Source organism: Esox lucius, chromosome 11 (genome assembly GCF_011004845.1).
Source record: "Esox lucius isolate fEsoLuc1 chromosome 11, fEsoLuc1.pri, whole genome shotgun sequence".
NCBI classification, from domain to species: Eukaryota; Metazoa; Chordata; class Actinopteri; order Esociformes; family Esocidae; genus Esox; species Esox lucius.
The window spans coordinates 51,648,442-51,705,818 of NC_047579.1; the positions used below are offsets into that span (position 1 = coordinate 51,648,442).

Genomic DNA, 57,377 nt, shown 5'->3' on the forward strand with positions numbered 1-57,377 from the left:
TGTTTGTGAGTGTCTCGGTTAGAGTGTCTCTCTGTGTGAGTGTCTCTCTGTGTGTATGTATTTCCTTATTTGAGGATTGATTATTCAGTGTGAGTGTCACCAACACACAGACCCCCACCTGGGGGTCAGATCGCACACTGAGGGCTGGCCTGGGGTCAGATGTCATTCAGCTGCCGTGTATTTGTTTTGTGTGTGTCTGTGTGTGTGTATCTGGTTGATTGGTTTAGGTAATTAGGTTTGTTAGTTTACAGTGTGTGTGTGTGTGTGTGTGTGTAGGTGTAGGTGGGTGCGTAAAGGAGCAATAAAGCATCTCTTTACACACATGATCAATCTCTATATTACAAGTATCCCAGTAATGGACCAGGCTGTCAAAGGGAGTGAGACAGAGACAGAGACAGATAGAAACAGAGAGAAAGAGAGAGAGAGAGACAGAGAGAGACAGAGAGAGAGAGAGAGAGAGAAAGAGAGAGAGAGAGACAGAGAGAGAGAGAGATCGAGAGAGATCGAGAGGGAAAGAAAGGATTAGATTTAGGGCACAGTAGATAAGTTGAGCACAGAAAACATTCTAAACATAACCAATATTTAGGTATTTATTTATTTACACTTGCCATTTGCACATTATTACTTATTAATTTATTATTACTTCACTGCAATATAACATTTGAAATGCCCGTATTGTTTTGAAACTTCTTCATGTTCAGTTCAATTAGCATAGCCAGTTCAGACGGAAAACCTGAGTGGTCATTGGTCAGCGATGTACCAGCTGATGTCTGGGATCGCTCTAATCACAACATCAGATTTCATACTGACTATTAAATTGTCATGTATCTCACTCTGTCTGATGTGTGTTGGTCTTACTAGCATGCCTGAGCAGACCCTCCCTGAATAGTCTAAAGCCCTTTCATTTAGAGAGAGAGCCAGAAGCCAGAGAGTGAGACAGAGGGACAGAGAGGCAGAGAGAGAGAGTGGGAGAGAGAGACAAAGAGGGAGAGGGAGAGAAAGACACAATATGGGAAAGAGAGACAGAGTTGTTGTATTGCTCTGGCAACACTTGAACATTTTCTTGTCATGCCAATAAAGCTTTGGAAATGAAAATGAAATGACAGAGAGAGACAGAAAGGGAGAGAGAGTGAGACTGAGAGATAGAGAGGCAAAAAGAGTGAGAGGGAGAGAGAAAACATAAAGATAGAGAGACAAAAAAGAGGTAAAGACAAACAATAATATAGAGAGAGAAAGAGAGGGAGGAGAGATGAGTGAGAAATGCCACCCAGTTCTGCTGTTACTATAATATACATCCCAGATGGACATTACCAACTGTGTATGAGTGTGTCCCTGTCTGTGTGTGTGTGTGTGTGTGTGTTCGTGTGTGTCTATCTGTGTCACAGACTGCATGTGTGTCTCTGTGTGCATGTGTAAGCATATGTTTATGTGTGTATGTGTCTCTCTGTGTGTGTGTATGGGTATGGGTGTGTCTCTGTGTGTGTAGCCTGTTCTTATCTCTCAATATGGGTCAGCACATCTATTCCCTGCTTACTCACATCTGCCCTACACAACTGCACGTGTGTGTGTGTGTGTACAGTACAGTACAGTACACTGGATCTGAGTATGTGTGTGAAATTCTTTGAAGTCTGTCTCCAGAGCAGTATACTCATCTCTTATTTAGATGGAGCAGCCCATGAAGACACACACACACACACATTTTTAAAGGTCTGGTGTGTGCTGGAACATTTTGTTTTTCTATTAAACGTCATGGTTACGGAGAGGTTGAGGGCCCTAAGTGGTCAGGGGCCCCATGTCTCTCATGCCTGGAACCTCATGTCTCTCATGCCTGGAACCTCATGCCTGGAACCTCATGTCTCTCATGCCTGGAACCTCATGTCTCTCATGCCTGGAACCTCATGTCTCTCATGCCTGGAACCTCATGTCTCTCATGCCTGGAACCTCATGTCTCTCATGCCTGGAACCTCATGTCTCTCATGCCTGGAACCTCATGTCTCTCATGCCTGGAACCTCATGTCTCTCATGTCTTGCTTGGTGTGTTGGTCCTGCTGGTGGGAGACAACACTGGGAGACAACACACGACATGGACACAAAGTTAACATATAATTATCAATAGGCGGTGAGAATGTGATATGGCAGTTATTTTTATTCAACTTCTACTTCATGTAACCTGATAAGATGATTGAGAACCAACTGTCATTTACCAAAGGCTAGCATCCCACTCCTCTTTCTACTGTGGTAAGAGACAGTTTGCTCTGTTCTGTGAAGGGAGTACACAGCATTGTACAAGATCATCAGTTTCTTGGCAATTTCTCACATATCCTTGTGAGCCTTCATTTCTCAGAACAAGAATAGACTGACGAGTTTCAGAAGAAAGTTCTTTGTTTCTGGCCATTTTGAGCCTGTAGTCGAACCCACAATTGCTGATGCTTCAGATACTCAACTAGTCTAAAGAAGGCCAGTTTTATTGCTTCTGTATTCACCACAACAGTTTTAAGCTGCAAAAGGGTTTTCTAATAATCAATTAGCCTGTTAAAATGCAGAACTTGGATTTGCAAACACAATGTTCCACTGGAACACAGGAGTGATGGTTCTGATAATGGGTCTCCATACGGCTCTGTAGATATTCCATACAAAATCTGCCGTTTACAGCTACAATAGTCATTTACAACATAAACAATGTTTATTTTATTCCTGATACATTTGATGTTATTTTAAAAGACAGAAAATTTGCTTTTCTTTTGAAAACAAGGACATTTCTTGTGACTCCAAACTACCTGGCCCAGCTCCAGAACTGAAACCGGATTCGTATAGGACCTGGATGCAGGTTTTCATTAAAATTTCAAACCAATTACTTCAAAAGAGTTACTTTGGTCAGTCACCCAAAACAATGTCAATACACTGCTGTGTGCACCTGCCTACTTACCTTCTATTCACCAGTGGCTGAAACTCACTTACTGGAGAAAGCATCCAAGCAGGCGAAACGTCTCGCTCGGGAGTCATACTATTTCTTCAGCACTTTAATATTTCATGCGAACTAGCAAAGGGGTTTGGTCGGGCCACAGGGTTTGGTCGGGCCACAGGGCTTGGTAGGGTCACAGGCTTTGGTAAGGTCACAGGATTTGGAAGGGTCACAGGGTTGGTAGGGTCACAGGGTTTGGAAGGGCCACAGGGTTTGGTAGGGTCACAGGGTTTGGTAGGGTCACAGGGTTTGGTAGGGCCATGGGGTTTGGTAGGGTCACAGGGTTTGGTAGGGCCATGGTGTTTGGTTGGGTCACAGGGTTTGGTAGGGCCATGGGGTTTGGTAGGGTCACAGGGTTTGGTAGGGCCACAAGGTTTGGTAGGGCCATGGGGTTTGGTAGGGTCACAGGGTTTGGTAGGGCCACAATGTTTGGTAGGGCCATGGGGTTTGGTAGGGTCATGAGGTTTGGTAGGGCCATGGGGTTTGGTAGGGTCACAGGGTTTGGCAGGGCCACGGCTCCACGCAGGGCAAGTGGTACGACGTGATGCAAGAGGTGCAAGAGGTACAGCTGACCTACCAGAGAAACAGCTGACCAACCAGAAATACAGCTGACCTACCAGAGATACATCTGAGCTACCAGAGATACAGCTGACCTACCAGAGATACAGCTGAGCTACCAGAGATACAGCTGACCAACCAGAAATACAGCTGACCTACCAGAGATACATCTGAGCTACCAGAGATACAGCTGACCTACCAGAGATACAGCTGAGCTACCAGAGATACAGTTGACCTACCAGAGATACAGCTGACCTACCAGATATACTGCTGACCTACCATAGATACTGCTGATCCACCAGAGATTCAGCTGACCTACCAGAGATACTGCTGACCTACCAGATATACTGCTGACCTACCAGAGATACTGCTGATCCACCAGAGATACAGCTGACCTACCAGAGATACAGCTGACCAACCAGAGATACAGCTGACCAACCAGAAATACAGCTGACCTACCAGAGATACATCTGAGCTACCAGAGATACAGCTGACCTACCAGAGATACAGCTGAGCTACCAGAGATACAGTTGACCTACCAGAGATACAGTTGACCTACCAGAGATACAGCTGACTTACCAGAGATACAGCTGACCAACCAGAGATACAGCTGACCTACCAGATATACAGCTGACCTACCAGAGATACAGCTGACTTACCAGAGATACAGCTGACCAACCAGAGATACAGCTGACCTACCAGATATACAGCTGACCTACCAGAGATACAGCTGACTTATCAGAGATACAGCTGACTTACCAGAGATACAGCTGACCAACCAGAGATACAGCTGACCTACCAGATATACCGCTGACCTACCAGAGATACAGCTGACTTATCAGAGATATAGCTGACCTAACAGAGATACAGCTAACCTACCAGATACTGCTGACCCACCAGAGATACAGGTGACCTACCAGAGATACTGCTGACCTACCAGATATACAGCTGACCTACCAGAGATACAGCTGACCTACCAGAGATACTGCTGACCCACCAGAGATACAGCTGACCTACCAGATATACTAAATGCCTAAACATCATCACCACTGGTAACTTTAACAAGGCTGTGAATGAGAGACAAAACAAGAGGCCTTTCTATGCCATCACAGAGGACAAAAAACACTTGATATCCTAATCAGGTTCTGGCTTAAAATACTCCAATCATTATGTAAGGTTTAAGAATGGCTTTCCTTTAAGTGTTTGTGGAATTAAAGAGCTTATTTCTGGATGTTGATAATTAGTGGGTATGGTCCCGAATCTGCTCTCCTGGCAGTATTTTAGGTTTTGCTTTGTAGTTAGCATGGAGGAGACATTTGCAACATTTTGTGTTTATCCCAGTTTGTGAATTTTTGGTTGCTAAGTTTATCTCAGACCTCTTAACCAGAGAGTATAATGGTAACTGATTTAAGTATTTTTAAGCCAGATCCTGGTTGGAATGTCAAGTTGAATGTTCTTTTTGTATGGTGTTGAGGACTGTTTTTGTGTCGACTCACAGGCCATTGACAGCCTTTGCTTTTTTAACAGATGCCCCTATCCAGAAGGACTTGCAGTACTGAGTGTGTTCTTTTGCCAGTTGGCCTTGTGGCGGGAATCGAACACACAACCACTGCCGGTGCCAGCTGAGTGACACCAACAAGCAGAGTTTATGCTTTGGCAGAGGTAGGAGTAATTCTTTCTTTGATCTGGGACAACGAGGTCTAGCTAGAATTTACGTCCTTGGTCCTGGCATCTGGACATTCTTTAGAGGATCAAGCCTGACAATGTTTGTCCAGAAACTCCAGGTGCTGCTGAAGACCCTCCAACAGTCCAGCAGGGTGAGGAGGTGTGTCTTTGCCAGTTCACTTAAATGAATGTTGAAAAGACTGGGGCTCAAAATGCTAATTGTGTTTTTATAATATTAAATGTTTACTCTCTCTCTCTCTCTGTCAGGGCTTTGCCCCAACACACTGCCCATTCTGACAACCAGCGTTTCTATTTTGACTAATCATTATGTCTGGCATGGAACCCCCCCCCCCAACACACACACCCATATAGTATGCTCACTAAGATACACACCACAGCCTTCGGAATGTGTCACAGCCCAGGAAGGATGCATGCTGTGTGTCTGTAGCTGTGTGTCAGTAACTGTGGGTCTGTAAATGTGTCTGTCGCCTTGTGTCTGTAACCGTGTCATTAACCGTGTGTCTGTAGCTGTGGGTCAGTTACTGTGGGTCTGTAAATGTGTCTGTAGCTTTGTGTCTGTAACAGTGTGTCATTAACCGTGTGTCTGTAGCTGTGTGTCAGTAACTTTGGGTCTGTAAATTTGTGTCTGTAACAGTGTGTGATTAACCATGTGTCTGTAGCTGTGTGTCAGTAATCGTGTGTCAGAAGTTAAAGTAGGTAGAAGATGAAGAGAGGACATGCATGTTTCTACTAACTAGGTCAACAGAGGGGGGCCGGAATTCTCGCTTAGACATGCAGAATTACCTCTTTACACTTTTACCTCAAACCAGAGGATGACAGAAAGCAGGAATGAGAGTGTGTGTGCGTGTTTTTTTTTACATCTTCCTGACTTTTTCACTCAAATACTGCTTTATTAGCATGACATAACATTTACCCGCTGCTTTATTAGCATGGCACCTATATACTGCTGTATTACTCAAATATACCAACTACACACTGCTTTGTAAGCCTGACATAGTATTCAGATACTGCTTTATTAGCATGACATAAAACTTACATACTGCTTTATTAACATAACTTAGGTACTGCATTATTAGCATGACGGAACATTTAGACACTGTATTAACATGACAAAAAGTTATTACTTTATTAGCATGGCATAACAAAAGGTATACTACTTTATTAGCATGACATGACAATTTACATATTGCTTCATTGGAATGACATAATGAATATTGTTTATTAGCATTATATAAAAATTTACATACAGCAATATGTGCATGATGAAACAATGTGCATATTGATTTCCTGGCATGACATAATGATTTACATACTGATTCATTAGCACAACATCAACATTTACATAGTGCTTTCTTTCACATGACAGAACATATTACATTTTGCCTTATAATCATATAATTGGCATAGTGCTTTAATAGATTGACATAACAATACACATATTGTTTTATAAGCATAAGATAACAATTCACAGTACTGTGCAAAAGTGTTCGTGTGACGGTTGCTCCGCGTGGTGCTGCGTGGTCTCTCCCCATCCGGCGCTCCAACTCACCCGTGTTCTAACCGCTGGCTGGAGCGGATGGCAGCAGTGCACCCAACACACCCTCACACCCAACACACCCTCACACCCAACACACCCTCACATCCAACACACCCTCACACCCAGCACACCCTCACACCAAACACACCCTCACACCCAGCACACCCTCACACCCAACACACCCTCACACCCAACACACCCTCACATCCAACACACCCTCACACCCAACACACCCTCACACCCAACACACCCAACACACCCTCACACCCAACACACCCAACACACCCTCACACCCAACACACCCTCACACCCAACACACCCAACACACCCTCACACCCAACACACCCTCACACCCAACACACCCAACACACCCTCACACCCAACACACCCAACACACCCAACACACCCAACACACCCAACACACCCTCACATCCAACACACCCTCACACCCAACACACCCTCACACCCAGCACACCCTCACACCCAACACACCCTCACACCCAGCACACCCTCACACCCAACACACCCTCACACCCAACACACCCAACACACCCTCACACCCAACACACCCTCACACCCAACACACCCAACACACCCAACACACCCTCACACCCAACACACCCTCACACCCAACACACCCAACACACCCTCACACCCAACACACCCAACACACCCTCACACCCAACACACCCTCACACCCAACACACCCAACACACCCAACACACCCTCACACCCAACACACCCAACACACCCTCACACCCAACACACCCTCACACCCAACACACCCAACACACCCTCACACCCAACACACCCAACACACCCTCACACCCAACACACCCAACACACCCTCACACCCAACACACCCTCACACCAACACACCCAACACACCCTCACACCCAACACACCCAACACACCCAACACACCCAACACACCCAACACACCCAACACACCCAACACACCCCTCACACCCAAACACACCCAACACACCCTCACACCCAACACACCCAACACACCCTCACACCCAACACACCCAACACACCCTCACACCCAACACACCCTCACACCCAACACACCCAACACACCCTCACCCCTGTTCTGAGTTAGTTATCATGGTGTCTATTTAGGTTCCTGGTTTTCACCAGCACCTCACAGGTCATTGTGTCTTTGCCTGCATTGTGTCTTTGCCGTAAGTTTATCTATAAAGACAAGAAAAATAATTATTTGTGTGGGTGTTGTTTTGTTACTTTCGGTTTTGCCTCTCCTTCACCCTTGCTCCTCACTGTAAAGGCAGTTGATAAATTTTGTTAAGTACATTTTCTAGGCAGTAAGTGTTAATTGTTTCAATAAAAAAAATAAACTGAACTGAAACTAATGTCATTGTTTAAAACCTGTACCTTTTATTTAATTTGCCCTCCCCCCCAACCCCACACACACACATGTAGTGCTTTACTGACCATTTTCTCTCACAATTACATTTAAATGAAACGTGCATTGAGTAGGTCAAGAGCGAAAGATGTCTGACATACCCATCCTACATTACGCTGGCTATTTGGCCCATCAACCCCCCCCCCCCCCATGACCAGAACATCCTCCAGCTGTCCCTAATTCTTTATATTTTGTGAGAGGAAAAGCAGTTCTGTTTCTGGTTCTTTTAGAGTGCAGGGATCAGACAGCCTTTCCTCTAAAGATAACTCATTTTTTCTTTGTTGTCCATGTCTCTCTCTCTCTCTCGATCTCCCTCGATCTCCCTCGATCTCCCCGTCTCTCCTCCTCTCTCCTCCTCTCTCCTCCTCTATCCTTCTCTGTCTTTCACTGACTCGCTCTCACTGCACTTAAGGGCTTTTCTGTTTTTGAAGTGGTGCTTTTCTATGACCGCAAATTAAATTCAAACAAATCAACACAAAACACACACACCCCTGCCTATGAAGTTTCTGCGGTGTGTTTTCCTGCCAGTGCATTATCTCGTTAACACGTCTAAAGGGTATTCATTAGCTGAACAACACAGCCAGGGAGTTTAACAACACTAGAGGCACATTGTTACAACATATCATAAAGTACAACATTTGAAATCTCTTCATTAGGGCTGCAATGGTTCACATTTCTATAACTGTACAGTGCGTTGGGGGAGCGGAGCTCTTAGCAGTTGGCACATGAACCCAAATATATACATACATATATATTTTCTTTCAATCAATATAAATAGCAAGCTATGGTGGGTTGAATTCACATTAAATAAATAGGATTCAGCTGAAAAAACATGCTAGGCTATTCTGTTTAGAGTAGGTTTAAAGCCTTTGCACGCGTTGCAATCACTCTTATGATAACTGTTGGTGCTTTTCCAGCTGTTATTTTCTGAGCCAAACTGGAAGAGGAAATGACAGTGCTACAAGGGCAAGTGGTGAAGTTGATTGAAGCAGCATTGTAGAATGCTCCAGCTTCACTTAAATCTCCAGTCTGGCAGGAGTTTGGCTTTCCAGTAGACTACAACTGTGAGAGACAGAGTTTTTGATAAAACATGAACTGCTTGTTGTCACTCCTTGATGAAAGTAGCTTACACTTGTTGACACATCAGTGCTGACATCACCCCAGAATAAATATCCCCGGAGTGACACGGAAACACAAAGAAACAACACAACTTCAGCTCTGCAATGCATTCAAGACGATTATAGCAGCAGCCTGATCGTGCTGAATAAATGACAAGAGCAATGTTTATAAACGCAGTTGAGAATATACAGCTCTGGGAAAAATGATGAGACCACTGCACCTTTTTCTTTCCTTTCAAAAAAAGTTGAAAAGGAAAGTATTGAGTTAGTGAGCACTTTTCCTTTGCTGAGATAATCCATCCACCTCACAGGTGTGGCATATCAAGATGCTGATTAGACAGCATGATAATTACACAGGTGTGCCTTAGGCTGGCCACAATAAAAGGCCACTCTAAAATGTGCAGTTTCACTGTATTGGGGTGGTCCGGGGGTGTCAGAAAACCAGTCAGTATCTGGTGTGATCACCATTTGCCTCACACAGTGCAACACATCTTCATCTTCATAAATAAATAAAATATTTTTAGTAATTGAAAAACGTACCGAATTGGGACCCTGAAACTGTAATACCTACTGTACTGTGGGTTAGGAATACTGTTCATCTGTATGAGGCCTGTGTATGTGTGTGTGTAATCCTAACTGTAACCTTTTTAACTTCTTAACTTTTTTTAATCGCTTTCATTTTTGTTATTTATTACATCTTTCTTCTTTCCACTTCATTAAAAGACAGAGAGAGAAAATGGAGTGGAGAGAGAATTCAGATGATGTCTAGTGTTTGCAGAGAATGTCCTCCTTAAGATGAAGTCTTGTCATCAGATAATTCACAAAGTAGGATGAAAACCCAATTTAGATTCTGCAAAAGCATCCCAGTTAAAATGTCCAACCACCTAAAGAAAATTGATTCTCCAATCTTCCACAACAAAGCCCTCATCTACAGAGAGATATATCTGGAGAACAGCCTCCCATGCCAGTTGGTTTTAGGTCTCTGTTCACAAACCCAGACAGCCCCCACACAGCCCCAGGACAGCAACACAGATAGACCAAACCAAATAATGAGAAAACAAAAATTTGAAATAATTAACCACCAACAACAAATAAAAAGTATATAGAATGCCACAAAGCTCCTCTTCGCAACCTCCCGACAAATTCATGACCACACATTTAAAAAAAATCATAGCTCGCATATTTGTTGTCCGAAATAACACAATGTGCAATCTCAGCGGTGAGATTTGTGACTGGCTAGCATGAGAAAGGGCAAAACGCGGAGCAGAAAGAATACTGTGAACTTAACCAATGTTAATCTGTTTATTTTTTTGCATTTGCAATTTCTTCTTTAACTACTACCTCATTGCTATAACACTGTGCGCAACTATTAATATAGCATTTGAAATGACTCTCTCCATTTAAAACTTTTTCACTAAGATTTTCAGATTGTCTGTTTAACTTTTTTCTTTTTTCTCACTTGCTTTTGCAACGTAAACAAATGTTTCCCATGCCAATAAAGCTCTTTTGAAGAGAGCTGGAGAGAGACAGCAGAGAGGAGGGTTAGGTTGTTGCTATGCAACCAGACTGTTCTGTTTGAGTCATAACCATTCCCTCTGCACTAAGACCTTGCAGGGTTAGAACTGCACACACACACACACACACACACAGTTTACTGTTGGTTATTTCTGTTCTCCTTCAAAAGTTGGTCCTGTTGCTCGAGATTATTACTTACTACTGCTCCTTCCCCATTCTCACCCCTCTTCACCTCCCCTTCTCTTTATCACCTCCTCTTCACCTCCCCTTCTCTCTGCAACTCTGCTTCTCTCTTCACCTCCCCTTCCCTTTATCACCTCCTCTTCACCTCCCCTTCTCTCTGCAACTCTGCTTCTCTCTTCACCTCCCCTTCCCTTTATCACCTCCTCTTCATCTCCCCTTCTCTTTTCAGCTCCCCTTCTCACCTCTCTTCACCTCCCTGTCTCTCTTCACCTCCTTACCTCCCCTTCCACTCCCCTTTTCACCTCGTCTCCTCTCTATATTTTCCTCTCCTCCAAAAGGTCAAAGGGAGATAAAGACAGGTCATAGAGAGGCGTGCTTCAAAGACCTCTTCACTTTTATCCATTTCAATCCATCCCTCTTTCATTTCTATACAGTCATTTCTAGAAACCACTCAAACGGTTACAGTAACATGTTCTACAGGAATCTTCTCTCACTGCCCCTGTGTCAATCCCCGACTCCACCATACTCCTCCATTATTCATTCAAAAACCCTTAAATCTTCTGTGGCTATTGACTGTGTGTGTGTGTGTGTGTGCGTGTGTGTGTTCGTTGCGTGTTTGTGTGTTTGCCCATGTGTCTATGTGTTTTCATGTACGTAACTGCGGTGACCTTGTTCGTCTTGATGGTGGCCATTAGGTTGTCACGGCAGCACTCAGGCTAATGGAAGAGCTTATTAATGATACACACACACTCACACACACACACAAAACACACACACAGAAAACACACGCACAAACCACACAATGACTCAGTATTTCCTGTTAAGCCACTCCTCTATTGATCCTCTGACCAATCAATCAGCTGTTTCAATACTCTCTTTAGAAAACATGTTAATCAGAGTGACAGGACGGAACATTGAAACCCTCTTCTAGAGAGAGCCATGCAGGGTTTAGCTAAAGCCTTGCTCTGAAACAGCTGATTAACTAACGTTTCCTTTGGAGTTTCTTTCAGTAATCAGCTGAATCAGCAATCAAATGTATTTATAAAGCCCTTTTTACAACAGCAGTCGTCACAAAGTGCTTTACAGAGACACCCGGCCTTAAACCCCAAGGAGCAAACAACAGTAGTGTTCGATTTCAGTGGCTAGGAAAAACTCACTAAGAAGGCAGAATTTTAGGAAGAAACCTAGAGAGGACCCAGGCTCAGAGGGGTGACCAGTCCTCTTCTGGCTGTGCCGGGTGAGATATTAAGAGTCCAATTGGACTAATTTTTTAATTTCTCTGGGCTAAATCCAGAGTCTATTTGATTTTAGACTGGGTCAAAAGTATGACCAGGTGTACAAGGACAGGGACAGAAACGGGCCCCCCAAACCAGGTACTCCGCAGGTGTGGACCAGGACCTCATGTCCTTCTAAAATGTAAAACTGGAGGAGACTGAGAAAAGTTAGAAAGTGCATTCCTCATATCCCTCACGATAATATAGCAGTGTAACATCTTGGGACTGAGACGGGGGGGTCCAGCGACACTGTGGCCCTACCTGGGGGAGGCCCCAGACAGGGCCCAACAGGCAGGAAATCAATCCACCCACATTGCTGAGAAAAGTTAAACAAGTTAGTGCTAACAAAAACAACCTTATTAAGATAAAGCCTTCCTCCACCTCGGTCACAAATAAAAATAAAAATGATTGTATCACCTCGCATCTCAAAATGGGACTCCTAAATGTTAGATCCCTTGCTCCAAAGGCAGTTGCAGTAAATGAATGAATCTCTGATCATAAACTAGATGTTGTTGGTTTATGTGAAACGTGGCTAAAGCCTAATGAATTCACTGCCTTAAATGAGGCCCCTCCTCCTGGCTATACTAGTGATCATATCCCTCATGCATCCCGAAAAGGAGAGGGTGTTGCTAATATTTATGACAGTAAATATAAATTTACTCTCAAACACATCACTGATTTTCATTATTTTGAAGTTTTACTAATGAAAGTTAACCAGGCCGATAAATCGTTTTACATAGCTACTATTTACAGGCACCCTGGGCCATACACAATGTTCCTCAATGAGTTTCCAGAATTCTTGTCTAACCTTGTAGTCATGGCAGATAGTATTCACATTTTTGGCGATTTCAATATTCATATGGAAAACTCCAATGATCCTCATCAAAAAGCCTTTGAAGCCATAATTGACTCAATGGGTTTTATCCAACATGTCTCAGGTCCAACACATTGCCACAATCACACCTTAGATTTAGTCCTGTCACGAGAAATATATATTGTATCCTGGATTATATCGGATCACTGTCTTATTAAATTTACAGTTAAAACAAGAAATCCACTTGCTCCGCAAACAATGAGTTTCAAAAGCCGTACCATAAATTCTCGGACTACAAATAAATTCCTTGATATTCTTGAGTTCGCTCATTAACGCTCTGTAAACGATCAAATCGAGGATCTAAACTCAACACTGCGAAACACATTAGACACAGTTGCACCACGAAAAACTAAAGAAATACGCAACAAGAAACTTGCTCCCTGGTACACAGACAATAGAGCACTTAAGCAAACCTCCAGAAAATTGGAGCCTAAGTGGCGCTCCACCAAGTTGGAAGTATTTAGACTAGCCTGGATACACTACAATACCAAAAATCACTCACGTCTGCTCGATCAGCTTATTTCGCCAACCTGATTGAGGTGAACAAAAACAATCCAAAATGTCTCTTTGATACAGTTGCAAAGTTTACAAAAAAGCAAAGCTTAGCAAGTGAAGTGGGTCTTCACTTTAGTTGTAATGAATACATGAACTACTTTGATGAAAAGATCATCACCATTAGAAAACAAATAACTGACTCCTCCTTAAATAGTTATGGTCCTCAAAATCTCAGTTGTCCTACAAATGTCCTGAACCTCCCTGACCAGGTGTCAATGGGGACACTTGAATTTTTTGATACCGTATCGCTCGACACATTTACTAAATTTGTAATGAGTTCTAAACCCACAAACTCTTAGTTAGACCCGATTCCAACAAAATTACTTAAGGAGCTATTTCCTGTGCTAGGTCAGCCAATGTTGAACATAATAAATTGCTCCCTTTCCTCTGGATGTGTACCAAACTCACTAAAAATAGCAGAAATGAATCCTCTTCTAAAAAAATATAATCTGGATCCCGACATATTAAACAATTATAGGACCAATATCGAACCTCCCATTCCTCTCAAAAATCTTAGAAAAATGTGTTTCCCAACAACTGAATGTCTTCCTAAAGACAAATAACATTTATGAAATACTCCAGTCCGGTTTCAGATCCCATCATAGTACTCGTGAAGGTAACAAATGACCTTCTAATGGCCTCAGACAAAGGTTCCGCATCCGTCCTGTTGCTTCTTGATCTTAATGCTGCTTTTGACACTATTGATCACTCCTTTCTCTTAGAGAAACTGGAAACCCAAATTGGGCTATGTGGACATGTTCTAGCCTGGTTTAAAACTTATTTATCTGAAATATATCAGTTTGTTAGTGTGGATGGCATATCCTCTGACAAGTCAAAGGTATGCTTTGGTGTTCCTCAAGGCTCGGTTCTGGGCCCATTATTGTTCTCACTATATATGCTCCCTCAGGGCGATGTAATCCGAAATCACAATGTAAACTTTCACTGTTACGCAGATGACCCACAGTTATATATTTCAATGAAGTATGGAGAAGCCCCTAAATTACCTACTTTGGAAGCATGCATTTCAGATATTAGGAAGTGGATGACAGAGAATTTCTTGCTCTTAAACTCAAGGAAAACAGAAATGCTCGTTTTAGGACCCAAGAAACAAAGAGCGTTGTTAGCAGATCTCACAGTGAACCTCGACGGCTGCATGGTCGTATCCCAAAAAACTGTAAAAAACCTTGGCGTTACCCTTGACCCTGACCTCTCCTTTGATGAACATATAAAATATGTCTCTTGAGTTGCTTATTTTCATCTTCGAAACATTGCAAAAATGTCAAAAACTGATGCAGAAAAATTTATCCATGCTTTCGTTACTTCTAGACTAGATTACTGCAATGCTCTTCTCTCAGGTTATCCAGACAAATTAATAAATTCACTTCAATTAGTGCTGCACACGGCTGCTAGAATCCTAACTAGAACAAACATTTTGAACACATTACTCCTGTCCAAGCATCCTTACACTGGCTGCCTGTTAGGGTTAGGGCTGATTTTAAGGTTTTCCTCTTAACCTATAAATCAATACATGGACTTGCTCCTACTTACCTTGCTGAAATGATCCAGCCTTACATACCTACATGTAACCTACGATCGCAAGATGCAGGTCTAATTTCTAAACAAACAGCTGGCAGCAGGGCCTTTTCTCATAGAGCTCCACTACTGTGGAATGATCTGCCAATTAAGGTCAGAAATGCAAACTCAGTGCAAACTTTCAAGTGTCTACTAAAAACTAATCTCTACAGCACGGTTTATAATTAGGTGTAGCCTGGCCCAGTGGCGTGAAGGTAACCAGTAGGCTTGATACTGTCCACACTTGCTGTCTTGCCAGGTGGGCTCTCGTTGCCACTGGGATGCCCTCCCTCCAATGCCTTTCAGGGGAAGAGTCACTGGCTTGTTGTTGACTCTCTGTTGCGCACTTGTGCAATTGGGGTGTACGCTGCTGAGAATACTCTGCCCTCATTCAGGGGGGTTGCGGTTGGTGGGTGTCCCTTTGGTTGATGCCTGGCAATGTGGGTGGATTGATTTCCTGCCTGTTGGGCCCTGTCCGGGGCCTCCCCCGGGTAGGGCCACAGTGTCGCCGGACCCCCCGTCTCAGTCCCAAGATGTTACGCTGCTATATTATCGTGCTGAGGGATATGAGGAATGCAATTTCTAACTTTTCTCAGTCTCCTCTCGTTTTAAATTTTAGGAGGAGATGAGGTCCTGGTCCACACCTGCGGAGTACCTGGTTTGGGGGGCCCGTTTCTGTCCCTGTCCTTGTCCACCTGGTCATACTTTTGACCTAGTCTAAAATCAAATAGACTCTGGATTTAGCCCAGAGAAATTTAAAAATTAGTCCAATTGGACTCTTAATATCTCACTCGGCACAGCCAGAAGAGGACTGGTCACCTCTCTGAGCCTGGGTCCTCTCTAGGTTTAAGGCCGGGTGTCTCTGTAAAGCACTTTGTGACATATGACACACTCAGGGGATACGACACACTCTGGAGGTACGGCACACTGTAGATACGACACACTGTAGATACGACACACTGTAGATACGACACACTCTGCACGTACGACACACTCCGGGGATATGACACACTCCAGGGATACGACACACTCTGGAGATACGACACACTCTGCAGGTACGACACACTCTGCAGGTACGACACACTCTGGAGATGGCTCCTTGACCATCCGTCTTCTCCCCATTCCCTGTTTCAGGTCGGTCCTTTTCCACAGGGGAAGTTCTAACAGCGTCTCTGTCCAAGGACTCAGGAAGAGCCATTGATACTAGATAGGTTAACATCCATCAAACTATGGGACACAAACTCCTATGTGGCAATTTACCACAAGCACAAAAGGCTGTAGGCCACAAGTTTGTAGTCCACTCTTTCCATCTCTCCTTGTCACCTTTCACCTTGTCAATGTTTGTCAACGAAGCCCAGGGTCCAGTCATGCGATGAGATTTCAGCACTTCTGTCATGTATAAAGTGACTGGGTGAACCAGAAGAGAACGCCTCTGAATCAATGTCATTATCTGTATAAGTGCACTCCGGTCTGGAATGTGGAGAAAGGAAAGCTTAATTATGTTTCCATTCACTGGGCTTTTAAGTTTCACATGCACTTACAGTATACTTCGCTTATATTGGCATTGTTGGTAAATGTGAGCCAAACCGGCTGTGAAATAAATGTCTTAGCTGTGTATGTCTCCCTAGTATTTCATTAAAACCTTTAATTCAAGTTAAATGATTGAAAAAAATATGTGAAATAAAATAAATAAATGTTTTTCTCCAAGACATGTGCCACAAATACTGACACACCTATTCTCATGAGTAAAATGTAACTGAAGTATATTCCCATTTATGTTTTACATTTTTAAGTTCACCTGAGTGATTAGGAACACTTAAGTGGTAAGCCACGACTTCCTGTTTCACTGGGGTACAAATACGAAATGACACACAGGACAAATTCCCATAGTCATCAATCACCATGGGAAAGACTTGAGAATACAGTCATTATGTGCGACAAAGGGTTGCTGAGTTGCACATCAGGTAATGACTTTGGAAAATACCTCAAAGGTTGAAAATGTCAATTTTCAATACGAGACCAATAATAAAGAAGTTTGAAGGAACTGGAGATGTTATCAATTGGCCTGGAAAAGGTTGTGTTTCTACATTGACCCCACTCAAAGTGAGGAGGATGGGTCGAGTGGCCAAAGTGGTGGTGGTGGATCTGTATTGCTGTGGGGCTGTTTTTCTACAAAAAGGCCCTGGACAACCTTTTGGTATACATGGCATCATGGACTCAAAGTACCAGCAGATATTAAATCTAAACCTGACTGCCTTTGCCAGGAAGCTGGATGTGATTGGATCTTCCAGCATGACAATCATCCAAAGCACAACTCAAAATCAACACAAAAATTGTTCACTGACCACAGAATCAAAAAACCTTAGACATTTATGGAAAGGAAGGAAAAGGTTACAGCGTTCTCTTAATCTTTTCCGGAGCTGTATATTTGAGAAAAACATTACTTTTCTGATAAACATAAATGTTTTTGTCAACTTTTTCGTTTAACTTTTAATTAGTTTGATTCTTTTGAATATTTTGAATGAAAGATCAAGAGGATAAGCGATGAAGATCTTTTTTCAAAGCTCGTATTGCTCATAGTTACCAAGGGGCCCAAAATTAGCAGAGGGCACAGTAGAGAGTGTCTCCTGTTGACCATAGTGCACTTCAGCATACTATTTTGCCTGACAGCGTTCGTGGTACCTATGATAGCTGTCGTTCCCCATGACTGGGTATAAGTAGTTCAGTGCCAGGTTACTTCCATGCGCTTGAACAGATCTGGCCACCTAGAGCCATGTCGCCATCCTGCCTCAGGGCACGGGCTTCCATGGCTAGACATTGCAGACAGTGAACAGGACCGGTGTCATGGAGGGGATTGTGGACTGCTGACCGGAGCAGACGACTCAGAAATAAGTCTCCTGAGACTGTTGGACCAGTAGGTGCTGGTAAGACTGACAGAGGGGCCTTGGTGACCTGGACACACTTTTGCCATTTGGCCCCTCCATGGTAATCAACCACCCTGGTACTGTAATCTAGATGAGGGTCCGTGGTCCAAGGGAGCACCCTGCCCCTTGGCTTGTTCGGGCCGAAGTAGGTCTTCACGCGTCATGCGGAATCCGAGTTGTCCGCTGTATTTGTCGAAGGGAGATCAGTTTGGACCCTCGGCCTGGGACCCGACTGCGTTTCCCCTGATGGACAGGACCAAGCCCCTGGTGGTCAGGACCCACCCCCTAATGGATAGGACCAAGCCCCTGGTGGTCAGGACCCAGCCCCTAATGGACAGGACCAAGCCCCTGGTGGTCAGGACCCAGCCCCTAATGGACAGGACCAAGCCCCTGGTGGTCAGGACCAAGCACCTGGTGGACAGGACCCAGCCCCTGATGGACAGGACCCAGACCCTGGTGGACAGGACCCAGACCCTGGTGGACAGGACCCAGCACCTGGTGGACAGGACCAAGCCCCTGGTGGACAGGACCCAGCACCTGGTGGACAGGACCCAGCCCCAGTCCATCAGACACACATTTCCACACTGATGAAGAGCAGAGCTGTTTCAGAGAATAAGGGCCCACGGTTTATCCAAGAACCCAACACTGAAGGTGACTATTATTACCCTACTACAGGGGTGTCAAACCGGTTCCACGGAGGGCCGAGTGTCTGCAGGTCTTTGGGTTTTCCTTTAAATTGGTTCCCAGGTCAGACCTGAACAACCAGGTGGGGGTAGAAATTAACCAATTAGTGAACTAATTAATCAATCAGGTACAAGGAGAGAGCAAAAACCTGCAGACACTTGGCCCTCCGTGGAACCGGTTTGACACCTGTGCCCTACTATGAGACATTCTTTTTTTTCTATGCATGCTCAAGCAATAGGCGAATTAAAAGGAATATGCACAAATTGTGAAACACAAAAATGCTTTCGGAGATTTTTGCAGATGCATCTATAGTTACCCCACAATTCTTTTTGCTACCCTCACTGTGCCCTCTCTGTCCATTTCCTCCTTTTCTCCATTTCTCTCTGTACCTCGCTTTCTCACCGATCCCTCTTTCACTCATTCCCTGAAGGACGTTAGAGGAGGAACTTGAAAAGCCGCTGGCAAAAATTGGACCCACAGAGTGAAGTGTCATTATACACACACACACACAAACACACAGACACACACACACACACAGAGCATGCTATAATTGTCACACTCATTATGACAATGTGTCTCTACTCTTAGGGGAGAGGGGGTATTTGAGTACAGCGAGGATGACTTCTCTCAAACTGGGCCATCAGACATCAGGCCACACCTAGAACAGGTCCTATAACCTAGAGATTTCAGGGCCTTCAGCCAGTATATGAAATAGCAGGTCATATAGCATATATTTAGATATATAGGCTGTTGTATAGACTATTTACAGATATGACATGATTTCTGGATCTTATAGCCTATAGATCAGATATCAAATCCTATAGATTACATGTATATTACATATTACTCCCTATTGCCTATATATTACATATCAGGTCCTATAGTCAAAAGATAATAGAGCAGACCTATAGATATCAAATAGCCTGTAGATCCAGTTGCGCAAAATCTAATGAAAAATGTAAGGGTGCCCATGTCTCCAGAGGACAGAGTGAGGTCATCACATTCTGTTAAAACTATTTGTGTGGTTCTATTGTAGAGACGTATTGCTCTTACCCAGTCTGTTGGGCTATTCCAAATCTGCTTGTGTAAGCCATTAAAGTATTGAATTTCATCGGGCTTGGGAAATGTTATGTGTTATTAGTATAAGAGGATCCGGAAAAGACAGAAGTCCCATAATCATCTGTAGAATCCCAACCCTTCATGCTGGAGAGGTCCTTTAGTGCCGGAATAATGCAAATGGTAAAGTGATAAAGTAATGGGTTTTCTTCCTGAGTTCGTTTTTTGTCAACTAACTGCTTAGTCATGTATGTATGTATATATATATATATATATATATATATATATATATATATCATATACGATTAGATAACAGGACACAGACACAGACTGAACACATGTTCTTTATGTTCTTTAATCCAAGCCAAGCATTACTTTCACCTCTTGGAACATGAATTTTTGAAGCAGTCAGTTATGAAAGGCCAGACCTGTTCAAAGCCTCCGTCCTCTGAAATAAAACATCTTATAAGCCATTCGAAGAATGACTCCCATATCCGGCTTAGATACAGATCTTCTCTGCCAGTGTGTAAATAGTGCCAATTATCATATGGAAGGGAATTCCCATTCAGTAGAGAACCACTATTGCCAGTAAGGATGTATTTGATTTGAATGTACTCTAATCAGATTCATTCCAGGTGCTAGAACACTGATAATCCCAAATTTTGTAGGAAAGTCCAGGTACCAGATATTTTGTCTAGTGTTTCAGCACTCACCTGCTCTTTTTACACTGCCTTAATTATTACTGCTGTTGTCATGTTCTCCTGCATAATTCAAATGTATCAAGGGAAGAACATCCACTTGATTAAATAATGAAAAAGCTTGGCATTTGGTTACACTTATTTCTTTATACGTTACATACTGTAGTCCAGAAGACCAAATATAACATCAGTTTCCTAGTATTCATTTTCTGCTTTGATTTCCATCCATCATCCATCCATCTTCTTCCGCTTATCCGGGGCCGGGTCGCGGGGGCAGCAGTCTAAGCAGAGATGCCTAGACTTCCCTCTCCCCAGACACTTCCTCCAGCTCTTCCGGGGGGACACCGAGGCGTTCCCAGGCCAGCCGGGAGACATAGTCCCTCCAGCGTGTCCTAGGTCTTCCCCGGGGTCTCCTCCCGGTGGGACGGGACCGGAACACCTTCCCAGGAAGGCGTTCCGGAGGCATCCGAAACAGATGCCCAAGCCACCTCAGCTGACCCCTCTCGATATGGAGGAGCAGCGGCTCTACTCTGAGCTCCTCCCGGATGACAGAGCTTCTCACCCTATCTCTAAGGGATCTCCCAGCCACCCTGCGGAGAAAGCTCATTTCGGCCGCCTGTATCCGGGATCTTGTCCTTTCGGTCATGACCCAAAGCTCATGACCATAGGTGAGAGTAGGAACGTAGATTGACCGGTAAATCGAGAGCTTCGCCTTGCGGCTCAGCTCTTTCTTCAACATGACAGACCGATATATCGACCGCATTACTGCAGAAGCTGCACCGATCTGTCTGTCAATCTCCCGTTTCATTCTTCCCTCACTCGTGAACAAAACCCCTAGATATTTAAACTCCTCCACTTGAGGCAGGCACTCTCCACCAACCTGAACCTGCTTTGATTTCATGGGCTCTATTTTGTAACAATTTTAACAGTATTAAAAAACATATTCAGAGTAAAATGAAAGCAATAAATCCAGTGAGAGCAAAATGGGAATTACATTTTACACAGGACAGCTAGAATAATAGTAGTCAGCTAAAGAGAGGGATCCTAGTTAGCAGCAGGCCCTCATTAGTACATTCTAATTGTCCATCAAACCCAGTTTATTACTCTTTTTAGTTTAATATTTGTAACAATGTAAACATGAAAAAAACACTCAATAGCCTCAGAATGTGTTTAAAACTAAAAAGCAGATTATGCCTTATCTTCATAGCTCTTCATAAGCTCTTCATAAGCTCTTCATAAGCTCTTCATAACTCAGTTTTCTGAAGTTAGACATGGACTACACATTTCGTCACGTGTGACTCCGGCACACTGTGACTTCTGCTGTACAAACATCATTTCCCCACAATCTTGTTCTGTTATATTGGACACAACTTGGACAAGTCTATAGTTGGGAGCACATGAAGGAGAGCCCGTCCCTCATGGGAGAAAGCCTTTTGTCAGGTAGGTTTTCATGGAGGTTGTTTGCTTAACTTTGTAGCAAGCAAGCTAGCTTACATCAAAGTTAGGTTAATAACTACCTGTTTGCTAGACAGATCTCACCTCGAATGATGCAGAGTTCCGAAAGTGACAAAGCACAACAGACTTCAACTACTAGTGGATCTTGTCATTCTAGTCCATTGAGGACGGTCACCATTCAAATGGATGTCATATGGCCCAGCTAATGGCAGAGCTTTAATGCGTGCAATGGGTGTGTGGCACACATGGCAGCCAATCACAGGGGGCCACAAGAACGTTTTTGTAATAGTTGAAAAAAATCCCTTTGCTTCGCACCCATGGGAGTGAAAGCTATGCACTGCCCTGGGTACAGCGTAAATGAGTGCTTAAATGTAACGTGAATGGGGCTTTAGGCAGTCACGCATTCCATTGAAGGGAGGCTGCAATCGCTAATAAGCTTCGCTAATACAATCGTTACAAAATTGTTTGTAAAACCCCAAGCTGTATGAGCTAGAGAAACAAAACAAAGAGTCTAGGTTACAAGATGACAATCTTCTTCTTCTCCCCTGTGACTTCCACTTGCTTTCTGGAATTGGCTTTGCCAAATTTGTCAAAATTGGGTTACAAACAAACAACCACCTTAGTTACAGTGGCTTAGCACACTAGCTTCATTAAAGCCTTTTGTGAGTTGATATTCAATGAGGGGTCCAATTATTGATAAAGGCATGGAAATAGTAACACACTTAAACATTGGTATAAAAAAATATTTTCCTTTTTTATAATTATGATTTAGGAAAGATCTTTTACCACCTTAATTTTTTTTATCCATAATGTTTGAATGATGTATTTTGCGTATTACAAATGCTTTCTAAAGATGTGAAGGATTTAGAATCAAAGGCTAACGTAACTATTCTATCAAAAAAAAATATTCCGATACCAATAAGGTTTTTAAAATAACAATTTTAACATTTTGATAATTGTAAAACGACTGTATATATTAGCTCAGTACAAATTGGAAATAAAGGGCAAGGACTCCTGCGGTGTAGAGAGTGGAACATGAGCTAAGACAGGTCTTGCTATCTGCAGAACATTGCTGGATTTCTAAAGACGCAACGAACCGGAGACTACCCAGAGCTCCAGGCGATGGTCTGCAACTAAATATGAAAAAGATGGAGACAAATATAATATATTACAATATGAAATGATAAATGTCAGTTATAATGACTTAAAGTTAATTGCAGACTAAGATAAATCATGCCAAAATTAGCCCTCTATCCTTTTTAAACAGTTTGTAATGTTTACTTAAATTTTCTGAGTTGTGGATTTTATTTTTCACTGTTGTTTTTTTATTATACACTGCTAAAAAGAATGAAGGGAACACATAATCATCCCAGTATAACACCAAGTCAATTAAACTTCAGGGTTATCAGTCTGTCCAGGTAGGAAGCATAAGCGATCAATGTCACCTGTTTTGGTGCAAATGAAAGTGACAACAGGTCCACTGGAGAGGCAAGACAACCCCCAAAAAGGGAATGGTTTTGCCGGTGGTGGCCACAGACAATTGCTCTCTCCTTATCTTTCCTGACTGATTCTTCTCAGGTTTTGCATTTTGCTTGTGTCCTTGTCATTACTGGTAGCATGAGGTGGTACCTGCAGCCCATTCAGGTTGAACAGGTAGTCCAGCTCCTCCAGGATGGCACATCCATTCATGCCGTCACAAGAAGGTTTGCTGTGTCTCCCAGTTCAGTCTCAAGACCATTGAGGAGATACCAGGAGACAGACCGTTACACAATAAGAGCTGGACAGGGCCATAGAAGGGCATCAACCTAGTAGCAGGACCGGTATCTGCTCCTTTGTGCGAGGAGGAACAGGGGAAGCACTGCCAGAGCCCTACAAAATGAACTCCAGCTGGCTACTGGTGTGCATGTTTCTGATCAAACTGTCAGGAACAGACTCAGTGAGGGTGGCATGAGGGCTCTACTGGAACCTGTGCTCACAGCCCAGCACCGTGCAGCTAGATTGGCATTTGCCAGAAAACACCAGAATTGGCAGGTTTTGGCCATTGGCACCCCATTCTCTTCACAGATGATAGCAGGTTCACACTGAGCACGTGTGGGTCTGGAGACGTCGTGGTGAACATTATGCTGCCTGCAACATCATCCAGCATGACTGGTTTGGTGGTGGGTCAGTGATGGTCTGGGGAGGCATATCCTTGGAGGGTCACACAGACCTCCACATGCTAGCCAACAGTACCCTGACTGATGTTAGGTACCGGGATGAAATCCTCAGACCCATCGTCAGACCTTACGCTGGTGCAGTGGGCCCTGGGTTCCTCCTGGTGCAGGACAATGCCCGGGCCTCATGAGGCCAGAGTGTGTAGGCAGTTCCTGGATGAAGAAGGCATTGATGCCATTGACTGGCCTTCACATTCCCCAGGTCAGAATCCAACTGAGAACCTCTGGGACATTAAAAGACTGTGCAGAGCTGCCTGTGATTTCAGTTGTTTACTTTGATTTTCAGTTTTAATCCAGCCCTCAATTGGTTGGTGATTTTGGTTTCCATTGACTGTTGTTATGTCATTTTGTGAATTACACAAAGTACAGTAAAGATTTTGATCTTTAATATACAGAAAAAATTTTGACCACTGCAACTTTTTCTTTCCTTTCCAAAAAAGTTGAAAAGGAAAGTTATGAATGAGGAACAGAAATGTTCAATTTGCAGTGGTCTCTTAATTTTAACCCTTCTGTTCCTCACTCAAAATCTTCCTTTTTGACTTTTTTGGAAAGGAAAGAAAAAGGTGCAGTGGTCTCTTAATTTGTTTCTGAGTTTTTTTCATCAAGACCATGATGTGTGATGTAAGTGTTCCCTTGATTTTTTTGACAGATTTTTAGAAATATATATAGATGTATTTTTCATCTGCTTCAGCAAAGCAAACACATGTTTCCCTGTATCAATTAAGTCTTTTTAATTGAGATTAGAATGTTAGAGAGAGCCAGAGAGAAAAAGCCTTTTGAAATTATTAAAACAAGCCAGGGAGAAAACAAGAGGGAAGGGGCAATGAATGTACATCATGCATAGCAATACAGACTTTAATTTGAAGCTAAATGCACAAGAGTTTGGACTAACTGATAGCAGGACACTACCCTCTGGTGGCAGGAAGTAAGCATGACATATTATCGAGGTCTTTTGGTTAAAAGACAGACTACTGCAATATTTATGCAAATATGGTCATTAAACACTTAAGCATCAGACAAGCACACACTCATGCATCACACACACACACACACACACTCATGCATCACACACACACACACACACACACTCATGCATCACACACACACACTCATGCATCACACACACACACTCATGCATCACACACACACACACACTCATGCATCAGACACGTACACACACATTTTATTTTCTTGTGTATGGACCCAAAAATATTTTCCCCAAAACCCAAACCATAAACTCAAACGTATTGTTCTCCCTTTTAATAGTTTCTTGGGAACTTTTGGAACCCACCAGGATGTAAATGTGTACACACACAAGGACAAAGAAACACACATATGAATCCACACAGACTCACAAAGACAAACAAACTGCTAGAATGTGTCTTTACAGGTATTGTCTTTGCGCCTGTTACAAAAACCACTAACATTGTGCACCAACATAAGTCATTACGAATCCGGGGGTGAGACATGGGGAACATATCTAAAACAGAACATCTAGAACCCAGGCCATTATGAATAATTATGTGGGGTGAGACATGGGGAACATATCTAAAACAGAACATCTAGAACCCAGGCCATTATGAATCATCATGTGGGGTGAGACATGGGGAACATATCTAAAACAGAACATCTAGAACCCAGGCCATTATGAATCATCATGTGGGGTGAGACATGGGGAACATATCTAAAACAGAACATCTAGAATCCAGGCCATTATGAATCACTGGGGGAGCGACATAAGGAACATATCTGCAACCCTGTTTCCAAAAACAGTTGGGACGCTGGGTAAAATGTAATGCCAATCATTTTAACCCTATGGGCCGGTTTTGTGATCACAGATCAGATCAGATTAAACGTTATTGTCACTGAACAGTACAAATACAGTACAACGAAATGCAGTTAGCATCTAACCAGAAGTGCAAATAGAAGAGGGTGGTAAATCTACCAGCATTAAGTACAGTGTATATACTGTATATATTACAGTGGAATATACTGATGTGCAATGAAGGCAAATAGGGAGGGCAGAAAATGTAATATTAAGTATAATGTATGTACAAGTGGGGAATGGATATTTGTGCGATGAGGCAAATGCAAGTACAAATGGCAATTCTGACTGTGCAATCGAGCAAATTGGAGGTGTAAGGTAGTATGTGCCGCTGAAATGCAGGGATAGCAGCAATGAGGTTCCCGAGGTAGACATGTACATGTAACAACCGAAAAATGAGCTCCTTGGTTTTCTTTGCATTGAGGGCCAGGTTGTTATCAGTGCACGACGCCCGCCGCCAGGCACATGACCTCTTCCATGTAGGCTGACTCATCGTTGTCACAAATCAGTCCTACCACTGTGGTGTCATCTGTGAACTTGATGATGGTGTTGGAACTGTGTACAGGATTACACCTAGTTCTGGACTAAAATAATCCAGCTCAATAGAGATTCTCCATTGAGCTTGATTTTTTTAGTCCAGGATTAGGCTTAAACAATTTTCAATAGACAATAGTACCAAGACAACATTTCAAATGTTGAAACTGAGAAATGTTATTGTTTCTTGGAAAATTCACGCTCACTTTGAATTTGATTGTCATTGAAGAGGTGAGGATGGACTCTAGATTCATGTGTGGAGCTGGGTCAGGATAGACAGGCAGATCTTTTGTTTAGCAGCCTTATAGAGTACATACACTCACCTAAAGGATTATTAGGAACACCTGTTGAATTTCTCATGAATGCAATTATCTAATCAACCAATCACATGGCAGTTGCTTCAATGCATTTAGGGGTGTGGTCCTGGTCAAGACAATCTCCTGAACTCCAAACTGAATGTCAGAATGGGAAAGAAAGGGGATTTAAGCAATTTTGAGCGTGGCATGGTTGTTGGTGCCAGACGGGCCGGTCTGAGTATTTCACAATCTGCTCAGTTACTGGGATTTTCACGCACAACCATTTCTAGGGTTTACAAAGAATGGTGTGAAAAGGGAAAAACATCCAGTATGCGGCATTCCTGTGGGCGAAAATGCCTTGTTGATGCTAGAGGTCAGAGGAGAATGTGCCGACTGATTCAAGCTGATAGAAGAGCAACTTTGACTGAAATGACCACTCGTTACAACCGAGGTATGCAGCAAAGCATTTGTGAAGCCATAACACGCACAACCTTCAGGCGGATGGGCTACAATAGCAGAAGACCCCACCGGGTACAACTCATCTCCACTACAAAAAGGAAAAAGAGGCTACAATTTGCACGAGCTCACCAAAATTGGACAGTTGAAGACTGGAAGAATGTTGCCTGGTCTGATGAGTCTCGATTTCTGTTGAGACATTCAGATGATAGAGTCAGAATTTGGCGTAACCAGAATGAGAACATGGATCCATCATGCCGTGTTACCACTGTGCAGGCTGGTGGTGGTGGTGTAATGGTATTGGGGATGTTTTCTTGGTACACTTTAGGCCCCTTAGTGTCAATTGGGTATTGTTTAAATGCCACGGCCTACCTGAGCATTGTTTCTGACCATGTCCATCCCTTTATGACCACCATGTACCCATCCTCTGATGGCTACTTCTAGCAGGATAATGCAACATGTCACAAAGCTCTAATCATTTCAAATTGGTTTCTTGAACATGACAATGAGTTCACTGTACTGAAATGGCCCCCACAGTCATCAGATCTCAACCCAATAGAGCATCTATGGGATGTGGTGGAACGGGAGCTTCGTGCCCTGGATGTGCATCCCACAAATCTCCATCAACTGCAAGATGCTATCCTATCATTATGGGCCAACATTTCTAAAGAATGCTTTCAGCACCTTGTTGAATCAATGCCTCGTAGAAATAAGGCAGCTCTGAAGGCGAAAGGGGGTCTAACACAGTATTAGTATGGTGTTCCTAATAACCCTTTAGGTGAGTGTATGTTGGGGTTCCGCCTTCTTGAAAACTGATTTTGTGAGATGGTGGCAGTTGACGGTTCCCTACGTTTCTGAATGATTCTCTAAAATACCAGTAGAGCTGAGCTCCCATCCTCAATGGTTGCGCCTATGATTACTGTCATGGCACTGGGTGGTGTGAGGATGAATCTCAGAGTCAAGAAAGGACATTAATAAAACCCACAGGGAAAGCGGTTATTTTAGTGTCGTAGGGTACCACCTACCGGACAGTTGGTTACTAAACGCGTTTACTAAACTCAACTGACTGGACCCAATTTTGGTCCTCACGCCGAGTCGTAGGTAAAGCGTCTTGACAACCAAATATTTAGCTAGCCACTGTTCTGTAGCAGTTAGCTTTGCGGTTCAGACCGACGAGATACGTCGGGTTCTGTTTGATATCCAGCTCTTCTTTCAAAAAAGCGGGATGACTGCCAATAGCCCATCCGTGTTTCTGTTGATGATAAACGGCCAGATAGAGGGGGCAAATGTAAGTAACATAACTGGCTTTAGCCATGTGAGTTAGCCTGCCTGACGTTACTCCAAGAACGTTACATTATGGCTACAACATGTATTATTTTGTAGCTTCTTGGTATAGTACACATAAATATGAAACTTTTGCTATTATACAACTGAGGTATTAATCTGCTGTAGTAAAATGTCAATCAGCCCATCTCGCTGTTTCCACTGTTGCGGTTTGTGTTTTCAGTTTCCAGAGTATGACGACCTGTACTGTAAATATTGCTTCGTCTACGGCCACGATTGGGCTCCCACATCCGTGAGTCACACCGCATCCTCGCACGCAGTTCTTATAAGCACGTCGTTTCTTTCCGATTGTGGATAACAACCGTGTCCTGCTAGCTTGCAACCAGCAACGACTATACAAACTAGCCACTGTAGCAAACGTCTGCTTCTCAAATAGTCGCGTGTGCATTCATGTCTTTCCTATATACAACACCCCTCGACTTGGACATTGAGGTATTTCTTTCCTCCTAGGGCTTGGAAGAGGGTATTTCTCAGATAACGTCTAAAGGAAGGGACTCCCCTCACAGACTGGTTTGGAACTTTCCCCTGGAGATCACCTTCAAGAGCACCAACCCGTTGGGCTGTGAGACACGGTTGCCTACTTTGTCGGGATTTTTTTGGCAGTTCTCGTGTGTACTGCTAAAATAACCACACAATGTCAATTGTTCCTTGTTTAATTATTTTCGTGGGGATTTTTGCTCCCCGCCAGGAATCTAAAACGTGCGCATAAACATCCAGCTATATCACCGCTTTCCAAATCACTGATACAATTTTCTGTGCGTTTCCTCAGGGCCTCAGATCGTGGTGAGTGTGTATGGGCCGGATACGTTTGGTAACGATGTGGTCAGAGGATATGGAGCAACACACATTCCTATTACACCTGGACAGTATGTACCTCTGATCTTTTCCTCTACTCCGCTCTCCACGCCTCCTCTAATTAAGGATCTCCTTTCCAGACACACCAGAACAATCCCCATGTTTGTTCCTGAGTCTACGTCCAGACTACAGAAATTCACAAGGTACTGTAGTGTGTGTGCTTGTTTTCCTATCATTTCAGGACCAACATTTACCGAGTTGATATAACATGGAAATTACGTGCGTATTATTGTCAGGAATGGAAAATTGTCTTAGAAATAAGACATGCTGGATGCTAAGTGTGCGTTTTCTCCAGTTGGCTGTTGGGTCGACGTCCAGAGTTCACTGATCCTAAAGTGGTTGCCCAGGGAGAAGGACGGGAAGGTAGGCGTGGCGATGTGACCCCTAATTGAGATTTGGAACCTTGGATGTAGTTATGTCGCGTCTATGCTACGTAACTTTACAGTATCAGAATTATCTTTCTTTTTTAAACGGTGTCAGATAGCTTGCTACAGTGAAGTATGAATTAATGTTGCACACAAAGTATGTGGAATAATAAAATAAAATAATAATAAATAATCAGCACCTTATTTAAAGTACTATCCTTATAGCTTCCTGCTTTAAACCATTGCCATTTTGTAATCTTAAATTAATAAATTAAACGATTTCAAATACATTTTTGTTAATATTTTGTAAAGTACAGCCATTTTATGCATTGTTATGCATCACCGTGGCTATTTATATATTATTAAGGAAATGTAACTGTTATTAGAACTAAAATGCCACTACCATGTGTTTTGTTTGTGTTGTAGATTGTTTAGAACAGGTCCCAGGTAAGATGGCTGTCAAATTTTTCCCTTTCTCATTTATAGGGGCTCTATGACATCAGCCCATCTACTGTTCTATTATCTATGTTTGGAACGAGGTCAGTTCAGAGATACATTAATGGGCTCTGTGCTACAGGCAGGTTCAACCTTAAAGTCACTGTGCTACATTGCTGCCGTTTCTAACGTTGGCCTAAATATTTTGCTGTGTGACCTGGACTTAATAATTTAGCTACAGTGGGGAGAACAAGTATTTGATAAACTGACGATTTTGCAGGTTTTCCCACTTACAAAGCATGTAGAAGTCTGTCATTTTTCAACTGTGAGTGATGGAATCTAAAACAAAAATCCAGAAAATCACATTGTATGATTTAAGTGATTAATTTGCATTTTATTGCATGACATAAGTATTTGATACATCAGAAAAGCAGAACTTAATATTTGGTACAGAAACCTGTTTGCAATTACAGATGCAATAAAATGTGAATTAATTATTTAAAAATCACAATGTGATTTTCTGGATATGTTTTAGAGTCCGTCTCTCACAGTTGAAGTGTACCTGTGATAAAAATGATAGACCTCTACATGCTTTATAAGTAGGAAAACCTACAAAATCAGCGATGTATCAAACACTTGTTCTCCCCACTGTCTGGCCGTGCGCCTACAAAAGACATCACCCCCATAACAATGATTTACTCCACTTGACTGAGTCATTGGAGAAGACAAGCTTATTAGATATTAGATGGTTCTTAGTCCATTCATTTTTCGAATCACTTCAAATAAGGTCTGTTTCATGTCGGCCTATCCCAGCTCGCCATTTTCATAATTGTGTAAACATCTACAGGCAAAGTGAACTTATCAATATTGGCTAAATTTAACCAAATATAATGTAAGCAGAAATGTTGACAAGCGTCACCTTGTCCTGACAAGATTGACAGCGTTGTAAAAATGCCAAGTTGCAGATATTTTTTGAAGAAATTCTAAAATTCTTCAAGGGGAAAAATTGTGAAATGCAAAAACAACCAGAATGTAGAATATTTACTCATTATTAATCCACTGATAACAGGGAAAGTAAGACTGTATTTAGTAAATATCTTGACAAATTCCCTCATCTTCAAAAAGACCCGGGTGTTAGAATGCTTGTGTTAACCAATCAGTTGAAGGCAGAGGCGGGATTTGCAGCGTGACAAGTCTGGGAGCATTAAAGTTCGTTGATGCACCCGAAGCGTTTATAGGTGGAATGATTGAACAACGTGTGTATATATCTCTACTAACCTTCATTTTTCTCTCTCCTTCAATCATTCTCCATCAGTGACCAGAGTGAGTTCTCAGGGCTTCGTCACCCTCTCATTCAACATTGTGACGAAGGACATGAAGAGACTTGGTTATGATACCACAGCCACCGAGACCACACACACACACACCCACCCTGTGGCTGCTGGCTTTGGCCCGGGAAACCAGACATTAAGCATGTGATGGACACACACACACAGACATTTATAAGATGTGAAACATTTCTGAAATCTAGTCACAAACCAGTGACCCACTGCAGGTTACCTGAGGCTGATTCAGCTTCCAGGGCTCGCCCATTCAATGACCTGTCCTATAAAGTAGATGACCCCACATGCTGTTAATCTCGTTTGAGCCGGCTGCAGATGAGAGTAATTGAACCCTTTAAGGAGTTCATGTCAGGGCAGGTGTTTCCAAGTGAAGAGTTGGTCGGTCGCACAGTGTACAGGGCAGGAACGCCAGTCAAGGCTACTAGACACAACCTCCAGCTATTGTTGATTCTATTTAATACAATCTGTCTGTCGATGGTGTTTTTATATTGATAATAAATGTTTCATCGTGAGGTGTTTGGTGTACGAGAGTGATGTTTGTTCCTAATGTATGTACAAGTCCAATCAAATGTTAGAAGTATTTCACTTGTTAAAGGAAAACCTCCTTGTGCCACCATGTGATTGGGATCATTGCTGCAATGCTATAACCTGCAATCAAATTGATTTGAGCTCTGAGGCTGGAAATCAATCACGCCCACATTACAGTAGCTCTTTATCCACTGTTCAAATTAAGTCAGACTTAATGTTAGAAACCCTACAACTGCTACCAGACTGATCTTGTTAATTTTTATAAAAACCCTCAACTACTATGAGGGTGACCATCCCTCAAAGGTATTTTTTCACTTTTCAGATTTACAATAGTGGGAAGGGGCTGAGTATCTTATGACACTGCTCCCTTGCCCTAATCTTAACCCTAACCTCAATAAAGTAACATTTATGCCTAAACTTTACCTAGATGTAATGCCTAACCTTGACCCTAAACTTAACTAACAACGTCTGGACCTTATGACGCCCCAATTCTAACGAAAATGAATTGTAAGTTTGACCCTAAACCCTGAGCAGAAAAGTTACTTTTGCCTCATGGGGACCGGCAAAAGGTCCCGATGAGTAGTTGGACCTAAAGCAAACAAACACACACGGAGAAAAGTGTGTCTGAGTGATACATTTTATTGGCACAGCATCTTCAGATGATGCTGTTGTGCCGCGGTTTAGATCCCATTAAAATACCACGCTGGTCATGTGACCACCTACAAAACCCAGGAAGGAATGAATAACGATACGGTCAGATCAATATGTTACAATAGTACAAATGATAAATTATTTTACAGTTATAATGCCAACCAGGGGAACACCCCACACACAATCTGCCTGCATCCAGATACAATGGTAATGGTAAATAAAAAGACAGTCACGGTAAGAACACGGTAAAAATAATAACGTGGAAAATAGGAAAGGAATCGGTGTCATGATGTTAGTCATCTGTGAAGCCTAGTACACACGCTAACGGAGAGCAACAGACAGTGCTAGATATCAGCAAAAACAGAGCAAATTGTGAATTTTCCTTTTTTTAAATCAAAATTTTTGCATAATAAGACTCATTCATGTTGCTGGTCTGTAAAGTGGGGGCGGGTTCCACGCAAAAATAACCACCCGGTTTTGGCCTGCCCCTCCCAGTGCCTGAGTAAAAAGGTTCCATGGACCCTGCTATAATACCAGTCCGGACCAGGGGAGGGCGCTAGCACACTACTATTACTACTACAACAACGCCCTTTCCACAGGCATAACATTGGCAGTGATTAGAACAAACGGAAAAGAAAAACCCCAACACCGAGTCCTGGAGCAGAGGTCACTGAAGGAGCAACTACACGTTACCCGATGGTAACCATAGAGATCCTATTATATTTCTGATATGATCATCAGGGGTCAAAATGGCAGCCATTTTGTTCAGGGAGAATTCCAAACCAGTCTAATTAGAATACAGGTCAGTAGTAATGCATGTCCTTTCCTTATGAAGGCAAACAAAAGTTCAGCCATGTGATATATCATTCTAGAATAAAAGTTCAGCCATATCATTCTGAAATCATATTATCATAAAGCTCAAATAGTAATGTAATTACAAATGCAGTTTTATAAAGGTTTTGTACTTATTGTCTGTATAAGCATCCTTTAAAATATGTGAACAGAACATAAATGTCTTTCTTTTGTTGTCTTGGAAAGTCTTATCAGCTGACTGCAGCCAGTGTACGGTAATCAAAACCTAATGGGGGGGGGGGGGGGCATGGAGGTCATGACCCCAGGAGATCAGGGTACACACCTTGGTACTTTGTTGATCTTTACTACAAGGTCTGGCATAGCATCCTCAATCCCTGAACTAGAAATGTAACAGAATTTAGCTGACTGCGGCTAATTTAGGGACAATGCCAGACCACATTTGAAATCGCTCCGCGAGTATTCCAATGGTGTACATCGTAACAGTAAGTTGAGAACCACGATGTACTGATTCTATCACAGCACGGGTATTCCACGGTTGACCAACTCCCTGACCAAAACGCCCGGCCTTAAATCCCTCCTTTAGAATTTCCAATCTAGTGTTTCAACTGTGTGACGACAACAGGTCATTAAAAGCACAGGCAGGATCTCCTGACAAATGAAACCCTTGTGAGTTTGGTAACAGAGGGAGAGCCCCTACCTGTGTAGAACTATAGTATATACCCACCGGATGGATGAGGAGGGATGATACATGGGTTAGCTGGTCAACGACCCAGACAACACCTGAAGGCGTTGCTATGGATTTACACGTATTGGTAATAAAACTCAACAGTAACAGCTTGGAGGTCACGTGTCCTGCTACCCATGTGTGGCTCCCTGTTAAGTGAAGTGGTATCTACTCCCACCGGCCTAGGCACACAGCCGTGTGTGTGTGTGTGTGTGTGTGCTAATGATCTTTCAGGTAGATTACGGCTAATCCAATTTAGGTCAGATTTGTCCCTTCCAAACTGTGCCACTCATGTGACCTCAGATGGACAGTGAGAGATAGAGCAGTTGTGTGTCTAGGACCGGATTATTAGTTAAAGTACACTTAGAGGCTACAGACAGCCGATATGAACAGTGATTACAGAGTAGTAGTAATATCATAATAATAATAATAATAATGATGATTATAACAGTGAGATTTAGACCTATTAACCACAGGTCTGGACTCAGATGTTAGCTTGTCTCTCTAATTTCGCAAGTTAGGGCTGAGGCCAGGGAATCTGATTCTAGATCTGTGGTTATACAGTTTCTTCAACATCTTATTTCCCTTTGACCTCTCTGGACTACATTACCCAGAAACCCCCATGACCACCAGAAGAGAAGAGCAGGTTGGTGGAGGCAGGCAGGCATCCCTAGACTCCTGTTTCTACAGGTCTGTGAGAGGTCAAGGCTGGACCACAAATGTCTGATGAGGTCACAGTGAAGTCAGTTCATCTGGGGTCAGTGTCACCCTCTGATGAGGTCACAGTGAGGTCAGTCCATCTGGGGTCAGTGTCGCCCTCTGAAATGGTCCCTAACCCCATCAGTGACCCCATGACTGGAGCACTATGAAGGGAATAGGATGTCAATCTGGACACAGCTTTGTCCCTTTTATAGTTTCCCCTGTCCAGAACAACTGACACGGCCCTAGTGTCTGTCGCTCCCAAACCCCCTCACACAGAGACACACCCTGGCTTCTTCTGGATTAAAGTTCATCTACAGGTTGACCTCAGGGGTTGACGTTTGGATATCCGCTGACTTTAAGGTTAAAGTTCATACACGTTGACCTCAGGGGTTAACCCAAAGTTAGTCATGACCTAAGAGAGAGATGGTGAAGTTGCTGTGTGCTAGGGTCATGAGGTCAATTTCGTGGCCAGGTAAGAGAGTGGACTGGCGTTAAATGCTGCAGCGTCCAGTATCTCTCTCCAGCTAAGGATTAACGGTGAACCAACAGTCACAGCTAAAACAGCTTGTGTCATATTCCCGTTTAGCATATAGGGAGACACAGAGAGAGAGACACAGAGACACACACACACACACACACACACACACAGAGAGAGAGACAGGCACACACACAGAGAGAGAGACAGGCACACACACAGAGAGAGAGACAGGCGCACACGCACACAGAGAGAGAGAGACACAGAGAGAGAGACAGGCGCACACGCACACAGAGAGAGAGACAGGCGCACACGCACACAGAGAGAGAGACAGGCGCACACGCACACAGAGAGAGAGACAGGCGCACACGCACACAGAGAGAGAGACAGGCGCACACGCACACAGAGAGAGAGACAGGCGCACACGCACACAGAGAGAGAGACAGGCGCACACGCACACAGAGAGAGAGACAGGCGCACACGCACACAGAGAGAGAGACAGACAGACAGACAGACATAGAGAGAGACAGACAGACAGACAGACATAGAGAGAGAGACAGACAGACAGACATAGAGAGAGAGACAGACAGACAGAGAGAGAGACAGGCGCACACGCACACAGAGAGAGAGACAGACAGACAGACAGACATAGAGAGAGACAGACAGACAGACAGACATAGAGAGAGAGACAGACAGACAGACATAGAGAGACAGACAGACACACAGAGAGAGAGACAGACAGACACACAGAGAGAGAGACAGACAGACACACACAGAGAGAGACAGACAGACACACAGAGAGAGAGACAGACAGACACACAGAGAGAGAGACAGACAGACACACAGAGAGAGAGACAGACAGACACACAGAGAGAGAGACAGACAGACACACAGAGAGACAGACTTAAAGGGGGAGAGGGAAAGTCTGATCTAAACTTGGAAACCCTTCTGTCCCTGCTAACATGAAACCTGACGTTGGAACTCTAGACGGGGAGAAGAGTGAGGAGAGTCTTTCCCAAAACACGGAAGAGTTTATTTTTTCATGTCAGAAAAGGGGGTGTGGGAGAGGGTGGAGGGGGATTCCCAGGGGGTCATCTGGAGGTCGTTGAGGGTGTCTCACAACAGGAACGGGTTGGTGGTCCCGGGGGGCTGTGTGCCCGCGGTGGGGGGCACGGCCGAGCTGAGCAGTGGCTGAGGCATCGAGGACGGGACGCCAGCCATGCCGACCACACCCATGCCCCCTATCCCCGGCACCATGCGGCCCATGCCGGTCTGGGGGGGCATGGAAGACAGGGGCATGGGGTCGGCCATGCTGCCGAAACTGATGCCCATGCCGGGCATGGGACTAACCCGCATCTGGTTGAGGGTGGGGGGGGCGGGCTGCCCCAGCTGGAACGGGTTGACCTGGGGGGCCACCATCGGGACAGCTGCAGAGACACAGAGTCCCCCCACGGAGGAGACATCAGGGTTACATCTGTGTGCGCGCGTGTGTGTGTGTGTGTGTGTGGTGTCTGCGCTTGCGTACGCGCATGCGTGTGCACACGTACCTCCAGCAGCCAGGAAGGGGTTAACAATAGGAGCGGGCTGGGGTGGCTTCGTGACCAGGGAGTCCAGGTTGACCAGCGCCGCGTTGGGACCCAGGAAGGACTCGGGTGTCTTCCTGCTCGGCAGGGGGTCAAACAGGTCACCTACACCAGTGCTAGTCAGGCCACGCCCGTCACCTGAACCAACACAGACATGAGTTACTGGCACAGACAAACTGACATAACTTAAAGACAGCAGACACAGCATAGCACTACATATACGAAGACAATGCGTGTATGAAAATGTGAGACGTTATAGAGACACCAGGCTGCGTAAAAGACGTTAGAGACACCAGGGCTACTCCTTGGCTAATATGGATACATAAGACTACATAAAGACTACATAGGACTGTGTTAGAGACAAGGAGAAACATGGTTAGTACCAGATGGGACAGAGGATCGGCACAGGTCAAAGTCTGACAGGTCCTCTCGAGACGTACCATTGGACGAACTGAAAAGGTCAAAGCCACCTGATTGGAGGAGAATACACACCAGTTATGACTGCATGTTCAAATCTGTAGACAATCTGGAGGCATGGGTTATGACGTGTGTGTGTGGGCTAATGTGTATACCTGTGTTAGAGGTCTTGGGCTGTGTTCCTCCAGAGCCCCAGGGATCCGGGACTGGAGCAGTGTTGGCTCCCCAGGGATCGCTGCCCTTTATGGGGTGAACAGAGGAAGAGGGAGGACCCCACGGGTCAACTGGAGCCACTGGCTTAGGGGCTGCACCTGGAGGAACAGACACGCCGTTAAGCACCCGATAACAGACATGAGTTACTGGCACAGACAAACTGACATAACTTAAAGTTACAAATTCTATAATCATTTCCATAGCGTTTGAATTTACACCAGCATGTTGGAGACATACCACAAAGGACTAAGCAAGTCAATCCAGGGGGGGGTAAAATCGAGTGATTGGGGTGCGCACAGTACATAAACTTGAGGCCAGAAATACTAAGATCAGAACCACATTGGACTACTAAAATGCAGCCCTTTGCTCCCTCCCCCCCTCCCTCCCCCCTCTGCCTTTATGTGGCTGGCCCAGCAGAGAAGCATTCCAGTTGAACAAAGAGCCCCAGTTCTGACAACTGCAGGTGGACAGGATGCACATACGCAAGTGCGTGCCACACACACACACTCAGTTCCTGTCCCTTTACACATCCACAGGGCCGATTACAGCTCCTGTCTCTTTACACATCCACAGGGCCGATTACAGCTCCTGTCTCTTTACACATCCACAGGGCCGATTACAGCTCCTGTCTCTTTACACATCCACAGGGCCGATTACAGCTCCTGTCTCTTTACACATCCACAGGGCCGATTACAGCTCCTGTTTTACACATTTCTTTACACAAAATGTACTGAGCATTGACTGACAAAGAACAGTGAGTGCTGACCAACACTGTGTTCTGCTAGATACCTCACTTGGCTCCTCCCTAAAGTCATCATGCTTTTAAGTCTCTGCTGCAAATGACTGGAACTGGAGACTCAGAAATTTGACCCTTTCATCAGCCTGTATTCCTTCAAACTGTAATGGATCACTGCCACGGTTAAACACCTAACCCATGTGTACTGATACGATGAATAACCTTGTCAATCTGTGAATATTTACCATCTCATGTGTTAGAAACAGACCTCTAGTTATTTCTAAAGAGCTATGACTGATTTAATTGCACATATATATTTAATGTGTAACTAAGTGTTGTCTTGCAATCGCTATGCCTTTGGCCAGGTTGCCACCGCAAATTGGAATTGGTTCTCAATCGGCTTACCTGATTAAATAACTGTGAGCAAAATTCATACAATCTGAAGAACAGTGACTCATATTTGAAGCATTAGCCATGGTCCTCAGGGCGCTAATACATTTACGGGACCTTGTTGTTAAAAGGTACAAGTTGGGACAAGAATATAAAATGCTGAAGGCTTTACAAGAATCCTGTGAAGACTGATGTTAAGAAGTGTAGGCAGGATTGTACCACCAGGACACTGGAAAGATCCAAACAGCTCATCACCAAAGCACCCAGTTACTGTGTACCTACTATCAAGCATGACGGAAGCAACATGTTGTGGGACTGCTTCTCTTTCCTGGGGACGGGCTCTAGTCATTATATAGGGGCAATTCATAGCTCCAATTGTCAAGACAATTTGGCGCAAACACAGCCTTTTGCTAGGAAGCTGAAGGTAAAATAATTTCTGCTTTCAATAACAACAATCAAAAAGTACACAGCAAAAACCAATGAACATCTTGCAAAAAGGAGGGTCAATAACCAGGAATGGCCCGGTCAGAGTCAGGACTTGTGGACTGACCTAAAGGGGGCTGTATCCAGGAGACACTCTCACAATTTGTCTGAGCACAAACTCTTTTACAAAGATGCATGGAATAAAACACCCAGTGTGCCTAGTTGATAGAGACCCATTCAAACAGACTTGCTGCTGTAATCCAAGCCAAAAGGTGCTTAATGCCTCGCTTGCACACTTATGCAACCAAAGCATTGACAGTTTTAGTAACTATCGGTTAGTAGTTTTGTCTTTCCTTACGGAGTGGTTTGTTGAATGTATAGTCCCCCCCCCCCCCCCCCCCCCCCCCGCAACATGCAAGGCATCTGAATGTTTCCAGAGGCCACCTCAAAACATTATGACTGGCTAATTCTCTGATTAGTCTGACAACACAGGAAAACTGTCTGTGTGTGTGTGTGTGTGTGTGTGTGTGTGTGTGTCTGTGAATGTGTGTGTGTGTACGTACTGTAGCTCTGCCAGGGGTCTTGTGCGGTGGCTCCAGCAGCTCCTCCCCAGGGGTCTGCAGAGTCTCCCTCTGGAACATCCATCAGGTCCAACAGTGAAGACTGGGGCTGGAAGAGGGAGAAAAGAACTGTACTCAATAATGGAGCGACACCCGACGCAATAAAGGGTGCGACACCCGACGCAATAAAAGGGTGCGACACCCGACGCAATAAAAGGGTGCGACACCCGACGCAATAAAAGGGTGCGACACCCGACGCAATAAAAGGGTGCGACACCCGACGCAATAAAAGGTGCGACACCCGACGCAATAAAAGGTGCGACACCCGACGCAATAAAAGGTGCGACACCCGACGCAATAAAAGGTGCGACACCCGACGCAATAAAAGGTGCGACACCCGACGCAATAAAAGGTGCGACACCCGACGCAATAAAAGGTGCGACACCCGACGCAATAATGGAGCGACACCCGACGCAATAATGGAGCGACACCCGACGCAATAATGGAGCGACACCCGACGCAATAAAAGGGTGCGACACCCGGCGCAATAAAAGGGTGCGACACCCGGCGCAATAAAAGGTGCGACACCCGACGCAATAATGGAGCGACACCCGACGCAATAATGGAGCGACACCCGACGCAATAATGGAGCGACACCCGACGCAATAATGGAGCGACACCTGACGCAATAATGGAGCGACACCCGACGCAATAAAGGAGAGACACCCTACGCAATAATGGAGCGACACCCTACGCAATAAAGGAGAAACACCCTACGCAATAATGGAGCGACACCAAGTACACTTTACTCAATAAAGGAGCAAAGTCAATGCTAGTAGAATAAAAACGGTTTACAAATGTTAGTTAGTATCATTAATAGTAATATTAGTGTCAGTAAGGTAAAATTGATGGGATGGAGTTGAATAGGTCCTGTGTAAATCAGTTGGTAGAGCATGTCGCTGGCAATGCCAGAGGATGTGGGTTCGATTCCCATGGGGGGGGAACAGGTTGGAAAATGTCTGCACTCACTACTGTAAGTCGCTCAGGATAAGGGCATCAGCTAAATGACTAAAATGTTAAAAGGTTATGCTCTTCAAATCCAGGGACTGGCCAAGCTACAATGGTAAGCCAGTTCCACCTTTGGGGTACAAGAACAGAGAAGAGTTTTAACTGGTGGAAGTGGAAGCGGCTCTGCTAGTAGGGACTGAAAGGCCAAGAGACCAGATGTCACTTAAATTGTAAATTGCTAGCTTACCCTATAGCATTACATATGTAAAAAGGAACTTTACAAAAACCTTCTTTAGGGCCCAGTGACTCAGCAGTTCTCCCACAGGGGTTCCCCCTGACACAGAACCAAAATAAATATCCCTGATGAGAGAAACAGTTTGCACAGTAGCACTATAAAGGCCAGCCAGTCCGTCAGTCAACCAGCCAGCCAGCCAGCCAGCCAGTAATGACGTAGCAAATGAACCAGTCATAACAGGAGAAATACTGTTAGACACAGACATCTGGAAATAACAGAAGACGTGTCTCGCTCTCTGCCTGTCTGTGGTTTTGTGTCTCACTCTCTGCAAGTCTGTGGGTCCTTACCTCCTTCTTCTTCTTGGGCTGTTTTCCAGATCCAATGGTACCGAGTGGTCCACCTCCTTTACGACTCTCCTCCAGGGCCATCTGAAGTCGCAGATCATCCCCACGACGCATTCTCTCCTCCTACACATCCAAGACAGTTGAAGTCCTTTAGAGGCCATTTCAAACCTTTACAAAACTCAGCAAAAAGGGCATTTCAAACCCCTATCAAAACTTACAAATTATAACATGAGAAACGGGACAGATATAAAATTATTTCTGTTCAAAGACTCCTGGGATACCACTAAAACTGTTATTTAGGTGTGTTCAGTGGATGGCAGAGCTTGGCAGCAGTAGTAATGCACCCAGGCTTGAACTTTGAGGATATGCCATTTTCATTTTCTTGGTTTGATTTCCCTACATGAATTAAATGGTATATATTTTATTAAAATCTTCATATTTAAGACTGTGGAAATTCCACCATTTTAACAACCTCAAATCAACATCAAATTAAAATAAGTACATTCCGAGCTAGAGTAAGGCCTTTGTGGAAATTCTACAACAATGTAGAATGGGAAAGTGGATATGCTGGACAAATAAGTAATTGCAGTGAAAACTAGGCACGTGACAAACTGACCATTTTCCACAAGCATTTTCTTATCGGTATTTGGTCCATGTGCATGTGAATTGGCATGTTGAGCTTGCTGTCCATCACAACTTGATCAAAGAGGCTCTAGAATAACGTTAGGCTCTTTAAGAGACAGCATGTCTGGGTAATCGATTGAAGCAGGAAATAAAATGAAAGGCCCTGCGACACCCAACAGGCAAGCTTGCTATTAGCAACGGATCTGAATTGATCTGGAGGTGAGACATCACCCAGTTAAAACTGGTGTATTCTCAATTAGCGTTAACTAGCATCAGGTAGCGATAGCAAACAGATCGGGTCATCCCTAGTCTGCATTGTGGTGTTTTAGTAGCGTGGTGGTGTTGTGTAGTGTCGTGTGTAGCGTTTTATTACAGTTGTTCAGTGTTGTGTTCTGGGTTGTGTGTATTGTATTATTGTTGTGTAGTGTTGTGTTGTATTATCATTGTTTAGTATTGTGTTCTGGGTTGTATTATAGTTGTGTAGTGTTGTGTTCTGGGTTGTGTGTAGTGTGGTATTATCGTTGTGTAGTGTTGTGTTGTGTTCTGGGTTGTGTGTAGTGTTTTATTATAGTTGTGTAGTGTGCTCTGGGTTGTATTACAGTTGTGTAGTGTTGTTTTATGGCTGTGTAGTGTTGTGTGATGGTTGTATTATAGTTGTGTAGTGTTGTGCTCTGGATTGTATGTAGTGCTGTATTATAGTTGTGTAGTGTTGCCCTCTGGATTGTATGTAGCGTTGTATTATAGTTGTGTAGTGCTGTGCCCTGGGTTGTATGTAGTGTTGCATTATAGTTGTGTAGTGTTGTATTATAGTTGTGTAGTGTTGTGTTCTGGGTTGTATGTAGTGTTGCATTATAGTTGTGTAGTGTTGTGTTCTGGGTTGTATTATAGTTGTGTAGTGTTGTGTTCTGGGTTGTATGTAGTGTTGCATTATAGTTGTGTAGTGTTGTGTTCTGGGTTGTATTATAGTTGTGTAGTGTTGTGCCCTGGGTTGTATGTAGTGTTGCATTATAGTTGTGTAATGTTGCATTATAGTTGTGTACCTGTTCAGCAGCCTCTCTGCTCATGGCCAGGGCCAGCTGCAGTTGAAGCTCCTCCTCCCCGCTGGTCTGGGGGCGAGCCTGTTCCAACTCAGAGCCTGGGACTGGAGATGTAGCTATACACAGACAGAGGCAGGCAGACAGACACAGACAGAGGCAGGCAGGCAGACACAGACAGAGGCAGGCAGGCAGACAGACACAGACAGAGGCAGGCAGACAGACAGACACAGACAGAGGCAGGCAGACAGACAGACACAGACAGAGGCAGGGGGTTGTTAGGGAGAGCTTCAGTAGAACGGAACTGAATATTACTATTCCTATAAGTTAAACTACAGAGATACATCAATTAAACATTATTACTAATGTCAAACACAGTATGTACAGGTCTACAGTCGAGTCAGTAGAGTGTATGTACAGGTCTACAGTCGAGTCAGTAGAGTGTATGTACAGGTCTACAGTCGAGTCAGTAGAGTGTATGTACAGGTCTACAGTCGAGTCAGTAGAGTGTATGTACAGGTCTACAGTCGAGTCAGTAGAGTGTATGTACAGGTCAAGTGGCTGCCCCAGAATAACACGCACCCACACACACGTTCAGAGTTAGTTTGTAGCTCAGGTTCCGTTCTGTTTCATGTAACTCCCAACTGCGACTCGATTCACCTCTGACCTTTATACTGGGGCTCATAGCAGGGGAGCGCCAATGTCTCACCCTTTAGATGTGTGTGTGGTTTTGATGAATATGGTGGAAACTGCAACAGCTGAGTCAGCATGTGAAGGAAGCAGAGACTGGCCAATCAAAGAGGCTGGAGAGGCACTAGCCAATGAGACGAGGGCTGGGGCGTTGCTAGGGACATTTCTGGGATTCCAGACAGTGGGAGATTGTGACTATTGTTCATTCCTGGTGTGTGTGACTGTTGCTCTGTGTGTACGCGTTAACAAGTCTCACTGTTCGTGTGGGGACCAGAAGTCCTCAGTAAGGTCAAAAAATCTGTCGATTCAGCCCCTACAAGGTTAATTTTAATCTGTCCCTACTAGGCAAAAGTCTTGGAGTTCAATCAATCATATTTATTTTATAAAGCCCTTTCTACATCAGCAGTTGTCAAGTGTTTATACCAAGCCTGAAACCCAAAACAAGCAACAGGAGTTAGTGGATCGGGGAAATAAGTTGTAATCATTCTGGTCCTCAGAATGAGAGAGAAACAAAGACACACACCCCTGAGATGTGATAAATACCAGACAGACATGTATGATGTCATCAGACTCCACCCATGCTGTGTCATCTCCTCCTGCCTCCAGCCCAGTTCCCACGGAAACAACACTTGTTTCCATTCTGAAACAAGCCACTTGTGTACGTGCATGTGTGCGTGCATGTGCGTAATACAATTACTGCTACTCACAGCCATGGTAGGATGCAGGTGACCCCTCCGACTTGCCATACTCCTCACTGTAGGAAGTTGAGAGGTTTGGCTGAGAAGAGCCTCGTCCAAAACCCTGACCAGGTGCCACCACCCCTATAGTGGACACCTGGGCCATGCGCTCTTTGGTCTTCAGCGCCTGGGAACGCTCACCTGGACAGAACACATTACAATCACTGTGGTCACCTTAAACAGGGCCCGCGTCTCACCTCTCACCCTGCTCCTTGACCCCTCACCTCTCACCCTGCTTCTTGAACCCTCACCCTGCTTCTTGAACCCTCACCTCTCACCCTGCTTCTTGAACCCTCACCTCTCACCCTGCTTCTTGAACCCTCACCTCTCACCCTGCTTCTTGAACCCTCACTTCTCACCCTGCTTCTTGAACCCTCACCTCTCACCCTGCTTCTTGAACCCTCACCTTTGAGCCGGTCCTCGTCTTTAAGAAGCACCACCAGCTGCTTGCTCTTCTCTCTGACGTTGATGCCCTGGTCTTTCCCATCTCGGTCCACGTACTGGAAGTCTTTAAGAGTCTGGATGGCAAAGATGTTCTCCTTACACTGCAGCGCAACACGCTCCGACCCGGTCTGAAAACACCCACACACCCCCCAACATTTACCTCACAGTAATGTAGAGCAATTCCTGTTCATTCATCTCATAACGGCAGAAGTGATAGTTACAGATGGTGTGATTGGTACAGCGCCGCCTCACAACGTTTCTTGTGGGCCTGATGCTGTTGTATTCCCGGACGGGTTCGCGTGTCTCACCTTGATCAGGTAGTCCAGCAACGTGAGGGCCTTGTAGACGTGCCTCCAGTTCTTCCCGTGGTCGTTCAGGCGTCTCCAGATCATGCTCATGATCTCGCTGAACGCCACCACGTTGTAGGTCAGGTCGGCCACCTCCGACATCAGCGAGGACGAGGGGCCCCAGGGGTCATTCGAAGTCGCCTCCCGGACCTTCTTCTCCGCGTCCGAGTAGTTGTTCACCATGTTCTTCACGGAGCGCCTGATGGTGGAGCTGGGCATGTTGGCAGACGGTCGCGGGCAACCCACCGAGGACACCCACAGGAAGACGGCACCCAACCCAGTGAAGACTGCGTGTGTGTGTGTGTGTGTGTTGGGGGAAGAGGGGGGGGGTGGGGGGGCGTTGGGTCCAAGTCGGTTCTGGCACCGCGGCGAGCAGTCAGTGTGTGTGTGTTTAGGGGGCCTTCCCAAGCCAGGCGACTGACGCACAGTCCTCCAGAAGCAAGCCTGTCAGAACCATCTCCACACACACACAGCTGGGAAGACGGTCTTCCACGCCATCACCTGAGGGAGAGAAGGATCAGCCACTTAGACTCCAATAATCAAACAGATGATAGAGAAGTCCTTTTCTACATCCGTGGTGGACACAAACTGCCCCCACAGCCACCTGGGGCACCCAGAATGATTCGACGACATGATCGTCTACTGCCCATTTCTTTAAAATGCGCTGTGCAGAAAACATGGGCGGAACCCCAGGAACCCGGAGATCAGATGGAATCAAACAGGATCAGAGTCATTGGAATTCAACAACAATCTAGCCAGGCGTTCAACACGGCAGGGAATCAACCGTTTGTACAACCGAGGAGCATCGGGGAACCTTTACATCCCCACTCCGGAATGATTGTTCAGATGTTAAAGCTACGTGTTTCACACCATGGGTGAACGGAACGAGCCGGGGATTCGCATTAACCAGAACCAAATGAACTCCAGCTTTTGTCTACACTCAGTTAAAGGTCTCAACCATTTTCTTTGTGGCACTGTTGGTTATATATAGTTATTAGCTTGTGCCAGTTAGACTACTCTGAATTCACTTGGGCAGGGTGCCTCCTTCCCAGGACGTCCTTCACCAATAAAGGCCCGGCTGTTATTTAAGCGCTGAACACACACATGCTCCCTATAGACATACCAGAGGACAACAATACTCGCAGTTTTCACCCCCCTTTATTTTACATAAAGACTTTGTAGCCTGAAATTCTTGTTTCACATTTTTCTATTTGTTTGTTTTGCTCCACTTTTCATTTGATGACCGGTACTTCTGGTTTTACTCTCAACCCAAAACTGGTGTGGGACATTATCATTTTTGTCTTTCTGTGTGACAATGCAGTGGAGCAAAACAAACGGGACCTCACTTTCCTGTCACAGAGATAACATTTAATTGGAGACCCCAATGGATCCCGATTTTGAACAGTTCCCTGATCTTTTCTTTTTTTCCCCCCTTTTTCTTTTTAGTTAACTCAAGAAGCAGTTTTGTTGATTAGTAGAAAACGTAATAACATTGCGATGCTTGTGTCCCACACGCTGAGCAGCTGTTAGCCATTATGTCAATGAATCCCTCTTCCGGAAGATGAAACCTTCTTGATTAAATGGTATCTGCCAAGGAGCGTGCGTGTACAGGAACTATGGCATCCTGATTATCTTCATCAAGCCCGGGGGTTTTGGTTTAGCAAGCACGTGCAGTAGAAAAACACTGATAAACAGTAGATTCAGGAAGCAGTGAGACCCCTTCACTTTCTACACATTTGGTACATTACAGCCTTATTCTAAAGTGGAATCACTTTATCACTTTTAATCACTTTTTCCCTATTCATTACACACACACACACACACACACACACACACACACACACACACACACACACCCACACACAGACACACCCACACACACACACGATGAACAAGCAAAATCAGGTATTAACTAATAAAAAATAAAAATTTCCATTGTGAATAACGATGACGTGAGTCCACGTGACCATCAGTTTGGTCTTTCTCATCCAAATGAACCGGTTTCTGACCATACTTCCTTTAATCTCAGCGACACACGCACACGCACACACACGACTGTAAGTCAGGTTCCATACTGACTCATTACTAAACTGTTATGTTTGCCTGTCGACTCAAACTGAAACATTCTGTGAAGCACCAGACTGTATCAGACTGCCTCCACTCAGGTCCTTTAAATGACATCACAATGGAAGGTGCTGTACAAAACAATGTGGATTGGATTCTCTCTAACCAGGGCATCATAGCCCATAAGGTCACCAGTTTCATTTATTTACACATATGGGTTTTGGGTCAGGCCCAAACCATCTGGTAGCAATCTGATGGAAACCATTTCTGGAACCACTGAGATGGTTCAGTCAGTTTTGCCACTCAAAATGGTCCTTGGGGAGATGTTCTGATCCAGTCTCTCGGCCTAGCATAGCATTTGGTAGCATTTCAGTGTATCGGGTCAAAACAGAGGTCAGTGCCAAGCACCACCATTTTAGGATGCAACAAGTGCAACTTGCAAAGAAACTCGACATGCCATGATTTCTGAGATGTGACCCCCCCCCCCCCCCATCCGGTGTGACCCTAAAATGTGACCCCTGTGAGACCCTGAGATGTGGCCCTGAGATGTGACCCGTGTGACCTGGCAACAGGACCTCTGACGCCTGCGTGGCCCTGTGGAGCCCCCCATATGAATAACACACTGGTCTAAGGCCACATCTGCTGTTTTAAATCACAGAGATCGTCAGAAGAGAAGAGAGTCTGTCTCTCCCCCCAGAACAACACGCCCCCTCGCTCCCAACAGCCAAGAAAGATCGCACAGAGACAGGGTCAGTCAAAGCAGAGTGAGAGAGAGAGAAAAGAGTCCAGAAAGAGACAGAGATGCAGCAAGCTGTGTGTGTTTGGCGTCATTGTCTAGCCGGGAGATCTACTTGTGGCAATGTTTTAGCTTAAAGGTGGAGGCAATGAAACTACAGCATACGGGTGGAGGCAATGAAACTACAGCATACGGGTGGAGGCAATGAAACTACAGCATACGGGTGGAGGCAATGAAACTACAGCATACGGGTGGAGGCAATGAAACTACAGCATACGGGTGGAGGCAATGAAACTACAGCATACGGGTGGAGGCAATGAAACTAAAGCATACGGGTGGAGGCAATGAAACTACAGCATACGGGTGGAGGCAATGAAACTACAGCATACGGGTGGAGGCAATGAAACTACAGCATACGGGTGGAGGCAATGAAACGTTTGATTAAAATATATTAAAATGGGCATCCCTGCTTAGACTGCTGCCCCCGCGACCCGGCCCCGGATAAGCGGAAGATGATGGATGGATTAAAATATCCTTCTACTTGTCAATGGTGCCATTGACTTAACAGGAACAGAGGAAGTCCAAATGCCCTACAAAATAAAATATAAATATTTAGTTATTTATCCTGGCATGTTGAATGAGACAAAATGCTTATTCACAGTGAAGACTTGGTGGGAGTGACATGAGGGAGGTTGAGTAAATAGGGCTGGCTTGATTAAAGAGAGAACAACACAGCATTCACCTTGGAGATAGGGGGATTCGAACCAGGGACACTTCCAACCACAACAAGGCCACTTTGCCGCCTCAAACATCGAAGGTCAAGTGCCACTTTTTAAAGGTCTGAGGTCCTTTTCTGCAGAAACATTCTTCTTTCAACATCAAACAACGCTGATGTGTGTGGCCAAAGAGCTATATTTTTATATCATCTGACCACAGCACCAGTTTCAATCAAAGCGCCAATGCCGTGTACCAAACAACAGGTGCCTATCAAAGTTTAGGAAGAACCCTCTTTTGCCTGCAGGTCAGCCTAAATTATTTTTGGCATGAATTCACTAAGTCGACAGAAAGATGACTTAGAATTTAGGTCCATGATGGCTCTATAAAACCAAGCAGTCGTGCAGATTTTTCAACTTTGCCCACATACAAAACATGCCATTACATGTTATCAAAGAATTTTCTTTTGAGCTTTACATCTGGACTTCTGTAAATTTTTTGTTGAATTAACTGCGTTATGGGTTTAGTAGGGCAATAGTCTAGATTGTGCCAGCAAGCTACAGTACGGAGAGTCACACACCAAATATTGGCCAGAATGATTTAAATATATTTCTTGCCACAGTGGCTAAAGGGCCAAAATGTTAACAAGACCCTGGCATTACTGGTGTAGTGAGAAACCACAGAAGAGACCGATGCACACCTGATCCACAGCATCCAGAGACCAGTCATAAGATGGTCTCCCCTCGGACCACTACCTCTCCAGGCCTCTCCTGCCACGGGGGTAGTTGTCTCCTGCACTAATGACACATGAAGACGACTGAGGCTGAAAACCAGCTGTGACACAGCAGAGGAAAACAAGGACCCTGAAGCACATGGTCATTTGTCTGTGGGATATGCAAAAGCTGGCCTATGACCTAAAATCCACTAGTCACAGAAATTGGACAAATGCTTGGAGAGCATCTAATTTATTTCATTAAGAGAATACATTTATGTTTAATATGAATAATCATATTGAATAATTTGGTACCAGAACAACATTTAAAGAATTCTAGTCGGTTGTTAACATTATGTATTTATTATTATTATTGAATGGCCTAATGTATAATGTCCTGATTATTATTAAACTACAGTGAATTGAAAACAAAATGGTCCAAATTCTTTCAAATGAAACCGAATCATGCTAACGGTGTATTTCATATGGCCTAACTGAAGGAACACTAATAGAAGAGTAGGCCCCGAGGACATCATGATCTCGTTCACACCAGTGGAGAAAACAAAACACTAAGAAAACCACAAGTGACAATGCAGTTATTAAAGAATACCAAAGGAACAAGCAAAAACACCTTCCGGAAATGTGGTTAGACGAGTAACATAGAAATGTTGCCACCTTCAAAAGGTCAAAGATGAAGACAACGGTGGACCCATCAACCCAGACCACAACCAGGTGTCGTCCTAGCGGCCCTAGACTTCACAATCACAGTTACACAGACGTTTGTTTCCATCCAACCAGGCCTGTTCCGAACTGAAAGTAGAAAGAAACAGCCAGTGCTATACATAGGTTAAAGAAGCAATAACTGCAAAAAGAGCTGGTAATTTGGCCTATACACTGGTCACGCCTCAAAGCCTGGGTCCTCTCTAGGTTTCTTCCTAAATGTTGTCCTTCTTAGGGAGTTTTTCCTAGCCACTGAAATTCTACACTGTTGTTGTTTGCTCCTTGGGGTTTAAGGCTGGGTGTTTTGTAAAAGCACTTTGTGACAACTGCTGATGTAAAAGGTGCTTTTTTCAATAAATATGATTGATATACTCTGTTAGTAATAGACAGCCTAAAACAAACAATTTTTTTTTATGTGAATGGTTCAGTATTTACCAGACTAGGTTTTATAATAGAGTTGGCTAGCAAAATAAACTACAAACAATTTTTGGATTTAAATAACCAGTCACTAGTTCGGAGAGAAAAGTTTGCAATGAAAGCTGGTTACTCTGCCGAAAGCTATTTGCAATTGCCTATAAACTGGGAAACCCACGTTGTTGGGCTAGTTGCCATTCAGTTAGCTAGCTAGAATAAAACAGGAATCACTTTACTAGCTAGTAAGGATGCACCGATATATTGGCCAGCAATCAGTATCAGACGATTAAAGGCCAAAATGTGATAATCTGTATCGGACAATTGTTTAAAATGTTTCTGATATTTCAGACCGACTGCGCATTCCAGCGCTTCCACTGCATTCATTTTGCGCTCCAGCATGCCAAAACAAAATAATAAATTCCTGACCTTTTGTTAGATGTTCTTGGTATACAGACAATCTGTCGAGTAACAAAACTGTTTTAAGGTTGAGCTCCTGTTGCTATTGTATTCATGTGAGAGGTGAGAAACAGCGCAACACTGTCCTTGTAGAGCTCATGGTCTCGAGCAGGGAAGAGGGAGAGAGATTGTACAGTACAGAAGCCCAACAGAGTGGACCGTTGAAAGGTTCATGCCCAGCAGATGATCATTTTCACCCATAAATCTCCAGAAGCCAGCGTTTGTTTTTTTCAGGGTTTTGTTCACACACGAGGTGGTTTTCAATGTTATTTTGAGTTTAAACAGCAAATGTCAGCAAGAACATCAAATTACCTCCGGACACTCAGATTCCACTTGGGTAGTGAGTGGCAGCAGACAGACCAGGCATTGCATAATGCATTATGACAGAAAGGGAACGTGTATTTATCACATAACTCACAAATTGCTCATTCATCATCAGACTTATTTTGGAGAATTTTTGCTATTAAAAAACTGGTTGAAATTACATTAGTTGAAATAAGAGGTATCTTCAGAAGCACCACTTTATTTACTTCTTCCAGGGTATCCAGGATGAGAAAACATCGTTATAGGCATTGGTGTCAGACGATTGGGGTATATGAATATTGGCTATCAGTTTTGGACAATAATTATTTTAGCGGTGCATCCGTACTCGCTAGCGATAAGTAATTAATGACTTATCCACAATTAATATATTATTGTCATAGATCAGACGGGTCACACAGTCAGACAGGCAAGTTCACATTTAATTGCGCTATGCGGAATGAGACCCGATTGGACAGAAACATGCATTAGAAGACCTGCTGCAGAAGTGGAGTGCAATGTTGATGGTCAGCAACAAGCTGAAGAACTTTGGGAGGGTTTTAATGGTAGATTTTTACTCAGCTCTGGATAGATCCTCTTGTTTTATTGATGCGCGTAAGAGGGTGAGAGCCAACCCGTTAATTGCTTTATCAGGCCTGGTATGTTAAAGTACGAAGACTCCTGTGGTATTTACAAATTTGCATTCAAACATTAAGGGACACTGTGTGATTCAAACCAATGCTTTCCAATCATTTAGGTTGTGCTTTCAGCTAATGATGAGCAGGTCTGGTTAGGGTTCAATAGACACATTTCCAGTGTTTTCTATTCACAGTAGTGATTATTTGTCCAGCCGCTCATAAACGTCTTCACTCCATATTGGTATAGATTAAAAGAATTATAATGCCATAACATACACTGTTATTCCCAAAAATACAACTCAAGATGGAGATTCGAAAATGAGTCCCATAGCAGTTGTTCCAGTTCAGAGATAATAAGCAAAACTGATGGACCTCCTCGGGCCGTCACATCCCCACGCCCCCGCATGCTCCTCGGGCCGTCACATGCCCACGCCCCCGCGTGCTCCTCGGGCCGTCACATCCCCACGCCCCCGCGTGCTCCTCGGGCGTCACATCCCCACGCCCCCGCGTGCTCCTCGGGGCGTCACATCCCCACGCCCCGCGTGCTCCTCGGGCCGTCACATCCCCACGCCCCGCGTGCTCCTCGGGCCGTCACATCCCCACGCCCCCGCATGTTCTTCGGGCCGCCACATCCCCACGCGCTCCTCGGGCCGTCACATCCCCACCATGTTTTTGATGACCACCCATGGCTAGTGTCCACTGCTTAATGTTTTTCGTCTTGCTGACTCACTAGCTGCTAGTTACCAGCTCTAAGAATCAGAAAGTGGGAGAATAAATCACAAAACGGAGTCTACCAGTAGTTCCCAAATCAGGGGTACGAGGCCGATCAACAGGGGGGTACTTGAGAACACTCATGACAACATAGGCTTACAAGTAAAATTAACATGGGGGGAACACTCAGGGGTTTTCAAAGAAAACAAAATTCGGTTGGTGGTACACTAACTGAAAAAGGTCAGGAAACACTGGTCTACACAGCTTTCACACTGACCACTTCTCTGCTGAGAATGAGACAATCACTAATCGGGACAAGAGGGTAATTGCTCCAGTGTCTGAGCGCAAACTGTGCACCTCAAGCCTTTACTCTGCACCCCCTGGACTTACAGGTGAATAACTGCTGGGGGGGGGGTAGACTTACAGGTGAATAACTGCTGGGGGGGTAGACTTACCTGGGAATGACTGCTGGGGGGGTAGACTTACAGGGGAATAACTGCTGGGGGGGTAGACTTACAGGGGAATAACAGCCGGTGGGGTTAAAGATGCAGTGCACCTCTGGAGACAGTGTGTGTTTGTGTGTGTGTGCACACAACAGCAAGGTACCAATACAAAGGTGAACTACACACATTAGGTATGGAGTGTGTGTCTAAGTAAGTAACCCAGCAGGTTATTTCTCCTGTGAATAGCCTACAAATTACTAAATCTAGCATGAACTACGTCCATACGAAAGGGGATCATCAGTTAATGCTTCACATATAACTAGCCCTAAATATGAATTATAATCTCAAAACTCCAATTACCGACCACTCAAGATTCATTAGAGGGCAAGAAATTCATTAAACATATTTTAGTCACTTCTAACAGGACTTGGTCAACAGCAAAGGTATGACCTTTGCAGCTCAGAAAATTCAACCAGTGACCTTTCAGTACCTGGCCCAAAACTAACTGCCGGGATATCTGATGGCCCAATTACCATTTCAGTGATCAATCTACCACTATTTGGCCAGCACCATTCGCTCATTCCCTTCCTCCTTCGCACATTGAATCCCGATCGACACGCCACTTGCCCTATTGTCTCTTTCAGTCCCAAGACAAAGCCTGCGAGCCCGCCCGAGAGCTGCAACTGTCGCCCCCCCCCGGCCTGCACTCCCTGGCCACACATAAAAGACAAAGCCACTGCTTGCTGCCTCGCTCCCGCTACGGACCTATCGACTCCCCGCCTAGCCCAGCCGAGAAGGCTACACTCACGGCTACGTCGCCGGTACCCTCCCGTGAACCATGCTTCCCGATAATGTTTGGGTGATTGATAAGTGACAGCGGTAAACAGCGCTCAATTCAGACAGCGTGGATAAATTAGGACACAGCAGGTCTAGCGGCATAAAGTAAACATACGTTTAAGTCCAGTTCGCATAACTACTAAACTGCATTAATAGTTTCCTGGAAAATGGATCGGCATGTCTTGCTACAGTGATTCATCAACTAAATCGAATCAGATGAGATTATGAGCTAGCTATGTGAACAACACTTCCCAGTTGGCTAGCCACTGTGGCTCGTTCTGCCAGGAAAACAAGCCGAGCCCGTTGCTAGGTAGCCTCCAATGAGCTGAAGCTAACGTTAAAGCCTACTTTCTCACACACCGGTATCTACTTATCCTTTAAATATATTAATTATCCTGTCAAGGAAACACTCTGTGACCGAGTAGTGAGGTTTTAACAAGTTCTGTTGGATGAGTAGACTCTTAACAACTTGCCCTCAGCCAGATCGGAATACATAACTGACTGCTGACTGTCCTGAAGCTAACTAGCTTCAGCTAAATTAAAGGAATGCAATGAATCCAAATCAATTCATGTTTCATTTTGTTTATTTTTTTTATCTAGTTACAGATCAGCGCTATAGTGGACTGGAACTGCTGTGAATCTGTGTTGGAATACATTGCAGCGTCAGCAAAATTTATTTTAACGCGATAAACTAAAAGTAGATATTTATTCAACGACTAGCTGGTTATGTTAGCTAAGAGGTAGGAACTTGGAAGAAAATTCCCAACTGGAAGTTGTGGAAGGACAAAAAAATCCCACCATTCAAAGTAGTTGGCTAGCGGTCTCCACACCCTTCTCTCCACAATCGAACGGCCAAAATATCACAAATAAGTTCAAGCGATGTGCTTAATATGTTTACGGGTTAAAATGTTAGTTATTTATCATCTGTATCTAAATAGGGAGTCGCCCCCAACACGACCAACAGTTCAGAACACGACTTGCACTTAAACTAGGCCGCTAGCTACAACTAATTCGCAATAGTATAACCTAGCTAGCTAAAGAAAATATATAGTTTTCAGTGGTTAAAGGGCTGGCTAACTACCCGAGTGCTTGCTGGAGACATCACCGAAAGCAAGGAGACGAAGAGCCTGGAAAACAAAACAAGGAATAACTTACCATTCCTTTTGAGTTATTTTAATTACGAAACACTGAATGTCCAGGGATACAACCCATACGTTTATGAAATGAACGTCGACAAAATCCCAGGAAAGTTGACTTATTCTGTTGTTGGCTGAAGCTTGTTGCACCTTCTCACGTAATCTTCCTGTAGTTAGCTAGTAGGTTTTACACGTATCCTCTTGCACTAGTCTGACTCCCACTGTAGCAACATGGCGGGCGGCGGAGCTCTCTCGCTCCGGGAGGGGTGCGGGCGGGGAAGGGTGTGACCAAAGCGGCTTGACTCGCTGAAGCAGAAATCCCTCCTTTCCCTTCAGAGGAATCCATTCATGACGAGGCTGGTTGAGCAACACTTTGCAGTGGTTCCCAACCCGGGGTACTGGGACCACTGGAGGTACTTGGCTTGTCCACAGACGGTACGTGAGAAGACTCATGAGACCAAAGGGTTACTCTGAGAATCCACTCTTTAGGGGTTACTTACCAACCGAAAAAGATTGAGAAACAGTGAGCAGTAAATACTTTGATTAGCTATTGTAGCCACATAATCTGTCATATTTCCCTGGAGGTAGCCTTGCAAAGGGCACTTCATTACAACAAAAACATTTAAAACAAAAGGCTGGTTGGGACAGTAGATACGGTCTAAGTATTTTCTTTCCACATTTATCAATAACATTGTCTGTGTAGCATTAATTGTTTACCTACACTGTAGTTATTGGGTCACATTAGTGTGATTCCACCAAAAAGCACATAGATGATTGGTTGACACAGTGTCCATGTAAACGGGCGGGCAAAGACTGCTTGGTGCAGCTGATGAGAAGCAACTGCAGTAACTTAAAGGAGACAACATATTAATTAAGATAAATGCAGACAATGTCTTGCGTGCTGGGCTGCCTAAATATGAACAGACAGAGTCCTGCATGCTGTTGCAACTGTTCAAATAATGTGCCTTGGGAGCACATTCTCCTGCACTCTGCTACTTGTAACTAACGCTTGTTTTGGCCAGTAGTTACATGGCATTACTGGTGTTATATTGCGCCATGGGTGTTACATTGTGCCTCTGGTGTTACATTGCGTCACTGGTACACGGCACAGCATTGCACATTGGTTTTCTGACATCAGAGTGGCTCAGTTTCATACATTCTGTTTTTGTGTATCTACCTAACTGATGCTGAGTTATTTAATACCATTTAAAATTTCAATTTTGATGACTCTACCTCTACGTTTCAAACCAACAATGAAACATTTAACACAATGAAACTCAAATTAAAATGAACAGTCAAATTACGTCTACAATTTGTGATGAGCGTGATCCAGTAATGAGGCAACACAACGTTTTTATTAAATGCCATTTTATGTTGGCTTTAAATGTTCAAGATTTAACTGTCATCTTACAAAAGGAACTGTTTAAAAGTAGTCTTTTTGAAAAGCCAACATTTTCTAGGAACGACCCAGTTCACAGGCCAAGCAGGTTAATACAGGTATGTGTCCCGCGTTGCCAGACTGCATTCCATTGTATGCCAGGGTTTACACCTATTCTCTCTGCTCTGCCACTAACAGGGTAATAAAAAATAAGTTTGAAAAGAAAGAGGAGGGGACAGTGAGGAAGAGAGTTCCAATCGAAAAAGGGTCTATATTAAAGGGTCTATAGTAAAAGGTCTATATTAAAAGTCACAGTTTTGTCCATCCTGGGCACTGACAGCCAATCCTGAAAACAGTTCAGATATCAGGGAAACCATCTGGCATTAAAAATATATATCTATATATTGCCAGGTTTCTAATTATATAGAACACACATCTACACTTGTGACTAATGTGAATGACCCACCCCATCACTAACCATACCCACCCGCCCACTGCTTAGTACTGCCTCGCGGGGACCTTGTTGCACTACTCCCTTGTACTACATGTCTTCCTCAGGAACCTCATTCCTGCTATCCCTGCATTTCTGTTGCACATGCCACCTTGCACCTTCAATTTGCCAACAATGCACATTTAGAATTACCATTGTACATGCTTTTGTTTTTTTCAGATGTTACATGCACATCTACCTTGGAACC

At 44.2% G+C, this 57,377-nt stretch overlaps 2 protein-coding genes across 4 annotated transcripts; one reads left to right on the forward strand and one right to left on the reverse strand.

The window, feature by feature from the left end:
* The first annotated feature begins 28,475 nt into the window (after window positions 1-28,475).
* On the forward strand, window positions 28,476-32,256 carry b9d1 (B9 protein domain 1). Of its 2 annotated transcripts, none has more exons than XM_034294907.1 (7): window positions 28,476-28,688; window positions 28,908-28,976; window positions 29,195-29,306; window positions 29,514-29,610; window positions 29,680-29,742; window positions 29,895-29,962; window positions 30,391-30,685. In XM_034294907.1, exons 1-7 carry the CDS (start codon window positions 28,626-28,628, stop codon window positions 30,459-30,461), a joined length of 543 nt encoding a protein of 180 aa, XP_034150798.1. In that variant the 5' UTR covers window positions 28,476-28,625; the 3' UTR covers window positions 30,462-30,685.
* A 4,205-nt stretch (window positions 32,257-36,461) lies between these two features.
* On the reverse strand, window positions 36,462-55,739 carry epn2 (epsin 2). 2 transcript variants are annotated; one of them, XM_029123734.2, is made up of 11 exons: window positions 55,321-55,739; window positions 45,382-45,921; window positions 45,036-45,201; window positions 44,600-44,770; window positions 43,209-43,321; window positions 41,548-41,667; window positions 39,961-40,066; window positions 37,791-37,946; window positions 37,659-37,688; window positions 37,183-37,356; window positions 36,462-37,062 (listed from the first exon to the last, which is right to left on the reverse strand). In XM_029123734.2, exons 2-11 carry the CDS (start codon window positions 45,637-45,639, stop codon window positions 36,752-36,754), a joined length of 1,605 nt encoding a protein of 534 aa, XP_028979567.1. In that variant the 5' UTR covers window positions 45,640-45,921; window positions 55,321-55,739; the 3' UTR covers window positions 36,462-36,751. The 2 variants fall into 2 exon arrangements, with proteins under 2 accessions (XP_028979567.1, XP_028979565.1); XM_029123732.2 differs by having other exon boundaries at window positions 37,602-37,688; window positions 55,321-55,737.
* Window positions 55,740-57,377: the final 1,638 nt, after the last annotated feature.

What these genes read in the sequence shown, in the direction of transcription:
- epn2 (XM_029123732.2), bottom strand. Translation starts at nt 45,639, where the DNA reads ATGCCCAGCTCCACCATCAGGCGCTCCGTGAAGAACATGGTGAACAAC. An exon ending in ACCTGCATCCTACCATGGCT is followed by an intron (nt 43,322 to 44,599) that starts GTGAGTAGCAGT and finishes GTCTGTGTATAG; the next exon opens with CTACATCTCCAGTCCCAGGC. An exon ending in AGCCCAAGAAGAAGAAGGAG is followed by an intron (nt 40,067 to 41,547) that starts GTAAGGACCCAC and finishes TCCCTCTTCCAG; the next exon opens with CCCCAGTCTTCACTGTTGGA.
- b9d1 (XM_034294907.1), top strand. Translation starts at nt 28,626, where the DNA reads ATGACTGCCAATAGCCCATCCGTGTTTCTGTTGATGATAAACGGCCAG. An exon ending in ACGATTGGGCTCCCACATCC is followed by an intron (nt 28,977 to 29,194) that starts GTGAGTCACACC and finishes CTTTCCTCCTAG; the next exon opens with GGCTTGGAAGAGGGTATTTC. An exon ending in ATTCCTATTACACCTGGACA is followed by an intron (nt 29,611 to 29,679) that starts GTATGTACCTCT and finishes TCTCCTTTCCAG; the next exon opens with ACACACCAGAACAATCCCCA.